The sequence below is a fragment of the Benincasa hispida genome, chromosome 1, assembly GCF_009727055.1.
Source record: "Benincasa hispida cultivar B227 chromosome 1, ASM972705v1, whole genome shotgun sequence".
Classification (NCBI taxonomy): domain Eukaryota; kingdom Viridiplantae; phylum Streptophyta; class Magnoliopsida; order Cucurbitales; family Cucurbitaceae; genus Benincasa; species Benincasa hispida.
The window spans coordinates 12677035-12736474 of record NC_052349.1 but is presented as its reverse complement, the minus strand read 5'-3'; the positions used below and the strand labels follow the sequence as shown (position 1 = coordinate 12736474).

General features: G+C 34.0%; 3 protein-coding genes across 3 annotated transcripts; 2 read left to right on the top strand and 1 right to left on the bottom strand.

The window, feature by feature from the left end:
- Nucleotides 1-30256: 30256 nt before the first annotated feature.
- LOC120081022 (pre-mRNA-processing factor 19) lies at nt 30257-38923 on the top strand. The gene is made up of 18 exons (XM_039035705.1): nt 30257-30417; nt 30512-30597; nt 32255-32326; nt 32630-32686; nt 33469-33555; nt 33884-34031; nt 34113-34234; nt 34388-34504; nt 35519-35614; nt 35700-35759; nt 36282-36356; nt 36586-36690; nt 37506-37622; nt 37705-37782; nt 37857-37953; nt 38069-38120; nt 38255-38325; nt 38494-38923. The coding sequence occupies exons 1-18, from the start codon at nt 30405-30407 to the stop codon at nt 38607-38609; spliced, it is 1569 nt and encodes a 522-aa protein (XP_038891633.1). The 5' UTR covers nt 30257-30404; the 3' UTR covers nt 38610-38923.
- A 208-nt stretch (nt 38924-39131) lies between these two features.
- Nucleotides 39132-41989, bottom strand: LOC120081029 (oxidation resistance protein 1-like). Its single transcript, XM_039035710.1, has 8 exons — nt 41658-41989; nt 40736-41154; nt 40578-40650; nt 40383-40463; nt 40208-40271; nt 39694-39781; nt 39518-39602; nt 39132-39406 (listed from the first exon to the last, which is right to left on the bottom strand). The coding sequence occupies exons 1-8, from the start codon at nt 41763-41765 to the stop codon at nt 39365-39367; spliced, it is 960 nt and encodes a 319-aa protein (XP_038891638.1). The 5' UTR covers nt 41766-41989; the 3' UTR covers nt 39132-39364.
- Nucleotides 41990-45081: 3092 nt separating this feature from the next.
- Nucleotides 45082-47285, top strand: LOC120081036 (plasmodesmata-located protein 2). Its single transcript, XM_039035718.1, has 3 exons — nt 45082-46530; nt 46793-46900; nt 47012-47285. The coding sequence occupies exons 1-3, from the start codon at nt 45738-45740 to the stop codon at nt 47017-47019; spliced, it is 909 nt and encodes a 302-aa protein (XP_038891646.1). The 5' UTR covers nt 45082-45737; the 3' UTR covers nt 47020-47285.
- The last annotated feature ends 12155 nt before the right edge of the window (nt 47286-59440 follow it).

Below are 59440 nucleotides of genomic sequence, written 5' to 3'. Positions count from 1 at the left end.
ATGATTTAAATATATAAAAATGGATATGTGTTAAAATTAATTTAATATTTGATATTAAATTAATTAAGTTTTATTTGTTAATTAATTTTTCATTTTTAAAATCAAATAGATTTTTTAAATCAAAATTTGATTTTTAGATAAAATTGAAAAAGGAAAATTGGAAAACTAAAACACTTTAATAGAAAAATGGTTTTTTCCATTATCCATCATTTAACTAGCTCACTCATGAAGCAACCACTTGGCTTTGTCTTCTCCAAGCATGAGCTGCTACACATGCACCTCTTCTCTTTGCATGTTGATCTGCAATATAATGAGAAGATTGGAGTAAAAATCGGGTATGCAATCTACAGAATTTTGAGAGAAATTTTGGTTTGAAGAATGATTCTTCAACAAGGTTGCTGCAGTGAGCTATTCTCTTTCATCCCTTGATTCAAGCTTATTTTGAGTCCCACAACTCAATCTAAAGTACCAAGAGAATAGTGAGGAAGATCTTGAGGTGGTTTACAACAAGATATGGAGAAGATAGCAGCTAGAGATGGAGCTTTGAAGAAGTTCTACAAGAGGTATGTCTTGAAACCCATTTTTCTGCATAAGTATGTTTTATATTATGCCAAAATTAGTGAATTTGAATGCTTAGATGATCCTTATTCTTCCGCTGCAATTGATACAATCCTACAGTTTCCTGCTTAATCAAATGTATGTATTCAGTATTTTTACAAGTAATGAAGCGTTCATTTCAAAAAATGGGGTACATATTTGTTCGGCTAAATTAGAAAACAATTTGTATGTGTTAAGATCAACTGAAACAAAAGCACTTTTAAATCATGAGATTTTTAAAACTGCTAATACTCAGACTAAAAGGCAAAGAATTTCTCCAAGTAACAATAATACTTATCTTTAGCACTTAAGATTAGATCATATTAATCTCGATAGGATCAGAAGATTGGTAAAGAATGGACTTCTAAGTGAGTTAGAAGATGATTAATTACCTTTATGTGAATCTTGCCTTGAGGGTAAAATGACTAAAAGACCTTTTAGTGGAAAAGGTTGTAGAGCCAAAGAGCCCTTAAAGCTCATACATTCAAATCTTTGTGGTCCAATGAATGTGAAAGCTCAAGGAGAGTACGAATACTTCGTCTCTTTTATAGATGATAATTCGAGGTATGATTACTTATACCTAATGGAACATAAGTCTGAAGCCCTTGAAAAGTTTAAGAAGTATAGTCAAAAGTTGAAAATATGTTAGGTAAGACTATTAAAACAGTTTGATCTGATTGAAGTGGAGAGTATACGGATTTAAGATTCCAAGACTATATGATATAACATAGAATCCAATCTCAACTCTCAGCACCTAGTATACTTCAGCAAAACGATGTATCATAAAAGAGAAATAGAACCTTATTAGACATGGTTCGTTCTATGATGAGTTATGCTCAATTGCCCAGTTCGTTTTGAGGATATGGAGTAAAGACTGGAATTCATATCTTGAACAACATTCCATCGAAGAGTGTTTCTGAAACACCTTTTGAGTTATGGAGGGGGCATAAACCTAGTCTATGCTACTTCAAGATCTGGGGTTATCCAACACAACTAGTGACAAATCCTAAGAAGTTGGAACCTCGTTCAAGATTATGCCAATTTGTTGGTTACTCTAAAAACGAGAGGTCTATTCTTCAATCCACAAGAAAGGAAAGGTTTGTATCGATGAACATTATATTCTTGGAAGAATACCACATGAGAGATCATAAACCACGAAGAAAATTAGTATTAAATGAAGCTACTGAAAAATCGACAATAGTTGTTGTTGATGATGTTAGTCCTTCATCAAGAGTTAATGAATGGACTATCACTTAAAGTCAGTCTCATCCTTCTCAATCGTTGAAATTACCTTGACAAAGTAGGATGATTGTAGCACAACCTGATCGTTACTTGGGTTTAACTGAAACTCAGGTCATCATACCAGATGATGGTGTTGAGGATCCATTGTCTTATAGGCAGACAATGAATGACATAGACAAGGACCAATGGATTAAAGCCATGAACCTTAAAATGGAGTCGATGTACTTCAATTCGGTATGGGATCTTGTAGATCCACCTGAAGGGGTTAAACCCATAGGGTGTAGATGGATCTACAAGAGAAAGAGAGATGTAGTTGGGAAGGTACAGACCTTCAAAGCTAGACTCGTAGTAAAGGGTTATATCCAAAGGGAAGGGGTTGACTATGAGGAAACTTTTTTCCCTTGTTGCTATGCTTAAGTCTATAAGAATTCGTTTATCCATAGCCACATAGTATGACTATGAGATATAACAAATAGATGTCAAATCAACCTTTTTGAATGAAAATCTTGAAGAGAATATATTTATGTCTCAGCCCAAGGGGTTCATAGCCCAACTCAGGAGCAAAAAGTTTACAAACTGAATTGATCCATTTATGGGATGAAACAGGCATCCATATCTTGGAATATTAGGTTTGATACTACGATCAAATCTTTTTTTTTTTTTGACCAAAACCTTGACGAGCCTTATATTGAGTTTTATGTCCTAAAACTCATGGTATGTAAACAATGGAACTTATTCTAAAAAATTCAATATAAGTGTTATTGAATAAATGTTTTGCTTAATAGAAATCGAATAAACCTAAAAGTCCCTTGACTATTGGATGAGTACTTGAACTTTATGTGGAGACATAAAGGTGGACCAGGTTCGAGTAAATAGACAAAATGATCTATAGTATATGAATAAGGTTGGGTAACTTATTCTGGTAACACTATTGGATGCGGCCCGCTCTGTAGTTGTTACAAAGGAGTTGTAAAGTGCTACAAACGAAGTGATCCTAATTCGTTCATATTAGAACATGAGGAGTGAGGATGTCCTCGTGCACAAGGGTTTGTACAAGATCGGACCACGAAATGAGTCACTCTTACTTTATAATGTTGTTTACTGTTTAAGACTGACTATTTCAAAGCGATGACCTAGGTAACTTGACCTTAATCCTGAACTAACTATGAACTCCTATTTATTTGGGACTACCCTTAGATTTGCATAGGTGAGGGTTGGCTCAACAGCGCCGGCTCAATAAAACTCCCATTTCAGGGGTAAGACTGGATAGATAATTGGAGACATAGGGTGCAAGATGGAACTCACTCCTACCCGCTTTTAGGGATAGTAGAGAGGTTGTTCCCTTAAGTGTTGATTCTGGGTCTTGAACAAGGGACCCCCCCCCCCTCTCTCATTGACCCGAGAGAGATTCGATTTTGTTGATTGGATCACAAATCAATTGTTCATTAGGGGATCAGTGGGGACTTAAGGAACAAGAGGTAATTTCGGAGGTAAAACAGAGATTTGACAACTGTTATTATAAACAACCTGTGAAGCGTTGGCTTACTAATCATGGTTATATCAAGTGGACATAATATATCTTCAGTGAGGGGAGTTTAACTATGGGCTTTAGTGGAGTGACCCATTAGTTAACGAATGAGGGTTAGATCAGTCTAATGGGTTTAGCCGATTAATCTCAGATCATTAGAGCCCATGATCTGTAGGTTCATGAGGTCCCCCTACTAGTTCGGAAATGGATTAGCTCTAGAGTAGCGTGATAAGTTAATTTGAAATGTTCAAATTAGAATCAAACGGAATTGGAGAATATATATTTAAACATGATTTAAATATATGAAGATGAATTTGTGTAAAAACTAATTTAATATTGGATAATAAATTAATTAGAATTATTTAAATTGTTTAAATAATTATTTATTAATTTTATTAGAAAACTAATTTATGAAATTAATTTGTATAATTAATAAATTTTGATTTTAAAAATATATATGATTGTTAAAAATAAAAAATAATAGATTTTGGAAATAGAAAATTACACAAAAAAGAAAAATTAGATTTTTTCCATCTTCATCCTCAACTTACTCACAATGAAACCCACTTCTTCAATCTTCATTTACTCCAAGCATGAGTTGCATTCCATGCAGTAAATCTCTTTGCATGATAGACTGCAATATATTAAAGAGATTGAAGTGATTTTTGAGTGTTACAACCGATTGAATTTTTCTGAAATTTGGGTAGAAGAAGATGTTCTTCATTTGGGTTGTTGCAGTGAGCTTTCTCCAAGTTTACTTTGATTCCAGCTTATTTTGAGTCCCATAACTCAATCTAGAGCACCAAGAGAATAGTATGGAAGATCTTGTGGTGATCTGCATAAAGATTTGAAGGAATTAACAGCTGGAATAGAGATTTCAATGGTTCTTCAAAGGTATGTTCTTGAAACCCACTAAACTTTGTTTAGTATGTTTTCGTTTTTTCCAAAATTAATGAATTAAAGTGCTTATGGATTTTGATTTCTTTTTCTGCGTGCTGGTACCTGTTCAATACTTTGTGTGTACAAGAAAACCATCAACAATAAGTAGCTTTCTTAGTACTTTATGTGGATGATATCCTACTCCTTGAGAATGATTTAGGATACCTTACTGATGTTAAAAATGTTGGGATTAGTGTCCTAATTCTCCCGGAGTCTCGTAGTTTGTAATCTATACACATTGTTATGAATAAAATAAGAGTTATTTTATTTGGCATTTACTCATATCCAATAAACAAAGATCCATGGTTATTGTATGTAAACTTAAGCATGTACATGCGATATAAAAGTAGATCATGCCTTAAGTGATAACCTAAAAAGGTCTATAGTATAAGGATTAAGGAGGGATACCTGATCCTGGTGACACTATGGATACGACCCGCTTTTAGAAGTTTGCAAGTGTTGTGAACTGCTATAGATGGTAGATCTTGACCATTCATGTGGAAACATGTGAGCGGGGGTGTTCTATACAAAGAGTTTTTATAAGACCGGACCATGAGATGACTAGTTTTTGTATATAACGTCGTTGATACTTGAGACTTACATCTCACCTAAATGACCATAGCTGACATGACTTCAATCCTGAGTGTTTTGGGAACTCCTGCCTTTGAGGGCGGTCCTTTGATTAATATGGGTGAGAATGGCCAGGTTGCCAACTCAACATGCCTACCTTTTTGGGGATTTATCTTATTTGGGAGCTAGGAACTCAGTTACACAAGATGGAATTCACTCTTTTCTCGAAGTAGGGGTAAGTAGATAGATTGCTCCCTTAACGGCTGATTTCGGATCTTGAACAGAGTGGCCACAACTTCTCTTTGGAAGAGAGGACTCAGTCATATTGGGACTATGACTTATGTTCATTAGAGGGATCAGTGGTACTTAAGGAGTTAGATGTTACTACAAGGGCATAACGGTTATTGGCCTAGCTGTACTTACGAGCGATCTGTGAAAGGTTATCGCATTGTTGATTGGTTGATATGGACACATAATATATCTGTGGTAAGGAGAATTCAGCTGTCGTCTTTAGTGGAGTACCTGGCAGTTAACGAATGGTGGATCCCGTGACTAAATAGTTTAGTCAGTTATTCACGTACCATTGGAGCTTCGAGCTACAGGTCCATAAGGTCCCATTAGTAGCTCAATGGATTCAAGTTGAGAATCAGTTCTTGGTGTTGATTTGAAATGTTCAAATTGACAAGAGGTAATTTAATTTTATATGATATGATCGGTGTAATGTATGAGATACATCAAGTAGACGATTAATATAAATGAGATTTACATTAAGGACCATGAAATAGAAAAAGAACTATGATTTATATGTTTCATGAGATGAAATATTAAAACTATAGGTTATAAATATAATATGGTAAGTTGGTTATCATATATATTTATAATAATATTAATTATTGGATCATTATATCTTTTTCTCTAATAACCAATTGAGTGGGAGGTTATGGATAGTTTCATGGTAACCGTGAGATAAAAGGAAAAATGATTTCCTATTTTTAGCAGTGATTGAGAAAGTTGCTATTCTTGGCAAGTTACTCACGGTAAGTTTGTCAAGTGTGTTAGATTCACTAAACGATAGCTGAAGAGAGACTAAACGATCATGGAGTGATACTACACGATAGTTCACTCAACTGGCCATTAGCTAAACGATCGCAGAGCTTTTGCTAAACGATCGCATAGCAATTGTTAAACGATTGGGCATCGTCTATATGATAGACCTCTATCATCTCCTACTTGCTCAATCGTTTACACGATTGTTCTTCCTCCGGTCTCTTCCTCTAACCAAGTTCACACAGAGCCCACACTTATGGATTCTCACACCAAGAATACCAAGGTAGCCATTGTGGTGGTTTCGTACTCAACTCGACATAGTTTGAGGTTTTTTAAGGTCATTTGTTGAGTTCGTGGTGTTCGTGTGGTGGTCGCTGTGATTGTACTGTGTTACGGTCAGAGTGTTCGAGCGTTCGAGTGTGTTGTCTTATTGATTTCACGAGTGTTCGTGATTGAGGGAGTTTGAAGATGAGTCTTCCGAGGTATGATGTTCTATCCCTTGATCTTTTTGAAAGCATGCTGTAATTTCATATATTGCATGACCAATTAGTTTTCGTTTGTTGATTGTAATTGTGTATGTTCAAATAGGAATGGAATTTGGAACGATCATTCCGCTACTCATGGAAATCCTCATATCCGATTTCCTTAAAAAAATTGACCAACAACACAAGTTCAAATGAAAGATTTGGGAGAGGCGCAGTATGTTCTTGGGATCCAAATCATTAGGGATCGTTAGAACAAAAAGCTAGCTATGTCTCAAGCAACTTATATTGACAATATGTTGATTCGATATTCGATGCAAAGCTCTAAGAAGGGTTCACTACTTTTTAGGCATGGAGTTCACTTGTCTAAGGAACAGTGTCCTAAGACACCTCAAGAAGTTGAGGACATAAGACGTATTCTCTATGCCTCAACTATGGGCAACTTAATGTATGTTATGCGCTACACTAGGCCTGACATTTGTTATGTAGTAGGAATAATCAGTAGGTACCAGTCCAATCCAGGGTTAGACTGTTGGACTATAGTTAAGAATATCCTCAAGTATCTTAGGAGAACGAGGAACTATATGGCCGTGTATGGAGCTAAGGATTTGATACTTACGAGATACACGGACTATGATTTTCAAACTGACAAGGATTATAGGAAGTCCACATTAGGATTAGTGTTCACCCTCAACGAGGTAGCTGTAGTATGATGTAACATCAAGCAAGGATGCATTGCAGACCAAACCATGGTGACTGAGTATGTAGTTCCATGTGATGTTGCCTGTGAAGCAACAAAGGAGGCGGTTTGGCTAAGGAAGTTCCTAAGTGACTTAGAAATTGTTCCAAACATGAACTTGTTGATCACCTTATACTGTGACAACAGTGGAGCTGTAGCCAACTCGAAAGAACCTTGTAGCCACAAATGAGGAAAGCACATTGAAAGGAAGTACACCTGATACAGGAGATTGTGCAACAAGAAGATGTGATCGTCACAACGATCGCTTAGGAGCACAATATTGTTGATCTATTTACGAAGGTTCTCTCGACTGAAGTGTTCGAGAGTCATTTAGAGAATAAAAGTCTATAAAAGATGTACATTGTGTAATCTAGGGCAAGTGGGAGATGTGTAATGGGTATGAGGTGCCCTAGTTTATTGTATTTTACTTTGTATTTGTAACATTTCCGTTGTTCCATGTAATGTACATCCCACCTAGAGTTTTAGTTCAAGCGGGAATTTGTTGGGTTTTATGCCCTAAAACTCATAGACAATGAATGTAATTAAATGACCATCATTAATAAATAGTTATTAATGTTTTTATCAATAAGTGTTATTGATGTTTTATTTAAGTTTGTCTTATTAACCCTAAAATTCAATAAATTAACATCTTAGGTTGTCTTATGAGTTTTGAACTGTATGCATAGACATATAGGGATCGATGTTCAAGATACAACCTAAAAGGTTTATAGTATAGGGACAAGGTTGGGTACCTTATCCCAATAACACTATAAATATGACCCACTTTGTATTTGATACAAACGCAGTGATCCAACGCGTTTGTGTATGAGACACGCGAGTGGGGGTATCTTATGCAGTGAGTTTGCATAAGATCGGATGCCGAAATAGTAACCATTAGATGTAATTTCATTGACTAGTTAGGTCTCTATTTCAATAGGATGACTTGGGCAACTTAGTCTTACTCTTGAGCATATTATGAACTTCTGTTCATGAGGGATTGTCCTTTGATTTGTATGGGTAAGAGTGGCTAGTTCGTTGACTCAATATGTCTACCATTTTGGGGATAAGACCGAGTGGATAGTTGGGAACATAATCATACAAGATGGATTTCACTCATTCCCGACTTTAGAGTAAAGAGATGAGTGTTTCCTTAAGTACTGTCTTTTGGACTTGAACACAGAGCCCTACCCTCTCACTGGCCCGAGAGGGGTTTCTATTTAATGGTTGAACCATAAACAGGTTGTTCATTAGAGGAGCACTGGTACTTAAGGATGTAGAGGTGACCCAGGGGTAAAACAATAATTTAACCCAACTGGTGTTACAAACACTCATGAAGGACTAACTTGTTGTTATTTGTCTATATCCGTGGACACAGAAACATATTTGTGGTGAGAAGAGTGCAATTGTGAGTCTTTAGTGAAGTGTACCCACATAACGAATATTGATTCATTTGGTTAATGAGTTTAGCCAATTAATCTCACATCGTTGGAGCTTCTCATCTGCAGGTCCCTTTCCTAGCTTGTAAAGAGTATTGAGGTAATTTGTCATTAAATTGAATTTGAAATGTTCAAATTCAGAATTGAGAATTTTTTAATGTATGTTGATATATTTTAATATAAAGTTTAATTTTAGACTTTATTACTAATTTTGGGCATAATTCAAATTAATAAACGAGAAAGTGAAATATTTGAAAAGAGTTCAAATATTAATTTAATATGAATAAGATTTATATTGAAAACTACATGTTAAAAATAACGTGCATTGGACGCGCATTAAAGCCATAGGTTAAATGAGATAAATGTTTTTTAATATGATTAAAGAGGAAATTAAATTAAATATGTAATATTTAATTGGGTGATTAATTAATTGAAGAATTAGTTAATTTAATTTAATTTTGAATTTAGTTAACTTGATTAAATCAAAACTATAGATTAAAATTAATGTACATTAGATACACATTAAAACTATAGATTATGTGAGAGGAAATCATTTATATATGACTTAAATGATCATTTAATTAAATATGATTTAATTAATTAATTTAATTTAATTTAAACAAATTAACTTTCCATTTTAGGAAAGTTACGAGAAAACGTGGGATCAATCCCACGTCTTTCTCTCTCTCTCTAACAAAAGGGTTTCGTTTTGCAGAAGGAGGATGATGACTCTCAAAGTCTCTGTGTGTTTTTTTTTTCTTCTTAAGAAAAGAAAGAAAAATCCTGTGATATTCCCAAATCCAAAAAGAAAGAACCCCACAATTCTCCATAGTCTCAATTCCCTGCAAGAATAGGGAGGTTTCCAAGTGGTGATGCCCAATTCTAATTCAACAAAGAAATTTACAGAATTGTCAAAAGGTTTGCAATGTAGAGTTTTTTTCCTATATAATTAGTCTTTTTTGGAATTGCATGCTTAGTTGATATTATTTTTTATTCCAAAGAAAAATTATTTTGTTTTTAAATGCTGATTTGAAAAGATGAAATGCTTTTGTGTTTTGGCTTCCGCTGTGCCTTAGCATTTTCATCCCTTTAGGATCATCCATGATAAGAATGGCATTTCGGTCGATGGAGGGTACAACTTTATCTCGTCCAACTGGCCGGTGAAAGTTTTAGAAGCCATGGATATTGTTAATGGTTTGCCATATATCTAGGAGGAGTGGAATGGGAATAACCCTCCGGTGGTAGTGGAATTTAACTCGCTTATCATTACCTTGTTTATGAAAAATTTAGAGTTCGATTTGTCTAAGGTTACTCCTTTTGTGGAAGAAGCTTTTTTTCCTGACAGTCTTGTTCATGTTTCATTTTTTTTATGCAAAATACCTAGAGAAGAGAACAGAGCCGCCCATAATCTTGCAGCTTTAACTTATTTTTCTTGGTCGTTTGGGTCTTCGAAAGAGGTCTTGTCTCCTTATATTTTGTCTCTCATTCTTGAGAGGAATTAATGTTTTGATGTTTGGTTGTTGACTGTTGGACAGAATTTTTATTGTTTCTATTTTAAGCACACACACTACGATATATGATGCATGATACAAGTCCATGTGATACTACTTTTAGATATGCGTTATTTAACAATGTTCTTGTAGTATGCTGTGCGTTATCACGAGTTTCCTTGCGTTGAAACCAAGTATAATTTCAGCGCAAGTTTTTCGGTGTGATCCGAGGTCGAACACAGGAACTATTTGAGGTTATTGTGTTATGCTTGTGATACATGCGATCAGGTTTTTCAATTTAATAAACGTATTTGTGTACAACTATATAAAGTTGCAATAAAGTAAAGGAAAGCAGTAAAAATGCGATAATAAAATAAAGTGCAGTAAATCTAAGCTAAGATGGTACAAGATACAGACGGCATGATACAAAATACTAAGGGCAAGGTTGGCTGTGAAGATTATACACAGATCATGTGATGCGATGACAAGTCTTATGTACGAAGCAGAAAGAGAAAGATAACTAATATAAACATCGCAAGTTTCTTAATTGTGCTAAAGGTATAAGTACGATTCCACTTTTTCCTTGACATACACCTTTCGGTGATCGGCCGCGCTCCCACGTCTCTGTGGTGAATAGGGACAAACGTAATGAATGCAAGGTTGCTTCCATCTCTGGAAGTACTTCTTGCTTTAGTTAATGCATTCTTCTAACCTTCTCTCGACAGATCAAAATGGCATTTTTACTTCTACTCTCACAAGTGAAGATGTCATCTAACATGTTTTAGCTAGACGTTCTTATTTCTTCAGCAGAAAGTAATTTACTTGTTTAATTCATATTAATTACCAAGAGATTAAAAACACTTCATGAAGAAAACGATAAACGGAGGAAGGAAATAGACAGAGAAGTGGTAAGGAAAACGATCGAGACATTCAATATATCTATTTAGCGTCTGATACATGGTGTGTGAATAAAGAGATAAAGAAGATGAGATACGATGATTAAAAGAGACAGAAACAAATACAAACAAGTGCCAACGTCTCGACACCGATTTCGATGGAGATTTACTTGCTGGAATGGATGGATCGTGTGGAAGGATGAACTTCCCTCTCAGGCTTGCTCGACCGGTAGAAGGGATCGGAGTATAAAGCTTCGCAGCGGGGATCTGGCAGATTAACACTGAGACTCACCTCTCGACCCTGTCTCTTCTTCTTCCTGGATTTCTTCAGTTTAATACTCAGCTCAGTCTTTTTCTCAATATAATAGCAGCAATTAGCCTTGTATCGAGTAACCTCTTTTTCTGTGAATTCTATGGGGTAACCTCTTTTTCTGTGAATTCTATGGGGTATTATAGTGAAGATCTTTGACTTCGGCCTTGTAGTCCCCACTTGTTGTTATGGAAATTCCGAAGATGGAGGGATATTATTCCTTCTGTTATGCAATCAGACCATCAAATCTACACAACCGTTAGACGTACATGTGGCACAATCCTCCACATTTGCATTGCTCAACTGCATCTTTTGATCGAGTGTTCGCATACGGTGTTGTTTTTATTACCGCATATTGTTGAAAGTCAACTCTAGATTGACTGTCGCATTGCGCCGTCATTGCGTTAATCGTCTTCATTGTTGATTGACGGGCGCAATATGATAGAGATACGTTATTCAGTTTCTCGTTGAGCCTTGATCGCAAGCGGTGACTTGGTTTCCTACAAAACAGAGTAGAAATCTCTTTTTCTTCCATCTTAATGATGTTAGTGGGTGTAATTGCAATAATTTAGAATTATTGTCTTTCTAAGCTAATTTTCATACAATTGGCACATATTTATTCTCTTTCGGCTGCAATATCTAGATAAGGCAACATAAATAACTTGTATTTCTACAAATTATCATTGACCATCTAAAAAAAAAATAAATAAATAACGAGGTACATTAAAAAAGAGGAAAAAAGTTTGACCAACCAAGAGAAAACAATAATTTGTAAATTATGACATTTTTTGCCTCCTTATAAATACCATTGATAATATCTTTTTTCTTTTGGGTATAATGTGATGAAATATCTCATTGATATACTTTTGTTTTTTTTTTTAAAAAAAAAAAAAGATATCACTAATATATCATTTCAGACTCAATCATAGTTTTATATTTATTTGAGTTTTTTTTAATTTTTCTTTTATTTTTTGAAAAAATATCATGTAACGGGATTATTATTATTATTGCAAAATTTTGACACATAAATAAAAAGAAACAAGTTGAATGGCTAGATCTCATAGAAGATATGGATTTATATTAAATATTGCACATGCATAGTAGAGAATCAAGGAAGTTCCAGAGGATTTAATATCTGATCAATTTGATAAGAATATTTCTCTCAAGATACAACGAAGAGCCAAAAGTAGAGGCTTATATACACTTAATAAAGAATAGGGGAAAAAATAATCTTACATATAAAGAATAATCCTAGGGCAACGTGTTTAACCCTTATAGGGCAGCCCATAACAGAAAGATGCCCACACATTCTCTCGAATATTTTGAGGCTTGTACATTTGAGGAAAACCACACATCAGCATGGGAGCTTTGAGTCACTCGGTCAACGTGCCACATCACTCTTTGACTTGGTCCTCAACATCCCCCCTCAAACATGGGGGAGGTTCAATGACCCCAAGTTTGGAAAGCAAATTGGAAAACTGATGATGAGATAGAGGTTTAGTTAGACAGTCGACAAGTTGCTTTTCAGAGGGAATATAACGAACTTCGAGACATTTTTTAGCACAAGGTCGCAAACAAAATAGACAACAATTTCTTTATGCTTGGTCCAAGCGTGGAATACAAGATAATAGGTAAAATATCTAGCACCCAGATTTTCACACCACATAAGAGTCACACTAGAAATAGAAAAACCAATTTGAGTCAACATATGATGTACCAAGCGATTTTTGTCGGATGCATGAGCAAGAGCCCGACACTCGAACTCAGTGCTAGAGCGAGCAATGACAGTTTGCTTCTTAGAGGACCAAGGTATGAGCGAGTTACCGAGAAACATTAACCGACGATAGATTTTTGGTCATCAAGACCCATAACCCAGTTGGCATCCGAAAAGGAAGTGATAGTGAGCAAAGAGTTAGGTTGAATTAACAAACCATGAGACACTGTACCTTTAAGATAGCGTAAAACACATTTCACAACGAGCCAATGAACGTTGGTAGGATCTTTGATAAATTGACTCAATTTGTTGACAATGAAAGTAATGTTAGGCTAGGTGTTGTAACACGTATTTTTAGTATGATGCAAATCTATGCCTTAAACTTGATGACATAGATTCATGCGATGATATGTGATACTACTTCTAGATATGCATTATTAACGAATGTTCTTGTAGTATGTTGTGCGTTGTCACAAGTTTCCTTGCGTTGAAACCAAGTATAATTTCACCACAAGTTTCTCAGTGTGATCTGAGGTCGAACATAGGGACTGTTTTAGGTTATTGTGTTATGCTTGTGATATATGTGACTAGAGGTTTTTCAATTTATAAAAAAGGTTTTGTGTACAAGTAATTAAACATGCGATAAAGTAAAGTAAAGCTATAAAAATGCGATGAGATCATAAATTGCGTTAAAGTAAATTGCGATAAAGTAAATATAAGCTAAGATGATACAAGATAAAGGTTTCATGATACAAGATACTGAGATTAAGGCTGACTGTGAAGATTATACAAAGATCGTTTAATGCGGTGACAAGTCTTATGTGCGAAGCAGAAACAAAAAAGATAATTAATATAAATAGCGCAAGTTCCTTAATTGCATTAAAGATATAAGTATTGTTCCGATTTTTCCTTGGCGTACACCTTTTAGTGATCGGCTGCGTTCCCACATCTCTGTGGTGAAACAGGGATAAACATAATGAACGCAAAGTTGCTTCCATCTTTGGAAGTACTACTCGCTTTAGTTAACACATTCTTCTAACCTTCTCTCGACAGATCAGAATGACATCTTCACTTCTGCGCTCACAGGTGAAGATGTCGTCTAGCATGCCTTAGCTAAACGCATTTATCTCTTTAGCACATATTAAGTTACTCGTTTAATCCATATTAATTACCAAGGTATTAATAGAACTTCATGGAGAAAACGATTAATGGATGAACAGAAATAGACAGAAAAATGGAAGTGAAAGTGATCGAGACATTCAATAAAATTATTTAGCGTCTGATACATGATTTGTGAATGAAGAGATTAAGAAGTTGAAATACACTTGATGAAATAGAGTTAGAAATAAACATAAATAAGTACCAACATCTTAGCGCCGATTTGGATGGAGATTTTCTTGCCGGCGTGGATGGATCGTGCGGAAGGATGAGCTTCCCTCTTAGGCCTGTCTCTTATACACATCTAGATGTGTATAAGAGACAGGCCGGGATCTAAGCACAGAGCTTCACGATGGGGATCTGGCAGAATCGCATTGAGACTCACCTCTCGGCCTTGTTTCTTCTCTTCCTGGATTTCTTCCGATCAGTATTCAGCTCAACCTTTCTCTCAATAATCTAGCATTAATTAGCCCTCGTATCAATTATCCCCGTATCTAGTATACCCGTATCCCATATATCTTCTCTGAGTTCTATGGGGGTATTTATAGGTGAAAAGCTTTGACTCTTGGCTTGTGGACCCCACTTCTTGTTATGGAAATTCCGAAGACGGAGGAATAAATATTCCTTTTGTTATGCAATCAGACCGTCAAATCTGCATAACAGTTAGTTATACACGTGTCATAATCCTTCGAGTTTTCATTGCTCAACTTCATCTTTCGACTGGTTGCTCGCATGTCGTGTTGTTTTTATTACCGCATGCGGTTGAAATTCAGCGTGGGATCGATTGTCACATTGCGCCGTCATTGCGTTAATCTTCTCTTCATTGTTGATTGACAGGCGCAATATGACAGAGATGCGTTGTTCAATTTCTCGTTGAGCCTTGATCACAAGCGGTGTCTTGGTTTCCTGCAACACAGAGTAGAAATATCCTCTTCTCCCATCTTGACGATGTTAGTGGGTTTAATTGCGATAATTCATAATTATTATATTTCTGAGCTGATTTTCATACAATTGACGCATATTCCTTCTCTTTTGGTCGCAATATCTAGATAAGGCAGCATAAATAACTTGTATTTCTACAAGTTATCAAGTGTTTGTAAGGTATTGAAGTGCACCAATTGTACTCTGATACGGTTGGGGTTCAAACAGAGGAACGGTATCAAGAAGAGAGAGAATTTTTCCAGAGACCGTAAGAGACGAACATAGCTTGAGATTCTGAAAGTTCAACTTGGTTAATAGATAAAAAAAATATATTGTTGTTAACTAAGATGTAGCTCTCTATCCAAATAGGAGACTTGAACACCCAAAAAGAAATTAAGTCGTCCAAAGTCCTTAAGACCAAATTTCCCATCCAAAGATTTCATCAATTCCATAATGAAGGTCAAACTACTGCTGGTGAAAACTGAAACGTCCACATAGACAAGAAGTAATACAACCAAAGATCCCCGGTGTAAGTAAAATAAGGAAGTGTCTAACCTACTTATTGTAAACCCGTAGGACAATAGAAAAGCCGTGAGTTCATCATTCCATGCCCATGGAGCCTGTTTCAGACCATAGATGACTTTGTTTAACCAAAAAAACATGAGATGGACGAGATAAATCTTCATAACTAGGGTGTTAAATCATGTATACTGCTTCCTTCAGCGTGTTATTCAAGAATGTATTACTAAGATCAATTTGTTGAAGAGGCCACCCATTAGAAATTCCAGAAGCAGAACTGTAGGAATCGTTGAGGCTTTGACCACGGGGTTGTATGTCTCGAAGAAATCAACTCCAAGACTTTGATGAAAACCCTTGGTGACAAGGCAGATCTTGTAACATTAAACAGAGCCATCGAGATTCCTTTTAATTTAAAAAATCTGCTTGTAGCTAACCATCTGATCTGCCTGAGGTAGGAACAAGAGTCCATGTATTCGTACAATAGAGAGCATCAATTTCATTATCCATGGTGGATTTCCAAGCCGGCGAACAAAGAACATCTTGAACTCGTGTGGGCTCGACAAGGGATGGATTGATAGGAGCTTCTACAACTCAAGCTTTTGGTCGAAAAATACTAGCTTTTCCACATGTGACCATCAGATGATTATTAATCGTAAGAGGTCAAGACAACGCTGTCGGGACTTTAGAGGGCAGTATGTTTGCGAGAAGAAAGGGGGAGGCTAAATGTAGTGATGTCTAAGGGTTAAACTGGGATGATGAGGACACATAGAAGGGGCTTTCCTTAGGGCACAATACGGACAAAAAGAAAGTATTGGGCCAAGGTGGAAAATATGCGGTTAGGTCAAGTAGGTTAAAGAATAAGGTCGACTGAGAAGAAGAATGTGGAATGAGTTGTTGGGCTATTAGATTGTACGACTCTGAGGTTGGTTGTAAAGTTGGGATAAACATGGGACAGTTGTCACTTGATGGATAGGAAACAAAAGGGGACCCAAACCATGATAAGATTGATGGAGTTTGATGAGAAAAGTGTGGTGGAGCTGATTGGGGTGCTCCAAATCCTTCTTTAAATGGGAATTATGCCTCATTAAAATTTACATGTCGAGAGATGAATATTCGACCTGTGGAAGGAAAAAACATGTAACCTTTGTGGTGTGGAGAAGGAACAATCTAAACACATTTTTTCTATATAAAGTGCAAATTGTTAAATTGATAAGATCATAAATTAGGTAACATGCACAACTAAAAATATGAAGGGAAGAAAATCTAGTTGATGGATAACCAATACTTCAATAGGTGATTTGTGATCAAGAATAGGAGATGGGAGCCCATTAATTAATAGAACAACATTAAAAAACGCAAAACCATAAATATTGTAGGGGCATAAACACCTGAGCAAGTAACGAGAGGCCCATTTCAACAACACGATGGTGTTTTCGCTCTATTCGACCATTTTAAGTGAAAGTACGAGGGTAGGAAAATCTATAGGTAATTTCCAACTGTGTAAACATATTAACTACCATCCATTTGCAAAGACTTAATAGATGTGTTAAACTGATTTCTAACCAGGGCATAAATCTGTTCAAAGGCACGGAGGATAAATCCAGTTAACCGGCTAAAGTTATCAACAAATAGCATATAATATCGAAACCCTTCAACTAAGAGAAGAGAAGCATGGCCCCATAAGTCAGTATGTACTAAATCAAACTTGGATGCGACATGATTACCTGAAGATGAGAAGGGAATACTATAGATTTTTCCAAATTGGCACGCCTCACAAAATTCAAGTGTATCATTTCCAGAAAGATTCAAATGACAACTTTTAATAACTCTATTAAGAACTTTCATGGATGGATGTTCGATTTTTTTGTTCAAATAGATTTGGACATATTACAAAAGATTGAAAAACTTACTGAAAAGAGACATTATAACTCGGGTCAACACCTTCAAGGTCTTCTCCGTAAATTCCTTGGGCATCGTTATTTATGGACATGCTGAAGGCGACTTGATATAACCCATCTTTAAGAGCTCCCCTCAAAAGCTCCACCCTTATAGACTTGTCTTCAATGACACAAAAATCATAAATAAATTCAACATAAATATTATTATCCTTAGCCAACTTGAAGACACTGACCAAATTCTTGGCAATTTTTGGTACACAAAGCACATTATTAAGTTTAAGCAGTCCAGATTCAAAAGATAAGGTCGTATTACCAACATGAGAATGCATAAGAGATGCACCATTACCAGAAATAACTTTTTCAGTACCTGTGTAATTGGTCTTCAAAGTCATAAAGTTTGGATTTGCTGTAACGTGGCTAGATGCACCACTATCAACATACCAATTCAGATCCACAATAGTTTCTGAAGTAGCTACGGTAGGATTGGAAACCATATCATTCTGGTAGGTAATAATTTTGACTTTGTCCAGGTGTGGAAAAGGCTCCTTCTGTAAGATGGGTTTGATTTGGGTAATTAACATCTTTGTTGTAGCATGAGTAACAAACATCAGTAGTGTGGTTCACTTTGCCATTGACTTGGCATGTAGGACGATTGTTCCATCATCCACGTCCCAGCCATTTCCTCCTTGTTGATTGTTAGATGGTTGTGGAGGAGTATATCAATTTTGGTTGACATTCTAGGTAGAGGAATTTCTGTTTTGGTCTACATTTACAGAAGTAGAGGCATCAGTATTAATAGATAAATTCGAAACACTGGTTTTAAAGGTTCGACTGTAGCTCAGGCCAAGATATTGTTGAGAATGTCTTAACACTTGGAGTTCATAAATATTGTTAACATATTCTATTTAGCAATAAAAGTTTTATTGAGTATTTTATTCAAAAAATTGTTATTGATATTGCATTCTGTTATAAAAATCTAATAAACGAATCCATGGCTATAATATGAATACATTAACTCTATGTGGTGACATAAAAGTGGATCAAGTTTTAGTATATAGCCAAAATGATCTATAAGTATATGGATGAGATTGAGTATCTCATCCTGATGACATTATTGGATGTGACCCATTTTGTATACTGATACAAATGATGTGATCCCAAAATCATTCATGTGTAGACATGTGAGTAGGGGCATCTTATGCAATAAGATTGCATAAAACTGGACCTCGAAATAGTCACTTTTCTTTATAACGACGTTTACTGTTAAAACTGACTATTTCAAAATTTAATGACCTATGGTAGCTCGATCTTAATTCAGAGCTAACTATGAACTCCTGTTTATTCGAGATTATCCTTTGATCTGCATAGGTGAGTGTAGTCCAATAACACTGCTCAATAATCCTCCCATTTTGGGGATAATATCTGATAAATTGCTAGAGACATAGTTCTGCAAGATGGAATTCACTCCTACTTGACTTAGGGTTAGCAGATAGGCTATTCTCTTAAGCGTTGTTTCCTGGTCTTGAACAATAGGGCCCCACCCTCTCATGATCGAGAGAGTTATGGTTTATTAGTTTGTCTATAAACCAATTATCCAATAAAGGATCAGTGAGAGCTTAAGGAGCAAGATGTATTTTCAGGGGTAAAATGGTAATTTTGACATAGTTGTAAATATAAACAACTTGTGAATGATCGACTTACTAATTATAGTTAAAATGGACAGAAATATATCTACAGTGAGGAGAGTGCAACTATCGAGCTATACTGGTATGTCTCGGTAGTTAACGAATATTGATTAATTCAGTCTAAAGAGTTTAGCCAATTAATCTTAAATCGTTGGAGCACATGATCTGTAGGTCCATAAGGCCCCTCTATTAGCTCGTAAAATTATATCTTGAATTGGTGAATTGGGCGGATTTGAAATGTTCAAATTCGAAATTAGGGTATTGAATTTGAAGTGTTCAAATTCAATTAGGGTTTTAGTTAATTATAACAATTAAAACGTTTAATTTTGTGAAAACTGAATGAAATTGAAGAGTTTAAAGCATTTAAATATTGAATTAAATATTAAATTACACGAATAGGATTCATGTCTAATTTGATGCTTGATTAATTTAATATTTGATATTAAATTATTAATTAATTAATTAAATTAGTTTAAATTAATTATTTAAATTTGAATTTGAATTTCGATAAATGAAAAAATGTTTTATTTATTGAAATTAAATGGAAATGAAAATTTGAAAATTTTGAAAAAATGAAAATTCCACTTTTTCCAAGTTTTTTCCTTCCATTGGAGTGGTTTCACCCAAATCAACCACATTTCCCACTTACTTAGTGCTAATTGAAGCATCAATTAGCAGCTAAGTAAGTGTTTGCATGAATAGAGTTGAATAAGCTGAATTTCATCTTTGATTCATTCATGCTGCTGGAAATATGAAACCCTCTCTCATTCTCTCAAACCCTCTCCAACCCTTCACATAACTGGCTCCAATTATGAGTTCCACTTCTAAAATCCAAGTTAGAAGATAACAGAGAATTTCTTCATGGTGATCCATTGAAGATTTGGAGATCAAATTCACAAAGAGGAACAAGAATCAAAATGTTTCATCAAAGGTAATTGTATTCTTGAAACCTACTTTAGCATAAAATTGTTTTGTATACTCTTAGAACTCAAATTAAATGTAATTAGAGCGCTAATTGATTCTGATTTCTTCTGCTGCATGTTAGTTTACTCTTTTAGATATGACAGCTTTACCTTGGATTGACACAACCACGACATTATATTCTTCATCAAGTCTAGACAAAACCTGAGAAACTAGATCATTGAAGCTAATAAAACTACCAGCATGGGCCAAATTATCATAATATGTTTTCATAGTAGATAAATAATTAAGACCCACCTTTCCTAGTTTGCTAAAACAATCTTTTGAGATAGTCAATTTCAGCCCTAGAGTAAGCCCCAAACAATTCCACAACAGCATCCCAAAGTTCTTTAGAGGTTTGAAAGGCCATTATTTGAGTGATGACGTCCGAAGACATAAAGTTGTAAAACCAACCGAGGAGCAGTTGATCGACTGCCACCCATGCATCGTATTCTGGATCGATGATTTGTTGAATCTCGGCTTCAGTTCCTATGCTCGACCCTTCAACTGTGTCAGGTGCAATGTTTTTCATGATAAATTTGCTAGAGCAGGGCTTTTCTCTGGTAATGAACTCTTTCATATGGTAGTAATGTAGGATCTACCAAGGCAAGTTCTGCTATAGTAGAAAGTTCGTCTTATCCAGCTTCCCTTATGTGATTTGGTTAAGAAACTGGTTGAGTGGAGGACCATAAGGATTATCTGAGCTTGAAGTAAGGACAGGATTGGCGTTCGTCATGATTTTCATTTTGATACCAAGTAGAGAATTAGGAAAATTTCAGAGGATTTAATAAAGAATAGGTAAAGTAATTTTACATATAAAGAATAATCCTAGAGGGCAACGTGTTCAGCCCTTATAGGGCAGCCCATAACAGAAATATGTCCAACCATTCTCTTGAATATTCTAAGGCTTGTACATTTGAGGAAAAACACACATTAGCATAGGAGCTCTAAGTCACTCAGTCAACGTGCCACATCACTCTTTGAATTGGTCCTCAACATGCATTATGCTTACTTGTAGTATACGACTACTCAACTTTGCTTTTTTCCAGAATTTTGTTTCCACATTTACTTTACACCTCAAAATTTTTTGTTTTAATTTATCCCTCTATCTAGTAAAACTCGTTTTTCAAATTTTTATAATTTTCTTTTACAGTCTTACTTTAATTATGCAACTCAATATATATATATATATATATATAGTCCTTGAGTTATGAAAAATAGGTATATTTAATCTCTCGTATTTTAAAATATAGGATAAAATGGCAATGTGATTGTATGAGACACAAATAAAATGACACTACCCTGTACAAAAAGCTACAGGTAGAGGAATTCATTAAATAGAGAAAATAGGGACACTTGTCCAACACTAATTGAATACAAAATAACAACTAACACATAAAAGGAAAAAGGAAAAACAGAGTGCAAAAATGGAAAAGAACAAAATTATGGAAATATCTTCCATCATCCCCCTCAAGTGAATGACCTTTTGGAAGAACTGTGAGCTTGGCTCGAAGATTGGAGAAACGAGCTACTGGTAAAGCTTTTGTAAGAATATCGGCCAACTGATCATCTGAAGAGACAAACCGAACAAGAAGTTGTTTTTGAGCAACACGTTCACGGATGAAGTGATGGCCGATCTCAATTTGTTTTGTCTGGTTGTGAAGAATAGGATTAGTTGCCATATATGTTGCACTGATATTATCACATAATATAATGGGGGGCATAGTAACCAATCCGACTTCAGATAGGAGAGATTGAATCCAGATGAGTTCGACAGTGGCATTAGACATCCCAGATACTTAAATTCTGCACTAGAACGGAAAATAACACTTTGTTTAGAAGACTTCCATGAAACTAAGTTTGAACCAAGAAAGACACAAAAATCGTTGTACTCCGTCGATCATCAGGACAACTAGCCCAATCCGCATCAGTATAACATGTGAGAGAATGATGTGAACTCTTGGTGAATGATAAATCGAGAGCTGAAGTGCCCTTCAAGTACCTCAATAGCCTCTCAACCGCTTTTATATGAGAAGATTTAGGAGCACGGAGAAACTGGCATAGTTTGTTAACAATAAACTGATCTCAGGCCTTGTAAGAGTGCAATATTGTAGAGCACCCACCAGACTGTGATACTCGGTTGGATCCTCCAGAGGTTTCCCATCATGTATAGACATCTATATTTCAGCCATCATAGGAGAATTTATGGGCTTACAATCAGATATCTTTGTCCTCTTTAGTAAGTCACTGATATAGTTGGGTTGAGACAAGTGCATTGAGTGAAGCTTATGAGTAACTTGAATACCTAAAAAGTAAGATAAGCCACCAAGATCCTTAAGAGAGAAAATAGCATTCAAAGTGGAGATAAATGACTGAATTAACATGTTATTGGACTAGTAATCAAGATATCATCATCATAAATCAAGAAAATAACAATGGAAGAGGCATCTTTATAAAAGAACATGGAGGTGTCAGCTTTAGAGCCTAAGAATCCCCAATCTATTAAACACAAATTGCACTTAGAAAACCAAGCATGAGGATGAGAAGTACTGACAAAACCAGCTGGTTGCTTCATAAAAATTCCTTCCTGTAAATCGTCATGAAGGAATGCATTGTGAAATCTAACTGGCGAACATTCCACCCAAATGATACAGCTAGGGATAACACAATACAAATAGTAGTAGGCTTAATTACAGGATCGAAGGTCGTAAAATAGTTTATGACATGAGCTTGGGAATGGCCTTGAGCAACTAACCGAGCCTTAAAACGATCAACCTCACCTGTGGGCCTAAGTTTAACACGAAAAACCCACTTACATCCAATAACTTTTCGGTTAAGAGTAGTGGAACTAAGGACCAAGTGTTGTTTTGTAATAAGTCCTCATATTCATCAAGCATGGCTTGTTTTCACTGTGGATCAACAAGAGCAATTTTGTAGTTAGATAGTTCGGTTGGTATGGTTAAAGTAGATGAGGAAGCAAGGGTTAGAAAAGCTTTAGACTTGAAGATTCCAACTTTGGATTGTGTTATCATAGGATGTTGATGAGAGTATGTGGAGGGGCAAAGGAAGGTGAAGGAAAGGTAGCATCGAAAGATTTGTAGTTGGTGGGAGATAGAGAATCAGTGGGGTTGATGGTAGGAGAGGAATGGTTTTGGGAAGCAGGGGGAGAGTGAAAAAGGTGAGGAGAAAGGACAAGGCTAAGTGCAAGGGAGAAGAGAGGATGAGAGTAAGTTGGATAGATGAACTGACTAAGAAAAAACAATGAGCAGGAGGTGTAGTTAGGGATTGGACTGACTCAATGTAACAGGCGAAGGAATAAGGTGAATGAGAGTAGAATAGGAAGAACTTGGGGAAAAAGATGTAGGAATGAATGTAGCAAAAGGAAAGATATTCTCATTGAAGATTACATGTCTTGACACATAGATGCGACCATTGTGTGGATCAAGATAGAGGTACCCTTTATGAGATGAGCTATAGCCAATAAAAACACATTCACGAGATCGAAACTGAAGTCTATGATTATTGTAAGGATGAAGGAAAGGAAAACAAGCACAACCAAAAGATTTTAAAAGAGTATAATTAAGGACTTGTTATAAAGCCTAGAATAGGGAGATGTTCTATGAAGAACTGGTGTGGGAAAACAAATTATAATGTGAACAACCATTTGGAAAGCAAAGGATCAAAATGTTTTGAGGACAGACGCATAAGCCAAAAGGGATAAATCAACCTTAACGATATGACGGTTTTTCCTCTCAACACTACCATTTGGCTGAGGTGTATATGGACAAGAGATTTTATGATTAATACCATTTAAAACCAGAGTGGGGATTAGAAGTTTAAACTCAGTTCCTCCATCAGTTTGGAGAGCAATAATTTTTTAGGTAAATTGTGTTTCAACCATGACTTTGAATTTTAAAAAGAAAGAAAGAGTTTCATTTCTTTGTATAAAGAAGATAAATCCACGTAAAATGACTATAGTCATCAACAAATAGCAGAAAATATCTAGCTCCATTGATTGATAAAATGGGAGAAGGACCCCATATGTCTGATTACACGAGTTGAAAAGGAAAACTAGACTGAGATGACGATATTGGAAATGGTAAAGGATGACTCTTGGCCATTTGACATGCCTTACAAAAAGGGAAGGAAGAAAAGTTAAGTTTGATATTATAATGAATTAAAAATAGACTGAACAATAGGACTAAAGGGATGACCTAGTTTATGATGCCAAACTTGAGGATCTTGTAATGTTGAGAGAAAAACAGTGGGTGTTGATGAGGTAGGAGGAATTCTTGGAATATCAGTAGGTGTGGAAAGTTTTTCGAGGCCTCGTTCAAGGTATCCCCAAAGAATAACCTTCTTGGACATTTGATCATTCACATCAAAATAAGTTGGATGAAATTCAACAAAGGTCATATTAACTAAACAGAGTTTAGCTATGTTAATTAAGTAATGAGAAAGATCAGAAGCATGGAGAACATAATTTAATTGAATCGGAGTTGATGAGTATGACAATGAAACAAAGACAGAACCAATATTAAGGACAAGAATAGTCTTGCCATTGCCTACGACAACTTGCTCATGTCCATTGTAAGGGAGATGTTATTGAAGAGTTGTAAGGTCAGGTGTCATGTGGTGAGTGGCACCCAAATCCATAAGCTAGGCATCATTAGAATAAGAGGAGGATTGGATTGAGGTCATATCATGGGTGTAAACGTTTGGGGAGAAGGTGGATGTGTTGTGGGTAGGGTGAACAGTGGTGAAATGGGCTTAGGGCTGAGACTTTGAGGGTGGTTGATATGCATGATTGTTTTTGTTATAACACATAAAAGATATATGACCCAGTTTGCCACATATTTGGCGTTGAGGACGAGGAGATTTTTGGTTCTTAAGTTGTAGAGAGGGTGCATTGAGGTGAACATGCCCAGGACCGGATGGGGAGTGTTGGAAAGAAATTAGGGAATTAGTAAACTGTTGAAAAAAACTAGACGGGGTGGAGTTACCTAGAGATTTGTTTGGGGAAGGTGATATGAATCCTTTTCTGTTAAGAGAGAGTTGAAAGATAACAAGATTAGCCTGAAGTGTATTTAAAGTATCCATAGAGTTTTGGTTCTCCAAACAAACATCGTAGGCCAATAATAATCTTCGAACATCAGCTAGGGATGGGCGATCAGTTCTATTTTGTATACTTGTGACAAAAACGTTGTACTCAGTACCCAAACCTTCCAATATATAGGTCAAATGATCCTGATAGGAAAGGGGTTCCCTAATCGCGGCAAACAGATTAGTAATGTCTTTACTATGAGCAAGATATTGAGAAACTGACAGACCACCTTTCTTCACTTTTTGGAGCTGAGACCAGAGACTCATTATGTGTGCGGTAGAGGTGGATTCATAAACTCTCTTAAGAGTATCCCGGATTTCAGAAGCAGTAAAACACCCCACGATTTCACCAAACTTGTCATTACCGAGGGAAGAATACAACCAACTCACAATTGTTCGATTGAACCTTTGCCAAACTGTATAGTGAGGATTTACCCGAGTTTGCAGTTGATCAAGAAACTTGGGCGAAACTGGTATGGAGCTATCGATGAAACCTTCAAGGTCCTAAATAATAATGAAGTTTAGAAGTTGAGTCTTTCACATGAGATAGTTAAAATCAATAAGTTTAATGGAGAGAGGTTGAGTAAAGGAGGGAAAGAGATTTGTATTTTGTTGATGTTGGGAGAATAAGGGTAAAGGTTGAGTAGATGGATAAGGATAAAAGCCATTTGTTTGCTGAAATGAAAGAAGAGTGGGATTAGGAGAAAAATTAAGGTTGAGTTGGGGACGAAGAGGAATTTGGGGGGAACGAGGCTATGCGATGGGTGGGGTGAGATGAGGTGTCTGCACTTGACATGTGGTGGGTTGTACGATTGGACAATTTTGCTGAAGGACTGACGGCGATGGCACCTTTGTATTGGGGAGGACAGTGCTAGTTAAGGCTATTATTGACGAAGGTGACACCATTTGGTAAAAAAAAAAAAAGAAAGAAAGAAAGAAAAATGAGCATTTGGTGCTCTGATACTATGTAAGACACGAATAAAATAATACTGCTATGTGCAAACAAGCAGAGGAATTCATTAAATAGAAAAAATAAGGACACTTGTCCAACATGGATTGACTATAACAACCAGAACAGAAAAGAAAAAAAAAAAAAAAAAGAATAACAGAGTGCAAAAATAGAAAAGAACAGAATTATGGAAATATCTTCCATCAGATCGTCATTCAAAATGTGTCATTTTATTTAGTTCACCTTGATTTTTCTTATTTTTAAAGAATAAGAAGATTGTTAAGAAAAAAATCCAAGCAACCTTATCTGAATATAAGGATTGATTTAGGTCACACAAAAGTTGATTTGTAGATTAAAAAAAATAGAAAAGATCGACCAATAGATTTGATTATTGGATTATAGGTTAAAAAAACAAAAATAAAAACAAAAAAGATATTGTATTTGCCAACTACACATATTCTCTTAATGCATATTTAATAAGCACATATACAAATTCAACTAGTAAAAAGTGTTGTCATAACTAAAAGTGATAACTTCTCGTTGATTCTTGCTAGTTAGTGTTTTAATGGGAAAAATATATGGTTGGTGATTTAAAATATGTTTGGATTATATTTTGAAGTGTTTAATTTAATAAATAAGTTATTTTTACAATAAATTGAAATATTTGGGAACCACTCAAAATAGTTTTTAAGTATATTTTAATCCGTGTTTATAAAAATGTTAAAAGAAAAATGAGTTTTCTTGAAAAACATTTTTTTTTCTAAGTCAATTCAATCAGGTTCTTAGGGTGTGTTTGGAATGCATTTTCATTTTAGAAATAAAAAAAAAAAAAAAATTAGAGTGTTTAACTACCATTAAAAATAGTTTTAAAGGTGTATTTTCGACATTTTTTTGTCGAAAGTGTTTAAATAACAATGATTTTTTTGAAAAACACTTTTTTCTTGAGTCAATTCATATGGACCCTTAATTTTGGGCATCTTTTTTAGTTGGTTCCTATATTTAAAAAAAAAAACCATATTTCTAGTTATTAAGTTTTAAGTTTGATTTCAATTTAGTTCATTAAAAATGTTACAATTTTACCTTTGAGATTTGAGTTTTGTTTCAATTTCGTCCACATGTTAATACTTATACTTTAACCTCGATTTTTTTCCTAAATATTCACTTTAGTATTTTATGTTAATGTCTATTAATTAATTAAAAAAAATAGTGAAGTAAAATTTTAAAACTAATTTTGATAGTGATCAACAAAATAATGAAACTTAATTAATTATAATTATTTCAAATCAATGAAAAAGACATTAATACTAAAATTTAGTATTTAGTGAAAAATTAAAGTTAGGGATATAGTTGAACCAAAATTCAAAATTGGGTAAAATTGCAATAATTACACCAGTGGATTAAAATTAAATAAAACTCAAAACTCAATCACTAAGGTTTTGTTTAATAACCATATGGTTTTTTGTTTTTATTTTTTGAAAATCAATCCTATAACATTGCTTGCACCTCCAAATTTCTTCTATTAGTTTATACTTTTTACATATGGTTTAAAAACTAATTCAACTTTTGAAAACTAAAAAGGTAGTTTTTACAAATTTGTTTTTGTTTTTAGAACTTGATTAAGAATTCAACAATTGTACTTAAGAATGATGCAAATTATTGTAATAAATTTGGAGAAAATATACTTCGTTTTGAAAAACCGAAAACAAAAAAGAAATGATTACCATAACATTTAAAATTTTTATTAACAAAATAAAAACTAAATCCAAAATCTCCTATGAAATGGCTAGATGGGAAAAAAAAGGGAAGAAACAATAACATATACAGATCCAAAACAATGTTTAGAATAAAAAAAAAAAAAATCAAACCTTTTGTTTTTTAAAAAGAGGCATTTATTTCTCAAAGCCCGCCCGAATGGTTGGATTTGCTGAATAAGACGTTTTTGGTTGGACGCTGGCGGCCGGCCCACAAGCCGTTGAAAGATGAAAGGGCAAAATCACAAAAATTGTTGTTTTGCTTGTAGCCTTGTAGCCATCAATCAATCCCATATTTCAAAAATTGAGAGTTGCCTTCATTTCTAACAATACCTAACTTCTTCACATGCATCCTCTTTTTCAACCCATTTTGGCTACTTTCTTACCATTTTCCCATTTCAAACCATATGATTTAACCTCTTTGTTTGGGCCCCCTTACTTGGATTTTGATAGTTTGTTTCTCATTTTGGTTAGTAATCATGACCGCATGTTAGTATTGAATTGTGATGGAATCATCCTAGGTTAGGTTTGATTTGTTCGTGAAATTCAAGGCACATATTATTATTTTTGGATGACCTTGATTGGATGTCGAAGTAGTTGAATGAGTTAGAATAATGCCAACAAAAAAAAGAAGAAAAAAAAATAGTGAAACTCACTCCGCAATCTAATCAGTAATTCGTTGTATGTGGTGTTGGATTTGTCATAGGTTGAGTTAAATAGGGACAATGTTTCATAAATGATAAGGGTGGGTGTTGCTATTGCTAACCTCAATGAAGATGTTTCCTTTTGCGACAAATGTGGATAAGGAAAAGTCATTAACATTGGTGGGGATGGGGGCGTGGTTGCAAGTTGCAATCATGATATTAAATTTTCCATTGGCATATCGATATTTCCATTCATATTTCCATATTTTTATGGGTCCGACGTCAACATTAGGGATGAATCTATATTTTTACTGTATCGTAGAAAACTCTATGAAACATAAAAAATTTTAAAAAATATCATTAATGTAGATATAATGTAAATAATAGATATGCTAACTTGTTTATAAATCATAAATGTTTATTATCAATTAATTTATTTTTTTTATTTTTCTAAAAATGTTCATCGAAATCGATATTTTATAGACATTTTCATAAAATGAAGACTTCGATATTTCCGTGTTCATCAAAATCGATATTTTATATACATTTTCATAAAATTAAGACTTCGATATTTCCGTTCGAAATCGACATTATAAACCTTGGTTGTAATTAGAGGTGGATAAAGATTTTGACTGAACTTCATGGCTAGTTAAATGAATTAAGATACCAAAATTTAGATTGTGAATGAGGTTTTTATAAATGCTTTATTGTATTTAAAACTATTTGTCATTACCATAAAAATTGACATTATAGCGACACACAACTGTTGAAAGACATCAGTTTAAAAGTAGGTTGAACGTATTTAAATGGAATATTATCTTGATTAACTACACGCATTATTAACAAAATACTATCTAAATAGACACATTGAAGCTATATCGACAATATTCAGTCTAGTTCTATATTTGTAGTTTACTTTTACTATTTATCCAACAAAAAGTTAATATCATAATAGTTATTATAAATCTCACCCTAACCGTATCACCCCCTAGATATACACAAAAGACAAATTTACTCATACATCTCATTCAAATGAGTAAGAATAATTTTTTTTTAAAAAAAAATGAAAAACGAGATCTCTACAAACATTTCTTTTATAAAATTTGAAAATATGTTCACATAATGTGTCTTTACTAATTAAGTAATTTGTAAGGACTAATTAAGATTATTGGAAAATACACGAACTAGTTTTAGATAAATATGGGCTGCTTGCGACGCTGAAATGATACAGAATGTGGGGAGTTCTGATGTTTGAGGAGTTTTGATGTCTAGAGAGTTCTGATCGAGTATGAACGATCGAATATGTTCAAACATTGAAATAATATACCATACATGGAAGGAAAATAACGGTGAGATACGAAACACGTTTCGAAAATGAGTCAACAAACAATTAAAATCGATGAGATAAGATAATGAATCTCAAAACACTGAGATATATAAGATGTAGGATATATCATGGGTCCCCAATCAGTCCCATAAACATATATGAACTAAAAGAAAACAGGTCAAAAGACCCGAATGATAATTTAAAATAAATACAAAAACTCTCGGGTAATAAAATTGGGCTGCTGGTAACATAAGCCCAGGGTACAGGTGGATTCGATCAATGGGCTGGGCCGAATTTTAAGATTATAACGAAACCCGGCCCATCTAAACCAAGCTTTTGAAAATCCCTAGTATCAACCTACGGACTCTTTTCTTCCCCGATCTCTCCATCTCTACTTCGTCTCCCGCTGCCGGTTCTGACTGCCCCAGCGTTGCCGTCCGTTGTCTGGGAAGTCGTGCTTCGCCGCTACTGCACTCATAGACCCTTCATCTCCGCTAAAATGAACTGCTCCAGTAAGTTTCCTGTTTCTCATTCATGGTAATTCCTCCTGTCGTTCCCTTCATTTTATGTTGATCTCTGTTTTTGATATCTTGTGTTGCTCTGCAGTCTCCGGTGAGATTCCGGAAGAGCCAGTTGTCTCAAAAAATTCTGGATTACTCTTCGAGAAGCGCTTAATCGAGAGGCATATTTTGGTATGATTGCTTTGTCTTTCCCCTCCCCACTTGATTCTTTTCTCCATATGTTGTTTTAGGGTTTTCTCCCTCTGTATTTCCGTTTCACCCCGCGCAATGTAAAGCTGTTTTTCTGTTCGGATCTTTATGCGTGCATTTCTCGCATTATCTCCCTGAAATTATGGGGTGCAAGGGCTTCTTTATCCATTTCTTCCTTTATTTTTGAAAAATTACGATATTTTAATCGAGATAACTTCCCGCAGCTGCGGATTTTGAAACTTAGAGCCATTTCACTTTGTTTTTCATCGTCGAGATATGTTAAAAATTAATACGCATGTCCACTTTTTTATTAAGAAAAAATCTTATCGTGTCAAAGGACCAATTTTTAAGTGTGCTTTCGTACTTTTCTTGTATTATGTTTTTTCTGGCATTCTTTTCCAACTTTTTCGGGAAGGGAGTTAAGCAGGACTTTGTTTTTGTTGCATGGATTTGCAACTTATTGGTTGAGCCTCGTTTCAATGGTTTGATGCGTTTCCCTTTCCTGCCTTACTGACCAAACACATTTTTACTAGAATGATAATTCTATAATCGAATAAGTTTTCTTATAATCTCGTGGATATTTATACTTTGAATTTTGTCGTATGGTTTCAATTTGGGGATGATAGCATTGATCACAATCCTTTATGTCCAAGAATTCAAATCCGTTTGTTTTTTTTGTTTTTTGTTTTTTTTTTTCCCTTTAAATTAAACCTATAAACACCACTTCCATTTTTGTTTTGTTGTCTACATTTTAGGAGTTTTCAAAATCAAAGCCAAATTTTGAAAAAAAAATTTAGTTATTAAAAACTTGTTTTTGTTTTTGAAAATTGGCCAAGAATTCAAATGCTTAGATAATGGGAGGTTGTGAGAAAACAAGCACAATTTTCAAAATTAAAAAACCAAATTTCATATTTCATATTTTTCCTTATTGAGAAAAAGAACTCAAGTCCTATTTCATAACCATTTGATTTTTTAAAATTTAGCTTATGAATACTATTTATCTATACCTATTGGCTTCTTTAGTTTGTCATTTTTCTGGGTATGTTTCTAAAATCCAAGCCAAGTTTTGAAAACTCAAAAAGGTTTTTTTTAAAGACTTGTTATTGTTTTTGTAATTTCGCCAAGAGTTAAAATGTTTACTTTGAAAAGACGAAAACCATGGGTAGAAAATAAGCATAATTAGCAAAAACCAAATACCAAATAGTGATCAAATTGGACCTTAGTTTTTGCATTTTGGTTATTACTCATCAGTACATACTTATATTTCAGTCCTATTAGAATTAGATAATCTGATACGCCGAAGATGCAAGTAGGGAAAGAAGAAGGGTTGTGATTGTACATGTATTATTCTTACTTCTAAGCGTGTAAATTGGATCCTTCTCTATCTGATATCATTTTAAGATCTGGTCAAATGATTTTATTTTTGTACAGTATAAATTATTTAATGAATTATTTTTAGTGCTTTTATTTGCTCCAATCTAATACAACATTGAGTTTCAAGGGATTTACTTCAAGGGATTTTAATTTGAAAATTTGTAACTTTTTGTTGCTTTTGTCGGGAGGGATATGTTTAAAATTACTTTTCAGCAAAATAAATATTGTGTTTGATTAGTTTAAATCGTTTGTTTTGCATCTCCAGGACTATGGGAAATGCCCTGTTACAGGTGAACCCCTTTCCATCGATGACATTGTTCCAATCAAAACTGGAAAGGTATGGAAATATCTCTAATTCTATTTAGTTCAGTTCTAAATATTTTGGGCCGTTTTGATTTCTCTGTAAAATATGCATGTATGATGTTACTGTCAGTGTAGATTTGGAGAAATAGTGTGTGAATTGGAATGTCAAGTGGTCTGTAAGCTACGTAGCTGTAGCTCTATTTGATAAAGTTGAAAAGTGTAGGGGTTAAATGTTAAAGACATCAGATAGCCTATTATACATTTTCCTTCCGAATGTCTTTTTTTTCCTGTTCCAATTCTTCTCCTTTAACTTCACTCTTCATTAATTTTTCTGCAGATAGTCAAGCCCCGGCAAGCTGCTAGCATCCCTGGAATGCTTGGAATGTTCCAGAATGTATGAAATTATGGTCTATAATCTATTTTGTTTCCGTAGTTGTCCTTTTGATCCATAGCTTCGATGCCCTTGTGCTTCTGGAAAATTCAATATTCTTCATTTTTATTTTTCATTGGATTTATTGATTAGCTTCGATTGTATTATCATGTGTATAGCTGTACGTTATTCTTTGTTTAACTTTTTTGTAAGATATATGTTAAATCCCAATTTATGAGAAGTATATGAATCATGAATGTTTTAATGTTTATTTCCTAGTTATTTATCTCTATCAGATTATCATTTCACATCCTTGATTGTGTACCTTCTTTTTGGATAAGAAACCATTTCATTGATGGTGTGAAATTGCAAATAAATAAATAAATAAATAAAAATAGGGCTAAGCTCCCATTCAAGAGAGTTACATTAGACCGCTGCAAGCGCCATCCAAGGGAGTTACATTAAACATCCAAGAGGGTTACATTAAACCATTTATCCAAGGGAGTTATTGAGTACTTAACAGTCACATCATCTTTGGATGTTCATGTTGACATTTTGGTTGTTAAACTATTTACATGTATTTTATAGAGCATTTAGTTTGTATTTTTCTATAGAAACTATGTTGAAATTTAAGCTATCTTATGTTTTAAGTTCCAGATTGTATTTCATTTTCATCATTTTTTGTTCCTAATAGATGTATAGGCTTAACACAAAATGGTATCTTATTTGTTTCTTTTTCTAATCATGCTATTTGCATATACTGTTTCTTCATCAAAGTGAAAAAATGTCTTTTTCCCTAATGATAGGAATGGGATGTTTTGGTGCTTTCCAATTTTGCATTAGAACAGCAGCTGCATACAGCTAGACAGGAGCTTAGTCATGCCTTGTATCAGGTATATTATTTTTAAAGAAAATTTGTTAACTCCGAATTTCCAAGGGTGTTTGAACAATTTATCTGTTTTCATCTTCATTCCGCAGTCTATCCATGATTATATTTATATACTTTTGCCACACAATTTTGCCAATTGATTTCAGCTTTTCAGATTTGAATTTTTGGAGCTATCTATATCTTTATACTGAATGGTTTACTTCTGTAATCCAGCAATGTTTTGCAAGCAATATATTAAGCATATTTATGTTTTGCTATGTGGTGAAGTCATGATGAGATGATTAGAGTTTCGAAAGCTCAACTCTGGTGTAATATATATATTTTTCTTTTAGCATGATGCTGCATGTCGTGTGATTGCAAGACTTAAAAAGGAACGGGATGAGGCTAGGTCCTTACTTGCTCAGGCAGAGAGGCAGATGCCTTTATCATCAACTTCATTTTCATCCAATGCTACTGCTGTCAATGTTAATGGGAAAAGAGGTTTGTCCTCTCAATCATCCATCAGCATGGGTTTTCATGAATCCCCTGGTTCTAATTTGAGCTGATTTTTCATTTTGCCAGTTAATGAGGATGAGGAATTGGGTCCTGATGGGAAGAAAATACGTCCAGGAATATCAGCCACAGTTATCTCTGAGCTCACAGATTGTAATGCTGCTCTATCACAACAAAGGAAGAGGCGGCAGGTATTTTGATGAAAATTAAAGTCAATTGAATATTATTATCTCCTATTAAGTAAAAGGATAATTGTTGAATGGATGATGTGAATGTTTAAGATGTCAGCGGCAGGATTTCCTGATAAACGTGCACTAATTTGTTGATTAATTCTTTGATCTCAGATACCTCCTACGTTGGTTCCCGTTGAGGCTTTAGAAAGTTACAACCAGATTTCTAGTCATCCACTTCATAAAACAAGCAAACCAGGCATTATATCTCTTGACATCAATCATGAGAAGGTACGATTCTGAAGTGTATCAGCCTATATTCAAATAAGTTTTCTTAGATAAGTATTGCGTGGCCTTCATTAAAACAAATTTTTGAAATCATACTTGCGAGTGGGATCGACCATTTTATTCAATCTGACCAAGGGGCTTTTTTGGGGGAAGAATGGGGCATGCATGTCACATTTGTTTCACGGTTCATCCCTTGCTTCATTTTCCCTTGTAACAGTCTGAACTTCTAAGTCATAAAATGATAATAGTTCAAATATTTAGAAGGATTTATCCTTGTTTTCCCCACCTTTTTGATGAAAAGTGAAACTTATCAATTTTACGTGGAATTAGTAAAGTAGTTTTAAGCTTAGAGATTATGTCCATATGCTTTGGAAATAAACAGAAGAGTTTTGATATGGTGAATTTTTGTTTGGATACCACCTACAAGGAAAATCCAAGAACACTCAAAGATAAACTTATATTGCAATATAAGAATAGCCTATCATGTGGGCTCTCTCTCTCCCAAATTCCCACAATGGAAATTCCTACCAAAATTCTTCCTTGACTTTGTCCGTGTCAACAAACAATTCGAAATGCGTAGACTTTTTTAGAACAGGTCCGAGTCAAATAGTAATGATTCGAAGCACCTCTTTTTACACTATTTCAGAAACCTTAATAAACTTCCTAGCTAATTACTAATATGACATGACCTCACTAACAAACATAGTAATAATCCTGAAATATCCATAACTATGGTTCTTCACATTTTATTTCCCATTATTCATGTCATTAATCCAAGGTTGTATTATGAACTAAACCATGCACACTGCAAAATTGTTTTATAGAGTTCTACATAATACTTGGCCTTTTCTTAAAAACCTTCTATAATGCATTGTTTATCTTGGTGTGACATAGACTATTTATGGAGATGATGGTGAGTTGAAGGTTGATTTTCCTTCTAGATGAATATAGCCATTGCTAACAATAGTTGCATAAATTTACTTCTCAGACAAGGAATTCTCTTTTTCCTGGTTTTAGGATGTCATTGCGACTGGAGGGCTGGACACAAATGCTGTTCTTTTTGGTCGGTCGTCTGGGGAGATTTTATCTACACTAAGTGGCCATTCAAAGAAGGTTTCTTTGCTGGATTGTAGCATTCCAGTGCATATATTATTAATATTTTTTTTGCTAATTGGAATATTGAACATTGTTTGTCTAGGTAACAAGTGTCAAATTTGTGGGCCGAGATGATTTATTCTTGACTGGTTCAGCTGACAAGGTTAGGGTTTATTTTTATTTATTTATTATATATATATATATATATATTGAATGGTTATGAGATGTTTTTTTTCCTTCTATTTTCAAATGTATGTTTCAAACTTCGTGTTTGTAACTTTTGAGGTTTCCAGGTAACTTCTGAAGATCATGTTTTCTTCTTCGGCTGAGCGTAGTCAATGCCTGACCAAATGAAATTAATTTTTGAAATACAGATGAACTGCTTTTGTCCTTAAAGTCCTATTAGTAACTAATTAGTAAGTGCTAGGCTTAATAATTTAAACATATATATCAACTGCTTCTCCTTTTGTCCATAAAGTCTTGGTTCTGAGTTTAGGTTTTAGGTTTTTCATATCTTGGCTTCATAAACTTGTTTTATTTGTTTATTTATTTTTTGAAACCTCATGAACTTGTAGTTATTTCAACTTAACCAGGAAATGATCATATCATAAGATTTGAATTGTTATATATATATATATTTTCCAATCTAAACTGAGAGTAGTAATAACTCATCCTAATTGTGCAGACTGTCCGTGTTTGGCAACAATCTGATGATGGGAACTACGATTGTAGGCACATTTTAAAGGATCATACAGCTGAGGTAAGTCATTTTTTTAGTTCAATGGCCATCATTGATCATCAATGCTGGTTATAGATGAAACAAGGTTCAAACACTCGGCCAAGTTGTATGGTCTCAATTGCTAAGAGTCTTATAACAGTCTATAACGCTAAAGAATTCTAAAATAGGAGCAAATCATTTCTGATTTTGTACGAATCAATGTCATACCTTAACGTACTGTAAAGGAATATCAACTTTCAAAATCTTACAGGTCCAAGCTGTAACTGTCCATGCTACCAACAACTTCTTTGTCACTGCCTCCCTTGATAACACATGGTGTTTTTATGAGCTTGCTTCAGGATTATGCCTGACCCAGGTTAGTAAGTTGCTTAATTTTCCACGAGTGTATATTTGTTGTCTCTGAGATAGACTGTCTTGAATGCTTTGTGATGTACTTTTAGTTGATTGCATGTTTTATGTGCCACAGTATTATGTATACAATCCAGGTGCTAGGTTTTCTTTTTGTTTCGTTTTTCAAAGATGGATGACTGAGTGTTGATATATTTCCAAATATATGATACAACTCTGTCAGTCGGTTGTGATAGTTTGAGGTTTTGGGATTTGATATCAAGTGGAAAATTCCTTCAATACTGAAGAGTGGCCAGTTGGTCATAGAGTATTTAACCACTTATGAATAGAGCTATTTCAAGCATTTATCAAATAAAAGGGCACTAAAGACTAAAGAGTCTCAAATACATGTTCCTCAAATTGGATGCTCCACATTTAATCCTCTTTAAACAGTGATTACCTAAAGCAAAATATTGTTGTAGAACTGATTGAACTATTGAGATTGAGAATTTATCTAAATAATGTGCTGCGCTGCTGGTGCTGCCAAACAGTTTGCGAATAAGTTTGTGTTTGCCATTTCACCAACTTACCAAGTTTGACTAGTGGTAGGGTCTCCAAGTAGTCTCATTTCATAGGCAAAATGCCCACGAGTGACTTTTAGGATAATTACAAGGTTCTTTTCCTAGATGCAGTTTTATTTTGCAGTCCCAGTGATGATAGAAAATCTTGTTGTAGTTTTTGAGAAAAGGTCACCCCCATTTAGATTTGTATGACCTGTTTGGTTGGTCGGTTGGAATTGGGTTTGTTGTCTCATAGAAAATTTATCTATCTTATCCTCCGCAGGTTGCAGAGGATTCAGAAACGGAGGGCTACACATCTGCTGCCTTTCATCCTGATGGTCTCATCCTTGGAACAGGCACGTCAGAGGCTCTTGTTAAAATTTGGGATGTAAAAAGTCAGGTGCGAGATTCTCTAACTTGGCAAGATATATCCCCACATCTCTAACTTTGTGTGCTCATTTCTTTAATGCTTTTGCCTACAGAAAAATGTGGCCAAATTTGATGGACACGTTGGTGCAGTAACTGCAATTTCTTTCTCTGAAAATGGTTATTTCCTTGCGGTATGTGTTGAATTGGTTGAGGTTAAAGGTTTAATAACTTGGACATGATCGCAAAATAAAAATCGAAATTGCAGACTGCAGCTCATGATGGAGTAAAGCTGTGGGACCTTAGAAAATTGAAGAACTTCCGTACATTTGCACCTTATGATTCAGAAACTCCAACGAACTCTGGTACTTTTCTTTCTGTAGATGCCGAATGATGTAACATAACTAGGAGGATTATGTCTGACGTTTAGGTCATGTCTTGTTTGTGGGAGTAACTGCACATCTGTTTCTGGTTCTGTAGTGGACTTTGATCATAGTGGGTCTTACCTTGCGATTGCTGGCTCAGACATAAGGTAAGCATTTGGCCCTTGAAATTATTTCTAATCTTCCAGCAAATGGAAATCAGTATTCAATTTATTTATCGCCTTATTTTTTGTTCTTAGTAGTTTCTACAAAGTCTAACGACAAGGCTTGCTTGAACTCACAGGGTTTACCAAGTTGCTAGTGTGAAATCTGAATGGAATTGCATCAAAACTATTCCAGATTTGTCTGGCACAGGTAACGTTATCCCTCTCACATGTGCGCACGTGTCATATATTGTCAGGTTAATAAATGGGAGTAGATACTAAACCAACAACACGGAGAAGGCATTTATGATTCATGCGGATTTTTGTGTATAGTCTACAATTGCTATTTGATTAAAATTCCGGTTTTACTTTATTTCAGGGAAAGCAACTTGTCTAAAATTTGGACCGGATGCAAAATACTTGGCAGTCGGGTCAATGGATCGAAATCTTCGAATTTTTGGTGTGCCTGGGGAAGACGGTGCCATGGAGGCATGAGTTTGTATCCAGAATTGAAAATTCCAGAAAAGATGAACGCTAGCTTCTGATTATATTTGCACGATTACAGGTTTGATTTGAAACCAGATTCCGAAGCAGAGGCATCTTTTGAGAAGGTTCTCCAGCAAAGTTGAGAGTTCTTTACGCCCAGATCACCATGTTGAGCAAAATATTTTCGCCAATTTTTTTCAGTTGTAGTTTGGACTAATCAGGTTTGATTCTCATTTCTATGAATGATTTTGCAGAGGTGTCTGCTGTCCGAACTTCATGTAGCCATAGAGTTGTTAATATACGCTGACAATTTTCATTGACCATTTTGTTGCATTCTAGTAGTGGGTATACTTTATTAATTATGATCATTTGGTGTTATTAAGTAAATCCTTTACTTTAATAATATCAAGTGAATATTCAGTCTGCAAAATATATTTTTACTTGGAATTGCACGTATTGAGATACAAAAACGAATTGATCTTTATTCAAGTTACTCTCTTTTATGTGATACCAAAGTAATAGAAGGTAGGCTTGAAAAATTGAAGAATTACAAAAGAATGAAATTCTCTGGTTCATGTAGAACTGCCTGTGTAAGACATTAATTTTACAGAACCAATATCTTCTCACAAGGTGTAGAATACTAAAGACATTTGAATCTGAGAAGCTCAAGTTGAAAGTGGAGAAAGAAAAGAATATTGGAGAAAGTAAATGTTTTTAGCCAATAACTTAACGTAACACAAACTGCTAAACATTCTGTCCCATCGTCATCGTGAATGATATTGTGAAGCATGAGCAAAACCCCAGAGCTGCATAAACCCAAACAACACAAACATAAGCAGAAGGAATTTAGGCATAGGCACATATTGGGTTTTCATCGTAAGTTTGAGGACGTATTTCTTTCCAGGGTTGGTATTTACCTCAACATTCTTCAACTCAAACTCCTGGGCGTGTGCTAAGCATGAGTTACCAAATGTCTCACATGGTCCACTGGTTCCATTCAACCTTTTAAAAAATAAAGACGATTTGGTCTCATTGATAGAAGCAGTAGATGGCAGTTTACAATGGTGTAGTAGATTAGAAAAGAAATACTTACAGATCTTCTTCGAGACGTAATGCGAAGTTACTGCCACCACCAAGTGCTAGTAAATCATCCATACACATGTAGAAATAGCGGTTTACTCCTATTCATATTTCCAAATCAGGTAAAAAAAAGTTAGATAAATTGAAGAGGAAAGGGTTCCTTCATTCCTTCACTCTTTTCTTTCAATGTAAGAGATTGTTTTGTTTCCCAGATCAGTTAACATCCAAATACACAACTTCTGTGGGCATAAATAATACAGACAGCTTTCACCTCAGTTTCAATAGAAAGATGCATAAATAAGATGTCTACAGCCATTTCTCACCATCACTATTTGTTCATTCTTGCAAAATAGTCGTGATTTTTACAAAACATCAACTTCCGAAAATGATGAAATTCACTAGAAACTACAGTAGTGAGGGGCTTAACACACCGTGACAGTCAAACATATTGGTGGGGAAAGGTACACATCCAAAGAGTATGAACAAAGTAAAGAAGATTGCAACTAAGAAGGAAAAGAAGAACATACCAGTTGGTCTGAAGAGCTGGGGTTCACCATACATGGTGGTAAAGACAAAAGTTTGATTTGTTCCCTAGCACACCATAAAATTAGACAATATAGTCAAGCTTTAAACACCAAAACAAAATAAATATTATGCACAAAGTGGAAGTGAGCATCCTCAGAAGACAAAAAGTCAACTAACTTGATATTTTCTCTTTGCAGTAGGCTTCAATGGGCATTCTAGAAGACCACCAAACACGGCACCTTGCTGATCGCCAACAACCTATAGATTGCGTGGAAACACAACACCATTATTAAACGAACACGAAGTTCTGCACTGGTAGCTTTTTAATAGGACTAAGATCTGGGACATGGAGAAGTCATACGATCAACATACCAGCAAACAAGGACCAGAAAGTTCACAACTTTTACGAATGAGCGTTCGAAGAGATATGCCATGTCTCAATGTACTGCCCTTCATTAGAAAGAAACTCAAGTTAAGGTCATAATGCATCAAACTACCATCTCCATATATCAACATTTCTAATAAATTACCTATATAACAAGATCCATTGTTGCCCTTTCACGATATTAGGAAGACGTTGTTGCAGGAATTCATAGGTGTCAGTGGAAATCAGAACGGAATCAACCGTGAGGTTTGTCACAATCTTTTCTGGACTACGTTGGCAAGTTGTTTCTTCAAATACTTCAGAACTACCAGTACTCCTTCCAGAGACACAGTCATCAAAATCTTCCTCATTGTCTCGGATGTCTTTGTTCTCACATACTAAACTGCAGTCCAATGGTTCAAGAGAATCAAAACTGACAGTATCATATGGCAAAGGGCGAGGCTGATGTAGCTTGTAATTGTTCTGGGGTTGGCCTGATTTGGGTCCTTCAAAGGCCGAGAATGGGATTATATAGGAAAAGTAGGAAGACAAAGCCTTTCCTCCTTTAGAGAATGACCTGCTGCCCTATACATCACAACAAATAGCATAGTAAAATCAACTTGGAATTCATAGCAAGTCCATAGCACAAGAAAGAAATCAATTCCAATTTCCATCTAAATAGCACAACTGAGCCACTGTAGTTCCAAAGAGAGGAGAATGAAATACAACCCCACATTGTGATATAACTAAGTTGTTGTCATTAATCGTAGAAAATTTAGGTTAAATCTATTGGCGACGAGCTACTACCAACTCTACTAATTGATTAGCTTACAACTAAAAGGGGGTTATTGTTTATGAGTTGTGTTAAGTAGTAGACCTAATGCATATCAAGTGGCGAAATTCCAACCCTTAGACATGCCAAACTCAATCAGCACCAACGCAGAACAAAACGGAACTATCAAAACAAAATTGGGTAAAGTATATTGAGACCCAAATCTGAAAAAACCCAGATCAGCAATGACGGCAAGTTCATAAACCGAAAAGAGCATAAGAGAAATAAATCGAAACAGAGCAAATTAGAATGTTACCGGAGAAGGGTCGCCGTGAAGTGGAGTTAAGGAATGAGAAGCGGAATCTGGGAAATCGGCGAAAAGACGGGAAAGGCTGTCGGTAACTTTGTCTTTGAAGGCAAACATTGGTGAGAGTGATGAAAGAAGAGAGAGAGATTAGTGGTTCCGTTCCGTCGAGGGCTCAGCAACCTTTTTGCTTGAAATTTCGAACAGAGAGATGAGATGAGATGAGATGAGAAGAGAAGGGGCAGAGGTGTAGCGGAGAGAGACGGCCGGAGAAACTGGAAGGAACGGCGACAAAGTGAGAAATCTGAGGGTAACTAAAATAAGAAAAATAAAATTGTGAATAGGAATAGGAAAGTGATTATTTTTCAAAAATAAAATAGGAAAGCGAAGTTGGGTCCTACAACCCATGTGCATGTCAATACGCCATAATTAATGGCTGTTTTTATAAAGTTAAATATGGTTAATTGAAATAATAATAATTAAACTTTACATTTGAACTTTGGGCAAAACATATAATCAATTTTTAACTAAATTCATAAATCAGGTTAAACTTAAAAGTGAACCGATAAAATTTTACATTTGAACTTGGGAAAAATTCATAATCTACCATTTTTTATTCTTATATTCAATTTGGGAGTTGTATCTATCATAGGTTATGTCTTCTCAAATGAATTTAGGACAACGGAATAAATGGTCAAAATAAAATGACATTTTACAAAAATGATCAAACAAACTTTTCTTTGTGAAAATGCCAAATAACTAATTTTGATACTATTTAAAATTTAAGAGAGTGACAAAAATAGTTAAATCCCTATGAATAGGGTATATTTCAAAGAATTTAGATATAATAAATTAAATCACTCTAAATCTCTCGTAAATTTGAATTTCTAAATATAAGTATTGTGAAGTAAATAAAATATATCAAAACTAACTTTAATTCTTAAAAAACCAATATGGAATATAAAAAATCCTATAAATAATCTTGAATATGGAATATAAACATAATCTAGAGAGAGATTTGGTTAAAAAAATCTAGAGATAAAGATATATATAATATATTTTTTTTTTGTTGGAAATATAAAAAATCCTTTAAGTAATTAAAAAGATATAATTTTAAATTTCAAATCTAAATCAAATCTACGACCACTATTATTTGTAAATATCTTTTCAAAACTAAAAAAAACGTGTAATCTAAATACGGAATAATCGAATGAGTAGTGAGTCTCTTCTCAAATATTAGTAGCCATATTTCTAACACATAAAAAAAAATAGAAGCCTTCTAAAATTACACTCAAATTTTCGCCATTTACCACAATTTCTCAATGAATTTCTTCTCAGTTGGAACTACAAAGTCAACATTAAGGCCCACATGCAGCCAATTAAAAAGTTATTTATAAGTGAAATGCTTTCAGTTCTATCTTTAAAAGAACGCTTGAAATTCAAAAATTTTAGATGGCTGACTTCATCTGTTTTGTTGTATGATGCTCTTTTTCATTAGAAATCTTTTTCAAAGATGCTTTTCTTAGCATCAAGAGATACTATTGCTTTAATTTAAATTTACGATTAACTTAAATTTTAAAGAAAATTAATTGTGTTTATACATCTATAGTTTCAATTAGAGAAATATTAAGAACATCAAAATATGGACATATGGGTCAAAATTTAGCAAAAATTATTCCCCTTATTATAGGCTATCGTCTCTTAAGTCTTAAACATGCTCAACTTGACCATTGATTGGTCATTTATTTTAAAAAAAATCAGCCACATGGGTTGACCAAGTTTTATTCCTCATTAAACAAGTAGTTAGTTTTAATCCAAATAAGTAATGACATTGATAAATATTAGAAATTATATACCTAAAGTCTCCTTGAAAGAGGGTGCAATATAGATCATAGGCTAAAGTTGGGAATGTTATTTCCATCTTTGACCCATCAAGAACTTTAAATTCTATCTCCACCTCATTCTTCAATTTTGAAGAATTGAAGTGGGTATATGGAATATTCAACCAAGAGTTTCTTTGTACTTTTTTTTTCCAATACAAAACTAATTAAATGCCAATAAGAAATTTATAAAAATTACATTTTACGGTGACAATTTTATCAAGTCTCTAAACTTTTTAAAATTATGTCTATTTCGTAATTGAATTAAATAGACATTTTAAAGCTCATAAAGTAAATAAACACAAATTTAAAAATTTAAAAATTTAAAGATTTAATAGACAAGTTTTATAATTCATGAATTAAATAGACAAATTTTTTTAAGTTCATGAACTAAATTTGTAATTTAACCAACTATTCAAAATTTGTTAAGTTAATTTGAATATACATTTTTGGTTATTATTAAAGATTATATTTTAAATTAAGAAAACATTAACTAGCTAATTCACTATTTAACCACCACATTACTTTATAATTAGTTAACTAAATTATCAGGACCATTTAGAACCATTTTTCAATACACACAACTTATATGTATATTCCATAATGGTTTTTTTTTTGTTTGTTTGTTAAAAAATACTTTTAGTCCCTTAAGTTTGGTTTGTAATGATTTAGTCATGTACTTTCAATTTTATAATAATTTGGTCCCTTGTAGGTAACAATTTAGTCTTTGTATTTAAAATTTTTAACGATTTAAAAACTAGTGTTGAGATTTAATGAGATTTATTATATAAATAAATTGATAAACTAATTAGAGAATTCAATATTTTTATAAAATACAAAGCCTACATCATAAAATAATAAAAATTGACATTTAATTTTGATTTTTTTTAATGTTAGGGACTAAATTGTTACAAATTTAAAAATATAAAGACTGAATTGTTACATATTAAAATTTAAGAACTAAATCGTTTCATGGACTAAATTAAAATTAAGGAAAATTCTTATAAATAGAAAAATTTTAAAAATATTTACCCTTTATAACAAAGGTTTCAAAAATATTTTGTACTTTTAGAATTTTTTTTGTCATAAAATATAAATACTTTTAAATATTTTTTAATATTTAAAAAGGTCTCTATTAATTTAATAAAAGTTGAAGGACCAAAATAATTTGACAAACTATTTTTCATCTCACTAAAAATGGAAAAATGGCCATGCCTTTATAATAATTCCATATCCAACAGAATATTTTATTGCTCTCATTTATGAAAACAACAAAGTTTTAAACGGTAGGAGACAAATAACTTTCAATTTCCACCCACTTTAATACACTCAGTAAGTACTCATCCACACTAATGAAAATGACCAGAAATAACTTTCATTTTTCTAAAGAAAAACTCAAATCTCTTTGTTTTTTTTGTTTTGTTTTTTTTTCTTTTCGGTATTGATAATTATTGTAAAAACTTTCTTACTTGAAGGAAGCTTTAAATGATTCATGAGTGAAGCATGATGTTTCTTCAAGTTTAAATTCTTTTGCATAAACAAAAAAAAAAGCTTCAAAATTCAAGAGCTTCACCAATTTCTTTTTGGACCCCATTCAAAATTTATTATGCATCTTCCAAGTGTTCTAACCTTTAAACTTCTGAAAAGTGATTATCAAATAATCTCATTCAAAATCTTCTTCATAGTCAAACTTCTTCTTACACATTTCATCAAAGCAGATTCCTTCTCTGTTCATAGTCTCTTCCAAGCCTATCTCCTCTAAGCATTCAATGTTATAAAATTATTTTAAATAATCTGATTATTATTTGCTTACAATCACAGCAATATTTGAAGTGAGAAAAAAAAAAAAAAAGAATTTTGAAGAAACCCATTTCACTATTTCTATAAAATATCTATATTTTCAATTTTTGTGTATATATTTATGTATTGTTTTTTTGTTTCCCCCTTATCAAATGTACATTGTACTCTTTTTTGGAGTGAAGAAAAAGATGCCTTCTCTGCACATCTAAAGAGGCAAATCCAGCCAAACAAGAAGGAAGGAAGGAAGGCAAAAACCCTTCTCCATTTTTGAGGTACAAATTACAATATACAAGTTTGCTAGATGATTTCCTATTCCCATTATTTCTCTCTTTAGAACAATACCCATTTCCCCATTTCCTCCATTTCCTCTAAATTCCCAAAGGTTTAACAGTTCCCATGTTTTGATTCTTCAATGGGGATGAAAATGGGGGTTTCTTCTTTCAACCCTTTTTCTCTTCTTCTTCTTCTCTCTTTGGCTTTCTTCTCCATTTTTACACTAATCCCACCTGCACAATCTGGCTCTGATTACACTTCTTTGGTCTACAAAGGCTGTGCCAAGCAAGCTCTCTCAGATCCAACTGGGGTTTACACCCAAGCACTTTCAGCCCTTTTTGGCTCTTTAGTTTCACAGTCCACCAAAGCCAGATTCTATAAAACCAGCTCTGGAAGTGGTCAATCCACTATTAATGGTCTCTTCCAATGTAGAGGGGATCTTAGCAATGGCGATTGCTACAATTGTGTGAGTAAAATCCCTAAAATCGTCGAGTCTCTGTGTGGAAAAACTATAGCCGCAAGAGTTCAACTCTATGGCTGTTATTTGCTGTATGAGGTTTCTGGGTTTGCTCAAATTTCAGGGTTTGAGATGCTGTATAAAACTTGTGGCTCAACGAATGTTGCTGGAAGTGGGTTTGAAGAGCGGCGAGACACTGCTCTTTCTGTTTTGGAGAATGGTGTTGTGAGTGGCCATGGATTTTACACAACAAATTACCAATCTGTTTATGTTTTAGGGCAATGTGAAGGGGATTTGGGGGATTCAGATTGTGGTGAATGTGTGAAAAATGCAGTTCAAAGAGCTCAAGTTGAATGTGGTAGCTCAATTTCAGGCCAGCTTTATCTCCATAGATGTTTTATAAGTTACAGGTACTACCCAAATGGGGTGCCCACAAGATCATCTTCATCATCATCTTCATCTTCCTCCTCATCAGGTAAAACACCAATCGCTTGTAGATTCCATTTTTTCACGGTAACAACACACTACTGTTAAATCTCACTTACTTAGGCTCGAAAACTCTGAGCCCAAACAAATGAAAATCAATATTATTAGTTGGGAAGAAAACATTGTACCTCTTCTCTGATATGATGTTAAATTACTCCATAATCCTAGTTTCGGGTTATGGCTAATTTAGTTATATCAATACTTTTTAAACCAAGAGATTTTGGATTTATCTAATATTGGAAGTGAAACAGGAGGAGATATAGGGAAAACAGTGGCTATAATTCTAGGAGCAACAGCAGGAGTCGCTTTTGTGGTCATTTGTTTGCTTTTTGCAAGAGGGTTAATGAAAAAACATGATGGTAAGTAGAGAAAGAAAACACATTTATTTATTTATTTATTATTGTTATTTTCAAATCTTCTCTCTGAATTGCTGTGGGTATTGAGAATTGGGATGATCTTTTTGTGTGCAGATTATTGAAAGAAGCAAATGAAGATGAGATCTTTAAAGATGCAAAAACTATTCTTTTTTATTTTTATGAACAGAATGTTCCCTTTTTTCTGAAAAGGAATGTGATTTTTTTGGTGGTCATAGGGTTTTTTGTTCAAATTGAGAAGGGAATGAATGAATTGAATGATGTTTATCAAACTGAAATAATTTTTACACAAGTGAAGATGAAGAATGTTGGTAATGAAAAGTGGTGGTAACCCATTCAATCTTTTTAACTTATTTGCTTCTTTTTTATACATAGCTATCTATCATGGAGATTTTTTCCCTCTCTTTTTTCCTTGAATCTAGGCCATTGTTCTTTGTTTTCTCACTACTTTTTTATGCTTTTCACAAAGATGCTCCATTTCTGTGTCTCCCCAACATATTGTTTTGTACACTTTTTTAGTTGGAGTTGACAATGATACTAATGAATTGAATAATCAAATAACTTTCATTTTGATCAACAATAGGAGCATAGCTTAATGGATAATATCATCAATTATTATTTTAAAATTCGATAATTTTGATTCTAATCTTGCTCTAGTTGAACTTGAAAATAGAAATTCATCCAATTGCCTTTTGAAACTAGTGAACAAACACTGTAACCAGTTTTGATTCTAGCTGTTGCCTTTCACTGTTTCAAGATCCTTTACCAAAGTGATTATTTTAAATTATAAAATTATTGAAAATATTTTTAAGTATAGTAAAATATCACGATAGACCACAATAGACTTTTATCACTAACACTGATAGATGTCTATCGTTAATAGATAATAAAATTTTGTTATATATGTAAATAAGTTGATTTATTTTCTTTTATTTGAAAATAGTCCTTTAATTTATGAAAAAACGGTTTGGTGGGAATAACAATTTTTTAAAATAAGTTTCAATAAAAATATGTTAAAATAATACCAAGTTGTGATATTAACTCCACTGTTAACTTTTCCAAGTGCATTGAATCACAATTTTTCAGGTAAGTTTGAAATCATTTCAAATATAAATGAATGAATGAATCTATGAATATATATATTTTTATTTTAATTCAAAATTTTAGCTACTCAAAGTGAGCGAAGTTCAACGATAATTGACATGCATTCTAATATTTGAAGTCAGACATTTTAAAATTTCATACTCTATGTACTGTATTAAAAAAATTAGAATTTTATATTACATAAATTCGATATATAAGTGCACTGCTTTTTGTGTTTATATTATACATTGTAAAAGAAAATATTCTTCTTCTCCTCTTTATAACCTTGTTGCTACATCTTTTAGCATTTTATATAACAAGAATTCCAAACTTTCATGGTACTCTCTTTATTTCTTTTTGTATTTTGTAACTTTTTTTGAGTTAAAATTTAAGTGGACATTTGACATAAAATTTTAATAAGCCTGAATAAACTTAGAATGTATAAATTTATGTAACCTAGCTATTTTGGATTGTGCAACCCCAAACTTAAAATTTTGCACCATATTGAGAAGTGGGTGTGAAAAACTTGGACATTATATAGTTTGTATTTGTATATTTTTTCTAATTTTGTTGTGCAATCTTTTCTTTCCAAAGTTAATAAATTAAGCGTGGGAGATCGAAACTTTAACATGAAAGAAATCCTATTAAATTATGCTTAGATTGATATCCCAATTTTTCATTTTCTTTTTCTTTAATAGATAAATCAACCTACTTTCTAGAAGAAAAATAAAGAAATTAAAAAAAAAAAAACCATTTGTGGGAAAATATAAGATAGTGCTATAAAATATTGAAGTGAATAGAATGTGAGAATTGTATGGTAAAAAAATGGTCAAATGAGGAGGCTATACTATAAAGAAGCTATGAATAATCAAAATTAAAATTAGAATAGAAATGATATGGAAGGACATATCATGTGGTGTTTGGGGATGACAGATTGGAAATGGGATCCTTTTGTTAGCCTTTGTTTAGGCCTTTTCTATAACTTAGGCTTCATCATTCCTTCATCAATGCTCCAACCTATAATTGCAAGCCAGAAATGCACACTACCTATTAAAACTATTATATTTAATTATTCACTTTTTCTTTGCACGTGACAATGACCCATTGCGTTGATGTGAAAATATAGCTTATTAAAATACGCTATTTCTCCTTCTAAGTTTGATCGACCGTTAAAGTTTGAATCCTCTTCTCTTCATTTGTAATGAGTAAAGAGAAAGAAAAAAAACGTCCTGAAAAGCCTTTTGTTTCATAAAACCTTGACTCTATTTGATTCACTAAACTGAAGAATAGAGTCGATTATTGGTAGATCAAGATATTAGTTTCATACGAGAAATGTGCCATGATGTCGCTCACAGAGCATTGTATGTTGTTACAACTTTGTAAGAGAATATTATTATTTAATTTTAGTTTAAGAGTGTCGAGTCAATTGAGGCTCCTCTCAATTAAATATCATATTTATCCTACGACTATGTGAGTTTTTTAAACTCACATAGTTTTAATCACCTAAGTAGTTGATTGCTATCAAATTTAAACCCTACAATTATTCTAGGTGTTTCGAAGGAGTTGAGGGAGGGGTGAGTGGGGTTAATAGCTTGACTTCTTTTTTTGGTTCAAGGAGTTCTTGAAGCCATGATGGGCCCCACAACTTATTAACTCATTGTTACAAAAGGGATTGTGACCAAATAGAGTAAGATTGCAACTAAAGCAGATTGAGAATAATAATAATTAAAAAGAAGAAGGGGGAAAATACACACTGTAAGTTTATGTGAAAAACCCCTAACAAATTAGGGTAAAAACCACAAGAAATGATAGAATAATTCCACCATATAAAATAGGAGTTACAGACTTTTTTTCTTATAGAGGAACACCGAGCTCTCTTATAAGAAAAATCTCTCTCTATTTTATGTCACTTGTTTGACGAAGATTTTAGGATGGTTTGACAACCATGGGTCTTCACCTATTTATAACCCAAAGAAACTTGGTTATCAAGCAAATCCAATGGCTCCAAATTGTTCTTGATAGATGTGAAGGATCCAATGGCTCCAATTGTCCTAGAGAGATGTTAAAGATCTAATGGCCATGAATTGATCTTGGACAAAGAGTAAGATCCAAAGGCCCCAAATTGTCTCCAAGAAACTTCTTGAATAATAAATAAGCTTATTGAAAATTTTTGATAATTATCCAATAATCTTCCACTCATAGATTTGATTGATAATCAATCACATCTCCACACCATTCCTTCTACCTTGCCATCTTCATGTTGTTTATGTTTCTGCTAGGCCATTCAAGGATCAACACCAATTAAACTTGTTAATATTGACTACCTTTGTTAAGTAATATGCTATATTTTCTTTTGTATGCATTTTATGCATATCCATTATTCGTTCCTTCACTTTCTCACGAACGAATTGGTACTACACTTGAATATGTTTGTGAAGGGACTATGAAGTCTGAAGGGCAATCGAAATCGTGTCCCAATTTAATTTTTCACATAGTACAAAAATTAAATAGAACAAAATATGCATTTTCAATAAATTTACAGCATGCTAAATAAAGGAGAAGAGGAAATTAGGGTTTTGTAATACTAACCTTTAAAGTCACCATTCTTCACGAATTTCCTCTCAAGTCAGAACAAACCTCGAATTACGAACACCCAAAAAATGTAACAACATTAAATCTCTATTTGATTGGACCTTTGTATTCTCCTTATGGATGAGAATTAGCAAGAGGTGTGGACTTTGCTTTAATTTTGGCAGAAGGAGGGAAGAAAGTTAGAGAGAAATTAAAAACGCAGAACTCTTCTGAATTTTTCTGATATAAGTTTTTTGGAAGAAGAAGCAGATGCCTCTGTAAACCTCATTTCTAAAAACCCTAGTTGGTTATTCCAATAGAGAGATAATAGGGGAATAGAGGGAATAACTTCCTTTTAAATTTTTTCAAATTTTTAAAAACAAATAACTAATCCCTTTAATTTATATAATTATATTAAAACAATTTTAATATAATTAAAACTATATGTTATTTCCCATATAACATATAATCTATAGTTTATTAATCTCTCATATAATCTATAATATTTAATATAAATCAAATTTATATTAAATTTTAACGTATAGTTTTAATATGAATCAAATTCATATAATTAATATTTGAATCAAATTCAAATATTTATTTTCTCTCAAATAAAACTTTATATTATAATGTATCAAATACATTATATTAATTATATCATATATAATTAATCACTCAATTAATTTAAACATTTCAAATTAATCCAAAATTAATTTAATTCTCAATAATCTCGGTTGAGTTATAAAGGGGATCTTATGGACCTGTAAATTGAATCTCCAAAGGTACTTGATCAATTAATTAAACCTCTTTAATTAAATTAATCAACTTTCATTAATTGTCGGTTACTTTACTAAAGACCGACAATTGCACTCTTCGCACTACAAATATATTTCTATGTCCATTAGATATAACCAGTCAATAGTGTGATGACCCTTCACAAATTGCTTGTAAGTACAACTGGCCAAAATTACCATTTTGCCCCTATAGTTACATCTAACTCTTTAAGTACCACTGATCCCTCTAATGAACAATAAGTCATAGTCCAACTATGACCAAACCTCTCTCGAGCCAAGAGAGGGTGTGACACCACATTGTTCAAGCCCTAGAATCAACCCCTAAATGGAGCAATTTATCTACTTACCCCGACGTTAGGGAAGGAGTGAATTTCGTCTTGTGTAGCTGTGTTCTCAGTTCTCCAATTAAACGAATCCCTGAAATGGTAGGTATATTGAATCGACAAACTGGCAGTGGGCACTCTCACCCATGCAAATCAAAGGACCGTCTTTATAGGTAGGAGTTCACAACTCACTTAAGATTCAGGTCATGTCACCTATGGTCATCATGGTGAAATGTAAATCTCTACTATTAACGATGTTATATAATGAGACTATTCATTTTGTGATCCGACCTTATACAAACCCTTTTGTATAGGATACACCCATTCATATGTCTCTACATAAATGATCAGGATTAGATCATTTGTAGAACTTTACAACAATTGTAACTGAAGGATTGTGAGGTTCGATACAGAAGCGCGGATCGTGTCCCAATTTCAATTTCACAGAATTATAATACGAGAAACGCAAATTATGCTTTTTACAAAATTTTACAGCATGCTAATTAGATTAAATAGAGAAGGATAAGGAATTAGATTACTTACCCTTGAAGCCAAATAAGTTTTCACAAAACTCCTCCTCGATCCGGTCACAAACACTTCGTATGAAACTCGATTTCCAAAAATGCAATAACCTAATTTGGCCACCACTACAAGTGAACTTTTTGTATTCTCCTTAAGATATGAGAATAATATAGAGAGTTGTGGGCTTCTTTGATTTTTGAAAGAGGGAAAATATTTTAGTGGAGAGGAATTTTTCTACATGAGCAATTATTTTTGGGGAAGCTTTTCACACACACAGTGCTTTTGTGATCTTCTGTGAAGAAGATGATGAATTACGTAAAGATGAAACCACCCCCCTCCCCCCCAAACACGATTGATTAAAGAGAGAAAAATAGTAACTCTCTCCTCAATTAAATTAAAAAATTTAGTTTAATAAGAATTGTATATATATATATATAAAATAACCAACTTATTATATTATATATTAAACTATATGTTATATTGAATATAACAAATAACCTAAAGTTTTTATATTGTATCAAATACAATATAATCTATAGTTTGAATTCTCTCAATCATTTATGGTATTTAATATAAATCACATTTATATTAAATTTAATTATATGAATATAATCCATACAATTAATATTTGAATCATATCCAAATATTTAATTTCTCTAAAAATAAACTTTCTATTATAATGTATCAAATACATTATATTCATTATATCACATATAAATAATTTAAATTAATTATATCATATATAATTAATTCTCTCAGTTAATTTGAATAATTCAAATTAATCCAAAATTAATTATCAATAATCTCAGTTGAGCTACATAGAGGATCTTGTGGACCTATAGATTGAAGCTCCAATAATACTTGAATAATTAATTAAACTCTTTTTATTAAATTACTTAACATCCATTAACTGCCTGTCACTCCACTAAAGTCAGACAGCTGCACTCTTTCAACTACAGATATATTTCTGTGTCAATTGAATATAACTATGACGACCTTTCACAAATTGCTTGTAAGTACAACTAGGCCAAAATTACCGTTTTTCCCATGTAGTTACATTTAACTCCTCAAGTACCATTGATCCCCCTAATGAACAATAAGTCATAGTCCAACTATGACTAAATCTCTTTTGGATCAAAAGAGGGTGTGGCGCCACATTGTTCATACCTCTGAATCAGCCCTTAAGAGAGCAATTTATCTACTTATCCCAACATTAAGGAATGAGTGAATTCCATCTTGTGTAATTGTGTTGCCAACTCCCAAATCAGACAAATCCCCAAAATGGTAAGCATATTGAGTCAGCGATTTGACCACTCTCACTCATGAAAATCAAAGGACCACCTTTATAGATAGGAGTTCATAACTCACTCAGGATTCAGGTCATGTCACCTATGGTCATCCTAGTGAAATATAAATCTCTATTATTAATGGCGTTATATAATGAGACTATTCATTTCGTTATCCGGTCTTATACAAACCATTTTGTATAGAACATCTTTGCTCACATGTCTTTACATAAATGATTAGGATCAGATCATTTATAGAACTTTACAACAATTGTAACTGAACGATCTCTTAATGAAGAGTTCTATGAGCGCCGTCAGATCTTTCCAATTTCACCGTGATTGAAATATACCATATACATTCGAATATACAGTTATGAAAATATACAGTAATTGATGACATGCTTTGAACACTAAAATATAAGGGAACGAGTTCTCATACTAGTTGAAGACGCTCTTCAAGTTTCGGAACTCAACGCAGTGGAAGACCTCTACCCGATCAACAAACGATCAGTAGATGCATCGGCCATAGCAGCACGAACAACCGCAAAAAAATGAATGCAGCGGGGACGACACCACCAGAAAGGAGCCCTTGGTATTCTCGGGGTGAGAACCCAAAGTGTGGTCTTTGTTGAGTTTGGTAGAGGTAGGAGGAAGAATTGATCATGTAGACGACAAGAAAGTGGGAGAGAATAGGAAGCTATCGTATAGCTAAATGCTTATAGTTTAGAAGAAGTTACACGATCGTATAGGTTTTACCAAACGATCATTTAGGAAAAGGTATACGATCGTTTAGCAAACACGACACACTATACGATCGTTTAGGAAAGCTATCCGATTGTTTAGGCGTTGAGCGACTATCGTATAGGCTCTCGATTTATGCGATCGTTTACGTTTCCACACCTACACCAAACTTTCTGAACTTTTTTGAATTTTTTTTGAACTTTGCAAAATGAAACAAAATTTCATTTTATTCTTCGATTACAATACCGACGCGGTTTTTCCCACTAACACACATCGAGAGAATTTTTAGGTTAATTATCATATAACTAACCAATTAAATTATTAATAAATATAATCATATTATATTTTTACCTTATAATTTGATATCACATATCTACTATAGTAAATTCTCCCCTACTTGATATAAATCATATTTATATCTAATTTCCTCCAAAATAATGTATCTCATACATTTAGCCAATTATATCATATATAATTAACCAGTCCAATTATATCATATCCTCTTGTCATTTTGAACATTTCAAATTAACCCAAACACTGATTTTCGACTTTATCCAAGCTACCCTGCTCGAAGCTCCAACGGTATGTGAATAGTTGACTAAATTTTTTAGCCATGAGATCCACCATCCGTTAACTATCAGGCATTCCACTAAAGACCAATAACTGAACTCTTCTTACCATAAATATATTTCTGTGTCCATTCGGATATAACCAATCATGAGTACGATGACCCTTCACAGATGCTCATAAGTACAACTGGGCCAAATTATCGTTTTGCCCCTGTAGTTACATCTCACTCCTTAGGTACCACTGATTCCTCTAATGAACAATAAAACATAGTCCAACTATGTGTGAACACCTCTCGGGTCAAGAGAAGATGTGTGGCAGCACATCGTTTAAGCCCTGGAATCGCCCTTACGGGAATTATTTATCTACTTACCCCTGCCTCGGGGAAGGAGTGAATTCTATCTTGTATAGCTGAGTTCCCAGCTCCCAAATCAGACGAATCCCCAAAATGGTAGGTTTGAATTGGCGACCTGGCCACTCGCACCCATACAAATTAAAGGACCGCCCTTAATGACAGAAGTTCCCAACTCATTCAGGATTGAGGTCATATTACCTATGGTCATTCTAGTGAAGTGAAGACTCTGTCATGAACGGTGTTATATAACGAGACGTTAACACTTCATGGTCAGATCTTATACAAACTCTTTGTATAGGACACCTTCGCTCGCATGTCTCCAACACGAATGATCAGGATCAAACGATCTGTGACAAGTCACAAAACTTGTGACCATTCCATAAAGCGGGCCGCATCCGTAGCGTTACTAGGATAAGGTTTTCCTCCTATATCCATATACTACAAACCATTTTGGTTATTACTCAAGACATGATCCATTTGTATCACTTAGATAACCAAGGATTTTAAGTTTATTGGTTTGTGGTAAAGCAAATAAAACATGCAACTGAGCATAAAATAAGATGTGAAGTAAATATCATATATTATACATCACAAGGGTTCGTACAAATTGTTTACAAACTACAGGGCACAAGACTTTAGGACATAAACCCCAACAATAACATCTATAAAGCAGGCCATATTCGTAGTGTCACCAGGATAAGTTACCCAGTCTTATCCATCTATTATAGACCATTTAGATTATCATTTAAACACGATCAACGCGTATGTCTCTACATATATGTTTAAACTACAGAAGATAACCTTGGATGTTAGATTATTAGTTTTGTGGGTTAATGTTACTAAATATCGAATAAAATACCTCATATTTTACTAAATAAATAAATTATTTGTACATTACAAAAACTATAAGACCAACGACCTATAGGGAATCAACTGTAACAATAACATCTACAAAGCGGGTCGTATTCTTAGTGTCACTAAGATAAGGTACCCAACCTTATCCATCTACTACAGACCCTTTAGGTTATCACTTAAATACAATCCACCTGTATGTCTCCACATACATGTTTAAGCTTCAGAAGAAAACCTTGGATATTTATTTATTGGTTTTGTGGGTTAATGAATACCTCAGATGTTATTAAATAAATAAATTGTTTGCACAATACAATTACAAACTACAGAACCCACATCATCAACCCCAATAGTTTGGACTTTTTGAAGGAACTCATATGAGGAGAACCTTGAGCGGAAGCGGATCGACCAAATTTCATTAATTATCGAATACAAAGTTACAGTAAACATACAAATAAATATGCATTTAAATTAAATTACAGCATGCTATTACAAGAAAAGAGTTAAGGAAATATTACATTTGAAGAACCTTTTCTTCGTCCCGAAACAATCATGTCTTCAAGATAGATCTCGAACCAAAACCCGGACACTACCACAATGTTACTTTGGTATTCTTAGGGTGAGAACCCAGGAGTGGTGGACTCTGTCTATTTTTGTTTAGAGGGGAAGATTAATATGGAGGAGAAAGATTGAGAGCTTTTTCATACGAAAACTCAAAGATACAGAACTCTTCTGTCTTTCTCACAATCGTTCAACAACAACGTTCAAAACGTAGAGGAAGAAGAAAAACTATTTTTCTTTTATTCCTCTTGCCATAAAAGATAACCATCTCCACTAAAAGTAGATGTAGAGAAAAGATGGGGAAGAGAATTATAATTCCCTTCCTTATTATTCAAATAATAATATAATATAAATAAATATGATAACTAACTTATCATATTATATTTATATTAAATTATATGTTATATCAAATATAACATATAACCTATAGTTTTAATATTGTATCACATACAATATAAACTATAGTTTCTTTTCTCTGTTATATGGAATTTAATATAAATCATATTTATATTAAATTTAATAACTATGAATCCAATTCATAGAAAATATATTTGAATCTCATTCAAATATTTACTTCCTCCCATTAAGCTATAATGTATTAAATACATTATGACAATTATATCACATATAACTGAAATAATTTAATTATATTATATAAAGAGACTAATCATTTCGTGGTCCGGTCTTATATAAACTCTTTGTATAGGATACCTCCACTTGCATGTCTCCAAACGAATGATCAGGATCAGATCATTTGTAGCACTTTACAACATTTGTAACACCTACAAAGGGGGTCATATCCATAGTGTCACCAGGATAAGGTACCCAACTTTATCCATCTACTACAAATCGTTTAGGTTATTATTTAAACAAGATCCACTTGTATGTCTCTACATACTTGTTTAAATTACATGAATAACCTCGGATATTAGTTTATTGGATTGAGTATATGTTTATAAAATCATACTTATTTTATTAACAACAATATGTTTGAAGGAAATCAGATCCGAGATTTCCATGAGCAGTGGAACAAGACTATTCCAAATTACAATCATAAGTGAACATATATTTATAGTCGACTTCATACAAATGGTTATACAATTCATACAGAGAAATTACAGTATGAATAAACTCAAATGAACAGAGATCAAACTCTATGCACATATGAGGATGCGTTTCCACGCTCTGTTGCGCGAATCTGATCGAACAATAGCAACCATGAGCGCTCGATCTACACGATTGCAACACAGCATGAACACTTCGCACTCGTCCTCAAAGATCTCATCGGTCACGAACTCCTCCGCAACACGAACGACCTCCACAGCACCACGAACGACCTCCAAAAAACCTCGACGGTGTTGAGTTGAGTCTGACACCACCAACAAGGCTACCTTGGTATTCTCGGTGTGAGAATCCAGAGGGTGGGCTCTGTTCAGACTTGGTATGAGGCAGACAAACGGAGGAAACACCGATCGCGTACACGACTGGGCAAGTGGGAGATGGCGGAGACCTATCGTATAGCTTCATCGTTTAGCTCGGTCTGTTGCCTACAGGCTTCACACGATCGTTTACCTTAGGCCAACGATCGTCTAGCAAACTATGCGATCGTTTAGTAAATACTGCACGAATCGTTTAGCTGCCCAATCGTCTTTTTAGTAAATCCGAATTTACTTGACGACTTTGTGAGTTTCTTTTGTGCGGAGAGAAAACTCAAAACTTTTTCTATCGTTTGTAAAACCTCTTTTGAAAATAGAAAAACCATTTTCCTTTTAAACTCACGGTTACCATGATCAAATAATCACCCACTAATTTGGTTATTTAAAAGAAAAAGAATTAATTATCCAATAATTAATATTATTATAAACATAAATGATAACCAACCTATCATACTATATTTATAACCTATAGTTTTAATATTTCATCTTATGAAACATATAAACCATAGTTCTTTTTCTATTCTATGGTACTTAATGTAAATCTCATTTACTTCAATCCTCACTAGATGTATTTCATACATCATACGATTATATCATATATAATCAAAATACTCTTATCAATTTGAAACATTTCAAATCAAACACCAAAAACTGATCAACTAAATCCATTGAGCTACCAAGGGGACCTCATGGACCTGTAGCTCAAAGTTCCAATAGTACGTGAATAACTGACTAAACTCTTTAGTCACGGGATCCACCATCTGTTAACTTCTAGGCACTCCACTAAAGACCGATAGCTGAACTCTCCTTACTACAGATATTTATGTGTCCATCTTAACCAATCAGCAGTGCGACAACCTTCACAGATCGCTCGTAAGTACAGTTGGACCAATAACCGTTATGCCCCTATAGTTACATCTGTCTCCTTAAGTACCATTGATCCCTCTAATGAACATAAGTCATAGTCCTAAATGACTGAGTCTTCTCTTCCAAAGAGAAAGCTATGGCCACTATGTTCAAGTCCCGAAATCAGCCCTTAAGGGAGCAATCTCTCTACTTATCCCTGCTTCGAGGAAAGAGTGAATTCCATCTTGTGTAACTGAGTTCCTAGCTCCTAAATCAGACAAGCCCCAAAAAAGGTAGGCATGTTGAGTTGGCAATCTGGCCACTTTCACCCATACTAATCAAGTATCGCCCTCAAAGGCAGGAGTTCCTAAACACTCAGGATTGAGGTTGTTGTCACCTATGGTCGTTTAGGTTGAGATTGCAAGTTCTCTAGTATCAACGGCGTTATATACAGAGTCTAGTCATCTCGTGGTCTAGTGTTTTATACAAACTCTTTGTATAGGACACCCCCGCTCCACGTCTCCACATAATGGTCAGGATCTACCATCTGTAGCATTTTTACTGCACTTGCAAACCTCTACAAAGCAA

Coding starts and splice junctions, on each gene's coding strand:
- LOC120081022 (XM_039035705.1), top strand. Junction 35,760..36,281: donor TGACTGGTTCAGCTGACAAG/GTTAGGGTTTAT, acceptor CTAATTGTGCAG/ACTGTCCGTGTTTGGCAACA. Junction 38,121..38,254: donor ATTGCTGGCTCAGACATAAG/GTAAGCATTTGG, acceptor TTGAACTCACAG/GGTTTACCAAGTTGCTAGTG.
- LOC120081029 (XM_039035710.1), bottom strand. CDS start 41,765: ATGTTTGCCTTCAAAGACAAAGTTACCGACAGCCTTTCCCGTCTTTTC. Junction 41,155..41,657: donor TTCACGGCGACCCTTCTCCG/GTAACATTCTAA, acceptor TGTGATGTATAG/GGCAGCAGGTCATTCTCTAA. Junction 39,782..40,207: donor CCAGCTCTTCAGACCAACTG/GTATGTTCTTCT, acceptor AAATATGAATAG/GAGTAAACCGCTATTTCTAC.
- LOC120081036 (XM_039035718.1), top strand. CDS start 45,738: ATGGGGATGAAAATGGGGGTTTCTTCTTTCAACCCTTTTTCTCTTCTT. Junction 46,531..46,792: donor TTCATCTTCCTCCTCATCAG/GTAAAACACCAA, acceptor GAAGTGAAACAG/GAGGAGATATAGGGAAAACA.